At 44.3% G+C, this 71,299-nt stretch overlaps 5 protein-coding genes across 6 annotated transcripts in view; 1 reads left to right on the top strand and 4 right to left on the bottom strand.

Annotated features, from left to right (window-relative positions):
- Positions 1–27,743: 27,743 nt before the first annotated feature.
- efcab2 (EF-hand calcium binding domain 2) lies at positions 27,744–29,302 on the top strand. Its single transcript, XM_057025771.1, has 7 exons — positions 27,744–27,881; positions 28,061–28,130; positions 28,219–28,291; positions 28,521–28,597; positions 28,696–28,738; positions 28,860–28,926; positions 29,000–29,302. Exons 1-7 carry the CDS (start codon positions 27,860–27,862, stop codon positions 29,110–29,112), a joined length of 465 nt encoding a protein of 154 aa, XP_056881751.1. The 5' UTR covers positions 27,744–27,859; the 3' UTR covers positions 29,113–29,302.
- A 277-nt stretch (positions 29,303–29,579) lies between these two features.
- Positions 29,580–35,423, bottom strand: adpgk2 (ADP-dependent glucokinase 2). Its single transcript, XM_057025767.1, has 7 exons — positions 34,933–35,423; positions 33,567–33,726; positions 32,605–32,795; positions 32,406–32,502; positions 32,078–32,214; positions 31,854–31,990; positions 29,580–31,588 (listed from the first exon to the last, which is right to left on the bottom strand). The coding sequence occupies exons 1-7, from the start codon at positions 35,126–35,128 to the stop codon at positions 31,031–31,033; spliced, it is 1,476 nt and encodes a 491-aa protein (XP_056881747.1). The 5' UTR covers positions 35,129–35,423; the 3' UTR covers positions 29,580–31,030.
- A 375-nt stretch (positions 35,424–35,798) lies between these two features.
- ctsba (cathepsin Ba) lies at positions 35,799–44,294 on the bottom strand. Its single transcript, XM_057025768.1, has 11 exons — positions 44,134–44,294; positions 42,573–42,700; positions 42,405–42,490; positions 39,641–39,755; positions 38,061–38,176; positions 37,558–37,643; positions 37,337–37,483; positions 37,065–37,181; positions 36,832–36,960; positions 36,298–36,378; positions 35,799–36,158 (listed from the first exon to the last, which is right to left on the bottom strand). The coding sequence occupies exons 2-10, from the start codon at positions 42,693–42,695 to the stop codon at positions 36,305–36,307; spliced, it is 993 nt and encodes a 330-aa protein (XP_056881748.1). The 5' UTR covers positions 42,696–42,700; positions 44,134–44,294; the 3' UTR covers positions 35,799–36,158; positions 36,298–36,304.
- Positions 44,295–46,122: 1,828 nt separating this feature from the next.
- Positions 46,123–47,320, bottom strand: LOC130521907 (uncharacterized). The gene has a single exon (XM_057025772.1). It carries the CDS (start codon positions 47,155–47,157, stop codon positions 46,759–46,761), a length of 399 nt encoding a protein of 132 aa, XP_056881752.1. The 5' UTR covers positions 47,158–47,320; the 3' UTR covers positions 46,123–46,758.
- A 15,457-nt stretch (positions 47,321–62,777) lies between these two features.
- Positions 62,778–71,299, bottom strand: part of LOC130521901 (XK-related protein 5-like) — a 26,425-nt gene continuing 17,903 nt past the window's right edge. The window contains exons 8-13 of one of the 2 annotated variants that reach the window (XM_057025765.1): positions 68,339–68,450; positions 68,036–68,203; positions 67,773–67,963; positions 67,570–67,650; positions 67,168–67,351; positions 62,778–64,867 (exon numbers count right to left, since the gene is read on the bottom strand). In XM_057025765.1, coding sequence (XP_056881745.1) covers positions 64,218–64,867; positions 67,168–67,351; positions 67,570–67,650; positions 67,773–67,963; positions 68,036–68,203; positions 68,339–68,450 — 1,386 coding nt within the window. In that variant the 3' untranslated portion in view covers positions 62,778–64,217. The remainder of the gene's footprint in view (positions 64,868–67,167; positions 67,352–67,569; positions 67,651–67,772; positions 67,964–68,035; positions 68,204–68,338; positions 68,451–71,299) is intronic. The other variant, XM_057025766.1, reaches the window with a different exon arrangement.

Below are 71,299 nucleotides of genomic sequence, written 5' to 3' on the forward strand. Positions count from 1 at the left end.
TTACCTCTTAGCCTCTAAGGTCGAGAGGATGGTGTTTTAAGAGGTTATCAGTTTTTGGCAAATCCTCTTTAATTAGCATGTTTACGTCAGATATCTCTCTCTGTCTCTGTCTTAATGCTTCAGACCTCTTAAATTATATTGTATTTGTTAAAGTGATGTTGTTCCTTGTACTATTAGAGTGTTTATTCTGCAGTACAGGGCCAATGTGTTGACTCAGTATAGGTGCTGTAAACTCACTGAGTGGATGAAATGCTGCTTTATTATCACACATTTTCCACTGCAATTGCACACACACACACACACACACACACACACACACACACACACACACACACACACACACACACACACGTGCCTGTTCAGTGCTATTGACCCATTTCACCATGGCCACAATTTTATTTCATGTTTTATGTGTTCTTCTGAAAAGATCAGAGAGATGAGCACCATCAAGTAGGGAAGAAGCAGCCATCTGTTCTTTCTGGACCCTGACCAGAAGCAGAAGTTACATCCTCTTCTTTCCTCTCCTCTATCTCACTGTTGTTGTGCTGTTTACTGTTTCTCACCTGAAACAGGCACACTCTTTCTCCTGCAGCAAATGCAGAAATTGCTGCTTTACATATGTTTGCTGTTGTTGAGTATAACTGTCAAATAAGCTTTCTGTTTACTGGTTTTAGTTTTTTGTCTTTGAAATGAACAAAATCACCCAGGGTTGCAAATTTTTCCAGCAGCTACCTATTGGTCAGACCTCCACACTTCCCTGCAGACAAATGGGTTTCTGACAAATAGGTATTTCCAAATGTCAGAAGTAGGTGATTTTTAAGTCAAGTGTACCAGAAAAGCAGAAGCACGGAGGGATGTCCCAGAGGTCTGGAGAGGTCATCGTTTTTTTGTTGTTTTTTTTTTACATCCATCCATCTTTAATTATTCTCCTCCTTTGCTCCTCACTCCTTCCCAGCCCCTGATGAGATCTTAGTAGCAGTTACTCCACCATACTCACCTGCCTCACGCCTGTTGCTCCATGGAGATGTAAGCACAGCATAAAGGGAGTATGTTAGCTGTATCTATTCTGATCAGTTTTAGTCTTAACAGAAACGAAGCTGAGGGCTTTTTAAATGAATGAAATTATCATAGTAGATCAGCATAAATTACCTCAACTCTCTAACCTCTTTATAATTGATCCACACTGATTTGCAGTTTGCATTACTAGAAATAACAAAGTCATATTATGATCTCAAGAAAATTCCAAAGAAAACTTTTAATGAACGTTCCTTCCTGCTTCTGAGTCTCATATGTATGTGGCCTATGTGAATGAATTTTGTAAATGAACAGAAATTCAGTTTTGTATGCTACACTTTGTGCATGTAACAGTCTCATTCAGCAGGAATTCATTTGGAAATTAATTGATTAATGATGGTCCAAGTCTATTGTTGTGTTGTTGATGATTTACCAAGCAGTGGACAAAATTAGTGATTTCTGCACATTTTTAACATTTGCTTACTTGCCCTGCATTCTAAAAGCAATAAACAAAACATCTTGTGCATCTTGGTGTCACTGAGTAGTTTCTGATTTACAATTTTAAGGTTTATGAATCCACAGGCATGCTATGTGCTCAGCTTGCAATAACTAAAATACTGAAGCCACACTGCAGCCTGAGACTGGAAACAGTTCAAAACAAGAAGGGGATGAATTTGGCAGGCAGAGCAGGAGACAGAGAAACAGAGGATAAGACCAAAAACAGGAATCCCCCCAAAAAATCCACATCCATGGTCGTCTTTTAAAGATTAATTAAGAATAGTTACCTTGTACCAATACAGAATAGGTACCATGATGGGAATGAAGACAAATTTGTAGCGTTAACCCCACAGTCAAATGCAGCATGGATTGATGAACCAATGAGATTCAGGTGTGTAAGCAGGGCATGCATCAATGAGTCAACAGCCATGCCCAGCTGGGAATGCCAGAAAACAAAGCAAAATAAACAAACAAAGCAAAAAAAAAGTCCTCTGTCTGGCGCCGCGCGAGTGGCAGCCAACAACACAGGGAACAGTTCTGGCTCCTTTCCTGTTGACCCTCTACACCGCGGACTTTTCACACAGTACATCTTCATGTCACCTCCAGAAGTTGCTGCTGTCGGCCTCATCACTGATGGGGACGATACGGAGTACAGGGAACTTATTCGGGACTTTGTGGACTGGAGCCTGCGGAACAACCTCCGGATCAACGCTGGCAAAACCAAGGAGCTGGTGGTGGATTTCCGCAGGCGAAACAACCCCCCGCCTGCACCAGTGAACATCCTGGGAACGGATGTTGACGTGGTGGAGTCATACAAGTACCTGGGTGTTCACTTAAACAATAACCTGGACTGGACACACAACACAGATGCCCTTGTCAAGAAGGGCAATAGCAGACTGTTCCTGTTCCTCAGGAGGCTGAGGTCTTTTGGAGTGCAGGGACCACTCCTGAGGACTTTCTATGACTCTGTGGTGGGATCAGCCATCTTCTATGGGATTGTCTGCTGGTCCAGTAGCATCACGGACAGGGACAGGAAGAGGATGGACAGACTGGTAAGGAGGGCCAGCTCTGTCCTGGGATGTCCCCTGGACTCGGTAGAGGTGGTGGGAAATGGGAGGATGATGGCTAAGCTGTCATCCATGTTGAACAACACGTCCCACCCCCTACAGGACACCCTGACAGCACTGGGCAGCTCCTTCAGTGAGCGGCTGCTCCACCCTCGCTGTGCGAAGGAGAGGTATTGCAGATCTTTCCTGCCGGCTGCTGTCAGACTACACAATAAACATAATGCCCGCTAGCACAATCTGAATATTATATATTCTGATATGTATATTGTATTCACCCTCTGTAATATGTACGTACAGGTATACAGGGGCTGAGTATCCATTTACCTGGATTATTGTAAATATACATCCTCTTTGCATATTCCAAATTCTATTCTATTCGATTTTATCTTATTTTTCTCTGCGTGCTCTTGCTGTTGTTGCACTGTAAATTTCCCTGTGTGGGACAATAAAGGACCTGAATCTGAATCTGAATCTGAAAATGACAAAACCAGCACAGTCCAACAGAACCACCTCTCTTCATGGGAGCCTTTTGGTAACCCACCAAGCTTATCCTGGTGTTTTCAACGACATTTGTATGTCAAACAGGGTCCAAAATTAAAGAGCAGGTAACCCAGGAATGTTCCTTGGGCCAATATCCCTCCCAGTCAAGGCACAGCAGCCCATGGCCCTCACACTGGACATCCAAGAGGCAGTGAACAGAGAAGTCTGGGTGTTTATTGATGAGATGGACAAGTGGTGGGAGGCTTGAATTGTGAAACATGGAAGGTAGGATGGATCTTCATGTTACTAGGTAGAATGATTCCAATGGCATTGAGGACTTTCTCAATGGGCTTCAGTCTGAAGAATGTTCCTGGTGGCCAACCAAACCAACTGACCTGGTTGGTCAAGAGTGGCAGGATTCTTATGGATGGCAGCCATTCTCTGGTTGCACTCTGAAACATTAAGGACAGAGTACGTATCCTGCCAAACCTTCAAATGCCTACTGTGATCTTGCATGGAAAGAACCACAAATTTAGTAACAGTGGAGGCTGGTAGCCAGAGAGGCTTCAACTGGGTGTGGGTGTGCCAGTGGCAGAGCTGGGGAGATTGTTGTGTGGGTACTCTATTCAGGACAGATATTGTCTCCAGGAAATGGGGTTGATTTATGCAAAATACTGCAATGCAGGATCCAAGCCTTGGTTGGCCCATACAATCTGACCAGTTGGTTGAGGGTGGTATCCCAAGGAAAAGCTTTCGATGACTCCAAAGGCCTTACAGAAGTTTCCTCATAACTTGGGAGACAAATTGTGGCCCCTGACCAACTATGTCCAAGGAAATGCCATCCGGATCACATGGTCAATCATCAGTTGGGCAAACTCAAATGCAGAAGGTAACTGGAATCAGTCACCAAAGCTGAGAATGACTCTTACCCTGAAAATTTAGGAGCCCTTTGACAAAATCCAGAGCCTCATGGGGAGAAGATTGGCTGGAACTTGATGAGAAGCCTTGCTGGTGGGGCAAGTGGTACAAACTACTACCGGTACATATTACCGAGTATCCTGACACAGAAAGGGCCATCAAATGTGGAATAAACTGTAATTTGGTGTGATACAGGGTGGCAAGCAAAATTGGAGGTATGAGTCCATTGTAGTACCTGTCAATAGATAGAATCAGCAACAAAAAAACACATGGCAGGATCGTTACCTGGGTCAGGTTCATATAGCTGAGCCTCCTGAGCTAAAAAGCAAAGCCCACTTAGCCAGAAGAGAGTTTCGCTTTTTGACGGACTGGATGTCACCTAGATTCTTGTTGTCCATCCAGATAGATAATGATAGTTCCGTCCCCTTGAGCCAGTGTCTCAGTAGAATGATGAAAAAACTAGCACAGGGGTGCAAACGTTTCTTCGGACCAACAAACAACAACAACACGGCTTGACCCCTGATCTGAAGCATGGGCTTCAGCAATGAACTCACGCAGATGTGAACAATCATTTCAGATGCACAAAGGCTTTGTCTGCCTTGGGGAACCAACAAAACATAATTTTGGAGGAAGTGAGTCTGGGGTTTGGATACACCTTGTCATTCAATGCATTTTCTTTATTTTCATGACTTTTTACAGTGTAGACTCTCACTGAAGGCATAATAACGATGAATGAACACATGTGGAATTATGTACTTAACAAAAAAGTGCGAAATAACTGAAGAAATATATATTAGTTTCTTCAAAAAAGCAAAGGCTGGCTTTTGCTTTTTGATTGCGCTGCAAACCCTTGTTCTTTCAATGAGCCTTGTCAGGGTTACTTGGTGGAATTTCTTACCATATTAATGAGGTTGGGACCATCAGTTAGGTTATACAGAAGTCATGTTATTACACAGCTGACAGCCCTATTGGACAAATATTAGGATTCATATTATGGCAAACCAATCAGCTAAGTAAAGAAAAACACGGGGCCATCATTACTTTAAGAAATGAAGGTCAATCAGTCCGGAAAACACATTGATTTAGAAGGTGTGTTCAAACTTTTGGCTTGCACTGTATGCTGGCAAATCCCCTGAAGCACTGCAACCCCTTCTGAGCACTAGGTATTGGCCACAGATCTGCCATGACTCTCTCACCCTGAATTACAAAGGATCTAAACTGTCTCAAAATGGAACTCACATTTCTTAGCAAATGTGAGAAAACAGCTTGTTCTCAAGAGGGCAGGAGAATACTTGGCTGCTGTGAGAGATATGCTTCTTTTGTGACCTGGAAAGCAGGTCGGTGGCACAATCATAATGATGATTAGGAGGCAACAAAAGGGCTATTCTTTTGCTGATTTGTTATGGTTACCAGAAAAACAGGACACAGAGGTAGCGTCCAATGGGTTACTTCATCCAAGGCCTTGCGTCCAAAGACAGTGCAGGTATGGGCTTGTCCTCAGCTTTCAGGGTGCACTCCAGTTGTCTTCCAAGGGCTTTGTTGGTCAGATTCCCCTCTGCAACTGAAGTAACCAGAGGTTACAAAGGCCAGCACGACATTACAAACAGTCAGGCAGGAACAGGATGGGGACACTTCCAATGGAGCTTTATGGCCTGTCAGAACCCCCATGTTTAATGATGAACTGCCCCCTTTTGGGGGTACCGGACAGGCAGAGATGAAGTGACCTGATTGATCACAGTACATGACCATGAAGGGTAGGGAACAACAGGAAAACAAATGGAAAGAGACAGCATTTTTATCTTTATGGCAACAATTTCAATCATATAAATTTGTCAGCTGTTTACATGCACAAGTGCTTATTCCCCCAGGCAACTGGAAAATTTGACTGCCAGATTCCAGGAATCAGAAATGTTACAGACCAGGAAACTTTTGGGTTGGGTTGAAAAAATATACTAAAATCTCTACATAGGCTAAAGGTGAACTATTCAACCTTTTCCAGACCCCCCATGACAACCTAATCAATATAATTACTTTAATTTCTGTGGATTGTTACACAACCGTATCCTCTGCTTGTCCACTGTGTCCATTTAAATGTATTCAAGCAGCAGTTTTGCTGATATGGGTAATTGTTTCTGACATCCTAGTATTACAGTTGCCCATCATTTCCTGCGAGGTGAAGTGACCCTGCTTTGTGGGTCCCCAGGACATCATGTTCTGCGCGCGCGTGAGTGTGTGTGCGGGGGGGTCGGACTAGTGCTTCCTCTGGTTTTCCACTTGTAATGACCAGAGAGAAGTTAGATTGTGGAATGTGACAGCAACTATTTTAAACATAATGTGTGTGGACATGGAGCAGGGCAGAGAATGAGATAGATAGATAGATAGATAGATAGATAGATAGATAGATAGATAGATAGATAGATAGATAGATAGATAGATAGATAGATAGATAGATAGATAGAGAAAGAGCCATATGTAAAACTTATATGTGCTAATGCGTATAATGCAGCTTTTTAGCAAAAATTATTTTTATTTTTATTTTTAGCAAAAATTAATTATTCATTGGGCTCAACTTTCTGACTCTTCATAGGCCCATAATGATTGACTAAGGTTTAACGGTAAGCTCCAAGAATTGAAAAAACAACATTGTGAGTGGTCTAAAAAATTTCTACAATTCTTCTTAAAGCTTGGATTCACCTAAGACATGAGACATAAGATAGTGCCTGTTAGAGCAATGAGAAGCCCCAGTGGTTATTAATGTTAAAATGGGCAAAGCAAATAGGCCCCTTTGACTCTTAATATTGTTATTATTACAGTAAGCATCTGTTGACTTTATATCGGGGTCTAGGGTTAAAAATAGCTCATTTAGTTTTGATTAATGGGGCCACAAAATAGTGGAACCTAATCCTTGTTACATAACCGAACAGCCAAAAAAGGCCTCTTGGTGTGTGCGTGTGTGTGTGTGTGTGTGTGTGTGTGTGTGTGTGTGTGTGTGTGTGTGTGTGTGCAAGTAAGCATGTGAATGCACTTGGGCTATGCTAAAGACAAACACAGCCATGTGGTTGCGTGACACGGTGCTAGGAAGAACGAACAACAACTGGAAAATCTAATTTGCTGTAAACAGCGTTTTTTGCTGTCTAGGTGCTGTAGAGCTGTCAGAAAGGGTTATTTTCTGGCCCTTCACTCAGATTGTGGAACAGCACCATTATTATTATAAATTCCAGTTCCCAAGTTAGTAATAACAACTTGTCTGACACAGTTCTCTCAGGATAGGACGTGAAAACATGTGACTGGGCCTGAATAACTAGAGATGAATTTTATTTTTTAAAGTAGATGACCCTGTAACATCTGTCATGATTTACAAAATAATTCTGTTGTTTAATTTAACATTATGACCCCATGATGATTACTTAAAGATCAAGTTTGAGTGAGGTGTCCAGAATTTTCTGTACAGTCCATTCAGGAAAATTTGTTGGAAGATCTGTCCCAGATGTCTGATTAAAAAAGATGTTGGAAACACTCAAAGATGGGCATTTCAGAGAAATCACTTTAAATTTAAATTTAAAAAAAGGGAGAGTGACATGTCCTTAAACACAGCGTGAAGTCAAGGGTACAATTTATCCTGAAATCTTAAAACCTAAACTGTAAACCCATCAAGTTCAGGCTCTATTATTTTTGCATGTTATTTTTGCAATCACCACGACCTCGATTTCTTCTTCTCATAACATATGCTTTTATGGATTCCCACAGCAGTAAACATGAGACTGGTTAAATAAAATCATCAGTTTTAGCTGCAATAAATTAATTGAACTTATCATCTTAACTAATGTTTGAATCTCCAATATGTTGAGTAATAGGTTTATAAGGAAAACTGGATATCTAAAGAAAGACTGGGCATGGTCAGAAATAACAGCACAGTGGTATTTAACAGTCGGTACTTTGATAATTAGTTTAGAATAAATAAAATAATAATCAGGCCAAGTAAAATGCTGGCTCTGACAAGAAGGAATATTCCTTGGTATGAGAGTTGTAAAATCTACAAGGATGAGTCCAAACATTCTTGGACATGAAATCTAAAAATGATATCAACATTAATTATAGGGTAAAATTTCATGGGTTACTGCAGTCTTTTCACAATCATGAAAAATACTTATTATTTTACTATAGCTTATCTATAAAGTGTGGATCACTGAAAGTAGAAGTTTTATGTTCAATCACTCACTCACTCACTCACTCACTCACTCACTCACTCACTCACTCACTCACTCACTCACTCACTCACTCACTCACTCACTCACTCACTCACTCACTCACTCACTCACTCACTCACTCACTCACTCACTCTATCTATCTATCTATCTATATTTATATTGCGTCTTTTACAATCAAAATTGTTTCTAGGCACTTTATAGAATCCCAGGGCCTAACCCCAAACAAGCAACAGTGGCAAGGAGAAACTCCCCTTACACAGGAAGAAACCTTGAGCAGGACTAGGCTCATGTAGGGGGACCCTCCTGCTGATGGCCGGCTGGGTAGAGAGAGGAGAGGACAGGAGAGGAGAGGGGGAGGACAGGTGGAGGAGAGAATAGGTATAGACTATTGTTGACTAATATGTTGACTAATAATATAGCAACATGGAACAGTGCAGTGTTTTTCATCCTTTTTTGAGCCATGGTAAAATTTTTGAGTGGAAATAACCACAAGGCACAGCACTAACCACAAATTTTAAAATATGACACTCTGTAGCCTAGTACAGTACATAGTGACAATAAAGTCTATTAATTTATTTACTCAGTGAGAAATCTGGGTCTGTTTGGATGAACACAGAGCTGATATCCTGTCATGCATTGCAGAAAGACATACACGCAGCGCTTCATCAACAGCTCTCAGTCTCTCTTTTTTTTTATAGCAGTCAGGATTGAAAAGCTCACCTCATACAGAAACGTCGTGGAAAATGGAAGCAATGTCACAATAGCTTTGTTTGACAGGGTGCAGGGTGGGGGGTGGGGAACTCCTTGGCAGCAGTTAGCCAACAACTGTCCAAAGTTCGATCACCAAAACTTAGCTTTAAACCACACTTTTGTCTCAGTTCAGTTTGATCCTCCTGCTCCTGCAAAGTCATGTCCTTGAAGGCTAAAGAGAAATAAAAGGAGATCTTCTCCTCAAGAATGTTCACTTATTATCTTGCACATCTTGCAATTTCTTGGTGAGTGGGAGCCTGTCAAGGTTTCCACACGTTGCCAGTGGTACATCCATTTAATTTATCTGTACTTATAAGCAGGTTTTCATTTTGACTTTGCATTCGTGTGCTAAGTTCATTCAGATGATTAAAAATATCTGCCAGATCTGCCAGATCTTGCACACCACTCATCGCTTGCAAGCAGCTATGTGTAATCAGACCCTTCGTTGGTCAGAAACATTTGAAGTTCCTCCCGCATCTCATACACACAGGCCAGCACGTTGCCGTGCAACAACCACTGGACTTCCACATGCTTTACACCCTGCTCCCTTTTCCTCACACAAAGATGTGAAAATGTGACTTTTCACAGGTCTTCACAAAGTTTGCGCACAAAATCATCCAACACAGGAACAAGGTCCACTAATAAAGTTTTGTCAAGAAGGCCCTCACGGTGTAAGAAACAGTGCTCAACAATCACATTTAAGTTTCTTTCCTGCACTCCTCACTCCTTCAAAGCCTTTGATGCCTCTGACCATGGCTGCATGGAAAATTATCCAATTTTCCCTAATTGGTTGAAAAAAAAAGCAAAGTTCATTTTCTTCAAATACCGGTAATAGTTCGTTTTTGAGCGTCTTTATCACTGGCAGAATAATTATCTATTACTCTTCAATATCAGCAGGTGGCAACAGGTAAGCTAATTGATACTGTAGTGTGTTGATTGATTGTACTTCAAGAAAAGAGAATTAGTGATGCAGGCATGCGACAGGTAGCACGACATTTTTGAAGTTTTTGAAAAGGAAAAACGTTAACTCCGAACTGGGCCCTTTGAATCAGTGCGGCCACTCCTGCAGTTTTCCCACTTAAGTCGTCCCTCTTCGTCCCTCTGATGTGACCCAAAAAACTTCCTCTCCTGTTGTTTTTTCTAGTAATGCCTTGGAAAATAGGAAGTTTTCATTGATGGCATCTCCCGCCACAGAATGTCTACTACCGGTAATATCTGTAGACTCATGAAGTTGCAATGAAAAGTTCTTAGTGAAGTGTATGACTCTGCTACAGCATGGGATTTTTAATAAAAATTACCTACAAGTTCAGCAACGTGGTAGCTAGCTTTAAGGGTTTTCTCATTTACCTTTGTGGTTGTTTTTATAAAAACAGCCTGTTTCAATATGAAAGGACAAACGTTCATGCAGGCCAACAAAATAATCTGCATTCTTGTTCTTAAGGGACAGGTGTTTCGTTTGGAGGTGGTGTTTACCCTTGCTTGGGACCATGACACTGTCGGACAGCTTTTCACCACATGTTCATATTGACTTGAGCTGTCAATGGAAAACAAAGACCACTGTCTTTGTTTGTTTCTTTTGAACTCCTCTCCCACTATAGCATTCATCTTTGTTCGAATTTTTTCCAGTCCGGAGTTAACATTTTTCCTTTTCAAAAACTTCTCTATCACTCTCACTGTAGGTCAGGTTTCAGTATTTAGTTGTTAGTTATTTGGTTAGGAAAAGGTGCTTGTCTGAGAAGGTCCTAAAGAATATAAAAGTTTCACAGGTATCTACACAATCAATACCTTTGCCACAATTTTGCATTGCGTACTGTTATATCGGTGCTAGAACACTTTTCTAACATGTTACTGTAGCCCCAAACAAACATTTACACCATTTATTATTTATGTGGACAATAATTGTATTTTTCAAGTTTCAGTTTCAAGGAACATTATTGTTTGTACCATGAAATTCACTCCTGTCACCTGATGTACCCCTTCTCCATGACTGCTCTTCTGTGCCCACTGGTGCAGACACACACCTTCATGCTTGACTTCATGCCTATCTCTGCAGATTCACAAGTTTTTATCATTTAATCATTTGTCTTTTCATATTGAAAAGGTATAATATTGATGTACTGTGGAGACTGAAGCTGTTTAAATTAAAGATTTGAATGCTATAATTTGTCTGCAGCTCTGACAATGGCAGATTTTGCCAGCATACCATATGTTCTTTGACATTGGATGGTTGCAATTGTTTAAATGCTGAGGTAATTCTAAATGGATGTCTTATGTCCTGCACTTTAGTTGCTTTCAGTAGTTATTGTCCACAGTGCATTGCTCATTGTGTAGACTACTGAACTGAATTAAAAATACCATTAAGGTTAAAGATTAATGATATGGTTTAGTCTGAAATTCCAAGAATTTCGACCCAATTCTCTTTGATGTTTGCTAAGAAGACCATTTGAAAATGAAGTGGACTCAACCCAAAGTGATGTGCTACCATGACACCTTGTGTTTAAACACTAGGACTACACGCAAGATACCAGAACATTTCTACCGTATTACATTATTGTTTTTACCCGCGTACATACACTCACGCTTATCACGACCTTTAATGTAGTTTTATAAAATAGGAGAGGAGAGGAGAGGAGAAGGAGAGGGAAGAGGAGAGGAGAGGAGGGGAGAAGGAGAAGGAGAGGAGAGGAGAGGCATAGAGCACAGAAACACACACAAAAATACACTATACAACGGGTCAGCGGGGCCGGAGGTCATCATGCAGCTCCGAAAGGCGGCGATACCTGTAAATAAACAGAGAGGGGAGGGGGGGGAGAAGCAGAAAAACTACACAGGAATCATCATAACTAGTCTGCTTGATGAGGAGGAGGAAAGGAGAGGAAAGGAGAGGAGAGGAAACCATGACCCAGTGGGGTGACAGAGGCCTGTCAGGTGATCATGTTTCCGGACCCCGGCAGCCTTGGCCTATAACAGCATAACTAAGATGTGACCTAATGATTAGACGACCCCCTAAGTATGATAATTTTTCTATCTATGATAGTAACTGGAACTACAAAATTAACAACAATACGCTTTTTCAAAGAGGTAGGTTTTAAGTCTGATCTTAAAACTAGCAATGGAGTCAGCCTCCCGTACCTGGACAGGGAGCTGGTTCCATAGCAGGGGGGCCTGGTAGCTAAATGCTCGGCCCCCCATTCTACTCCTAGAAACTCTGGGAACCACAAGTAGACCAGCATTCTGAGAGCGGAGCGGTTCGTTCTAAATTTAACGGGCAGCCAATGAAGAGACGCCATTACAGGAGTTATGTGATCTCTTTTGTCAATACCTGTCAGAACTCTGGCTGCAGCATTTTGGATCAGCTGGAGGCTTCTTAAAGAGTTGTTTGGACACCCTGATAATAAAGAATTACAATAGTCCAGCCTGGAAGTAACAAATGCATGGACTAACTTTTCAGCATCATGCCGCGTCAGTAGTTTCCTAATCCTTGCGATGTTCCTCAAATGAAAAAAGGCACTTCTAGAGACTAATTTAATGTATGAGTTAAAAGGACAGATTTTGGTCAAAAGTTACTCCAAGATTCCTCCCTCTCTCATTAATAAATGAGATACCATCTAGAATGCTCATGTGATCTAATCTATCCCTGAGAGGTTCAGGACGAAACATCATGACCTCAGTTTTTCCTGGGTTAAGGAGGAGGAAATTTGAAGACATCTAGGACTTAATGTCTTTAAGACAGGTCTGAAGCTTCACTAACTGCTCTGTCTCCTCTGGTTTCATGGATAAATAAAGCTGAGTGTCATCAGCATAACAATGAAAATTTATCCCATGCTGCCAAATAATGTTCCCTAAGGGAAGCATGTACAAGGTGAAGAGGCTTGGTCCAAGTACAGAACCTTGAGGAACTCCATAGCTAACCCTACTGTATGAAGAGGGAACACCATGGACATGAGCGAACTGGTATCTATCAGATAAATATGATCTAAACCAGTCTAGTGCTGTCCCTTTAATCCCAATCACATGTTCCAGTCTATGTAACAGGATGCTGTGATCAACTGTATCAAAAGCAGCACTGAGGTCCAGCAGAACCAGCATAGAGACCAGTCCATGATCTGAAGCTATAAGAAGATCATTAGTAACTTTAAGAAGTGCGGGGTACATAACCTGTCACTAAAGAACCATTGATCTGGTCCAGGATAGAACTGCCTATCAATGGTAAAACATCCTTCAACAGGTGTGTTGGGATGGGATCTAAAAGACACGTGGTGGACTTGGATTTCTGAATTAGCGATGACGCCCTAGAAAAATATATAGGGGTGAAGGAGTTTAAGGGCTCGTTGGAGAACCTGTTTGTTCCCACAGTCAGCACATCTGGTGATGGTCCAGTTGTTGGGACGGCCTGGTTAGCTTTTTCTCTGATAGCTAGAACTTTATCAGTGAAGAAGCTCATGAAGTCTTCACCACTAAGGGAAGAAGGGATACGTGGATCTAAAACACTGTGACTCTTGGTTAATTTGGCCACAGTGCTGAAAAGAAACCTGGGGTTGTTATTATCCTCAATTAAAGAAGAAAAATAAGATGTTCTAGCCTTGTGGAGGGCCTTTTTGTAAACTGATAGGCTACATGATAGCTGTCTATTTTACAAGAATGCCACTTCCTTTCTAATCTTCGCACTTTCTGCTTGAGGGTCCTGATATGTGAATTATACCAGGGGGCACACCTCCTCTGATTTACTATTTTCTTTTTCAGGGGGGCAACAGAATCAAGCATGAGGTTGCTGCACCTTCAGCAATAGAGTCAACCTCAGCAGGACTAAGATTATAATGATTGATCCCTGGGGAAACACACAGTGGTCCTGGGATCAACGCAGGGATTGCTTCCTTAAACTTAGCTACAGCATTATCTGAAAGAAATCTGCTATAGTAAGACTGTGCTCTGACCATAGAAGAATCCTTAATCATAAACGTAAAAGTGATCAAAGAATGATCTGACAGGAGTGGCTTAGAACACTGACACATGTGCTACCTCAACACCATAAGTCAGAACTAGATCAAGGGTGTGGTTGAAGTTATGAGTTGGTTGGTTTATCTGCTGGAGGAAACCAACTGACTCAAGTAATGAAATGGTACTACTAAATACTTTTGTTTGTAGTTGTATATCGGCCCCCTGCTGGACCACATTCAGAGTTCCTATCTGAGTTCTCTGACTTCTTATCTGACTTGGTCCTTAGAACAGATAAAGTCATTATTATTGGAGACTTTAATATCCATGTAGACGTTATAAATGACAGCTTCAGAAACGGCTTCATCTCATTACTTGAGTCAGTCAGTTTCCTCCAACCAACTCATAACTTCAACCACACCCTTGATCTAGTTCTGACTTATGGTGTTGAGGTAGAACATGTGTCAGTGTTCTAAGCCACTCCTGTCAGATCATTCTTTGATCATTTTTACGTTTATGATTAAGGATTCTTCTATGGTCAGAGCACAGTCTTACTATAGCAGATTTCTTTCAGATAATGCTGTAGCTAAGTTTAAGGAAACGATCCCTGTCCTAATCCCAGGACCGTGTGTTTCCCCAGGGATCAATCATTATAATCTTAGCTCTGCAGAGGTTGACTCTATTGCTGAAGGTGCTGCAGCCTCACTGAGAATCATGCTTGATTCTGTTGCCCCCCTGGAAAAGAAAATAGTAAATTAGAGGAGGTGTGCCCCCTGGTATAATTCACCCATTAGGACCCTCAAGCAGAAAGTGCAAAGACTAGAAAGGAAGTGGTATTCTTGCAAAATAGATAGCTACCATTTAGCCTGGAAAGACTGTCTGGTAGTTTACAAAATGGCCCTCCGTAAGGCTAGAACAGCTTATTTTTCTTCTTTAATTGAAGAAAACAAGAACAACCCCAGGTTTCTTTTCAGCACTGTGGCCAAATTAACCAAGAATCACAGTGTTTTAGATCCATGTATCCCTTCTTCCCTTAGTGTTGAAGACTTCATGAGCTTCTGCTGAAATGGAATTTGATTGTGAAATGTAAATTGTGTTACGAGCGGTTGTATCAGGACCCGAAAGCAGGCAGGACACAGTGGCGTATCGTTCCAAGAAGCTTTATTAAAGTTTATAGAACTCAAAAAGAGGCGTGGAGACCACGACTCTGTTCTTAATCAAAACAGGGAATGTAAACTTACGACAAAAATCCCGAGCGGGGCCGAAAGCAGTCCATGAAGGATTAAGAAAAAACAATCATCCGATAAACGGGTTCAAAAGTTATCCACGAAGGAAGGAGTCTCACAAAAGTCCAGGAGGGTATAGCCGGGGTTTTCCGAAACAGACAAAACACACCAACGCTGGCCAACCGTGAGAACAGTCCATAAATAGGTGGCTTGATTACGATAGTCTGCAGGTGCACCAGTCCCCGGCACCACCTGCGGCTGAGGCATGGCTCCACCACGCCCCCTGCAGGAGAAACCCTGCAAAAGAGTTCCCAGAAACTGGGAACCTGACATTACCCCCCCCCCCCCCTCAACGGGCGCCTCCGGGCGTCCTTCCAGGCTTCTCCGGGTGGGCATGGTAGAAATCGCGGAGGAGGCTGGTATCTAAGATGAACTGGTGGGGAACCCACGATCGCTCCTCCGGACCATACCCCTCCCAGTCGACTAGGAACTGGAAGCCACGGCCTCGTCGGCGGACGTCCAGGATACTCCGGACCGTATAGGCAGTGCCTCCGTCCACAATGCGGGGAGGAGGTGGAGGGTCAGACGGGGGAACCAGATCCGACTCTGCAACGGGCTTTATCTTGGAAACATGGAAGGTGGGGTGTATCCTCAACGCTGGGGGAAGCTTCAGGCGGATGGCTGCGGGGTTCACCATCCGATCCACCTCAAAGGGACCCACGAAGCGAGGAGCCAGCTTCCGAGACTCGACCTGGAGTGGAAGGTCCTTGGTGGACAACCAGACCTTCTGACCTGGTTGATAGGAGGGGGCTGGCGTCCGGTGTCGATTGGCCTGCAGTTGGGATCGACAGGAAGTCCGAGTAGGGTCGAACGGACCTGCCTCCACACCCTCCTGCAATGGCGAATGTTGGCCTGCACTGATGGTACAGCAACCTCCTCCTCCTGCCCCTCAAACAATGGAGGCTGGTAGCCCAGGGAAGCCATGAAGGGAGACAGACCAGTGGAGGCAGAAACCAAGGAGTTGTGGGCGTACTCCACCCATGGCAGGTAGGTGCTCCAGGAGGATGGGTCTTGGGCTGCCACACACCTTAGGGCGTCCTCCAGGCTCTGGTTGGCTCTCTCGGCCTGCCTGTTGGCCTGTGGGTGGTACCCCGACGTAAGACTGACCGAGGCTCCCAGCGCCGAGCAAAAGGACCTGTGAGCAGAACTGTGGACCCCGATCCGAAACTATGTCAGTAGGTAATCCGTGGAGGCGGAACACATGCTGGACCAGGAGCTCTCCAGTCTCAGCTGCCGATGGGAGCTTGGGTAGGGGAATAAAGTGGGCCGACTTAGAGAAACGATCGACCACGGTGAGAACAACTTCATGACCCTGGGAAGGAGGGAGGCCGGTGATGAAGTCCACTGCTATATGTGACCACGGTCGTCGAGGAATCTCCAGGGGCTGAAGGAGTCCTGCCGGTGGCTGATGGGAGGCCTTCCCCCTAAAACACACCGGGCAGGCAGCTATGTAGTCCTTGGTGTCCCGGGCCATAGAGGGCCACCAGAAACGCTGCCCGAGGAAGTGTAACGAGCGGTTGACTCCTGGATGACAGGTTAATCTCGACGAATGGGCCCAGTGCAGCACCTCTGAGCGCACCGCCACCGGGACGAACAACTGGTTTGGAGGACATCCCCCAGGATGCAGGGCAGATTGCTGGGCCTCTCCTCCACCTGCCAGAATGCAGCCCCCAGGATGCAGGAGAGGGGGAATATGGGGTCCGGATCTATCTCCCCAGGCTCGGAGGCAAACTGACGGGACAGGGCGTCGGGTTTCAGGTTACGCGATCCAGGACGGTAAGTAAGAGTGAACCGAAACCTCCCTAAGAATAGAGCCCACCGAGCCTGCCGGGAACTAACCCTCTTGGCGTTCCGGGGGTATGTGAGGTTCTTGTGGTCTGTCCATATGATAAATGGCTGGGTGGCGCCCTCCAGCCAATGCCTCCACTCCTGGAGTGCCAGGACCACGGCCAGGAGCTCCTAATTTCCCACGTCATAATTCCGTTCTGCGGGTGAGAGCCGGTGACTAAAAAAGGCACACGGATGGAGCTTCTGGTCCACCCCGCTCCTTTGGGACAGGACGGCCCCAACTCCCACATCTGAAGCGTCCACCTCAACCACGAACTGCCGACTGGGGTCGGGGTGAGTGAGAATAGGCGACGACGAGAACAGACCCTTCAGTCTGTTGAAAGCAGTTTCGGCCTCGGGAGTCCAGCGGAAGCTTAGTAGGGTGGAAGTGAGCCTGGTGAGCGGGGCGGCCACCTTGCTGTAGTCGCGGATGAAGCGACGGTAGAAATTAGCGAAGCCCAGGAACTGCTGCAACTGCCTACGGGAGGAAGGAGTTGGCCATTCCATTACCGCCCTCACCTTGGCTGGGTCTGGTGAAAGCTGTCCCCGCACCACCACGAAGCCCAGGAAAGAGATGGAGGTGGTGTGGAAATCGCATTTCTCAGCTTTAACAAAAAGTCGGTTCTGAACTTATTCAACATGTCCCGGAGCACGTCGTTGATAAGGGCCTGAAACACGGCGGGGGTGTTGGTGAGTCCAAACGGCATCACAAGATACTCAAAATGGCCCAAAGGGGTGTTGAAGGCAGTTATCCACTCGTCCCCCTCTCAAATCCGCACAAGATGGTATGCGCTCCGAAGGTCTAATTTAGAAAAAACCTGGGCCCGGTGTAGAGGAGCGAAGGCCGCGTCGAGGAGGGGCAGTGGATACTTATTTTTGATTGTGATCTCATTCAGGGACCGATAATCAATGCAAGGGCGCAGGGTTCCATCCTTCTTCTGCACGAAGAAAAAACCAGCACCAACTGGAGAAGAGGAGGGCTGGATCAGGCCAGAAGCTAGTGACTCTCTATAATTCTCCATCGCCTCCCGTTCCGCCCTGGAGAGGTTGTAGAGTCGGCTCGACGGAAAGTGGCCCCGGGGAGGAGATCGATGGCACAGTCATACGGCCGATGGGGTGGAAGGGAGAGCGCCCGCTGCTTGCAGAAGACCTCGCCTAGGTCATGGTACTCCCTCGGAACCTGGGACAGATCGGGAATCTCCTTGGGAATCTCGAGGAGGTGACCGCCGAACGCAAACAGTTGGTGTGGCAGTTAACGCTCCAGCTCACCAGCCTCCAGGTTGGCGTGTAATGTTATGAGCGGTTGTATCAGGACCCGAAAGCAGGCAGGACACAGTGGCGTATCGTTCCAAGAAGCTTTATTAAAGTTTATAGAACTCAAAAAGAGGCGTGGAGACCACGACTCGGTTCTTAATCAAAACAGGGAATGTAAACTTACGACAAAAATCCCGAGTGGGGCTGAAAGCAGTCCATGAAGGATTAAGAAAAAACAATCATCCGATAAACGAGTTCAAAAGTTATCCACAAAGGAAGGAGTCTCACAAAAGTCCAGGAGGGTATAGCCGGGGTTTTCCGAAACAGACAAAACACGCCAACGCTGGCCAACCGTGAGAACAGTCCATAAATAGGTGGCTTGATTACGATAGTCTGCAGGTGCACCAGTCCCCGGCACCACCTGCGGCTGAGGCATGGCTCCACCATGCCCCCCGCAGGAGAAACCCTGCAAAAGAGTTCCCAGAAACTGGGAACCTGACAAATTCTATACAAAAGGAGGAAATTGAAATGGCATTTTATTGTGAAATGTAAATTGAGTGCAAAAGGAAGGGTTGAAATGGAAATTTAGGAAGGGTGTAGTGGAGACTGGGAGAGCAGATGAGCCAGTTCGGTTCCTCATTCATTTACAAGGAAACAAAGGTTCAAAGAAGACGAGCGTCAAACGACTAAGGGGGGGAAAGATTCTCAGTCATTCAACTTCTTGCGCCAGGGCCGCACAAGTGTTTCTAATGAGGATAAGAGACTGGTCCAATGTGCAAAATTAATACCTTTATTTCCAGATATCCGCTAACAACAATTGCTAAAATACTCTCACACACCCATTCACACACACTCAACGTGCAGATATTAAATTCATATTCAAGATTTTACAATTATCTTTAAAACACCTGCACCCCACAGGGTAGGATCGGCACCACTTAGAAAATAACAGAAAACGTACACAATAATAGAACCCAAATAAACATACAAAAATAACCCACACAGCACACAAATAACACAATTAATCAAATCCAAATAACATGCAAAAATAATCCACACGAGCAAAAAGCACATTTAGTCAAACCCAAATAAACATGCAAAATAACCCACACAAACAATAATCACAAATCAACCCCAAATAAACATGCAAAATAACCCACACGACAAAACATTAAACCCAAAATAAAGGCAATCCTAGTCCTCCTAGAGGCGCAGTTCACTCACACACTCGCACTTTAGATTGGACCCCACACGATGATACCTCGCAGAGGTAGACAGGAGTGACAGTCGGGAGCATACGCGATAAACGCGATGCGGAGGGCAAAACAGCAGCCGGCCAACGGCAACGGGAGGAAAGCGCACGAGAGCCGGCACCTGTAACAATTTCTGTTAAAAGAGAAAGCAATTTTAGGTTGCTGACAATTCCCCGTATGGTGAGGCTAAAAGTAGCCGCTACGTACCGTCAGGTAAGGGAAAGAAATCTCTAAAATGGAGACGCACACCGAGCCACCACAGCGTTCCCCCTAGCAGGGCCAAACAGCCGACGAACCAAAGACACCCACGGCTCCCCAGCTCTGATGACAGCAGACCCAGGCGCGCATGGGATAGCACAGCAATCAAATGAGGACCAAGTAAACTGTGGCGTGGCACCCAAAAGCTCGACAACAAGAGCAGCCAGTGCAGCAGAGTCTCCTTTTAAGGGGAACGCCACAGCTGCAACTGCCCGAACAATTAAGGTGATCGGCAGCGCATGAACTCCATGCTGCCACAATCTACCCCCAGGAATTGCATCGTCGGCCTGACGATGGAAGAACTGAATCATTATGATACCACAACCATGGCTGAAGAAGTGCAACCACTGTTCTCACAATGGAGGCTGGGGGCCCTTCTGCCCCGACCGCAGGATCTGCGACTGGCCTTGGGAGATGATGAATGTTAGGGTGCCGACCAGCTGTTGACCTATTTGATCTTCGCAGCCCGTGTTCCGTGGGGCCACTGGTAGATGAAACTGCCAGGGGTACAAGTAGCGAATTGTCTGCTTGGGTCAAAGGGACACTTCGTGGATCTGAACCGGCAGAAGCCGTGTCTGGCAATGGTATCCCGGGAGTTACTGCAGTTGTACCAGTGAGGTCTACACCCAATGATGGCACCGATGTTGCCCCAAAGGCTGCACCAGGATCCTGGTCAGAGGAAGCACTAGGCACTACAACAGGTGCTACACTGGGGGCCTCGGTGAGGCCCACCCCAGGCTCCATAACAAACAAGTCTTCCTCATCTGCCTGCTCGTCCAATAGGGACTGATCACTAGAAGGGGAACTAGGGACCAATTGCCCACCCAAGGGGGCCTCTCCAACCACGGCTTTCAACAAGGTGCGATGGACCCTCTGCACTTTGGTCTGATCATCTGTGGGTGCGATAGTATAAACTGACCCCCCGTCTTGTGGTGCCCTCAAGATCCTATACACAGTAGGACCCCATAAGTCCTGGATCTTCCGACGCCCCCTTAACCCATGGTTGCGTAACCACACGAGCTGCCCCACCACTAGGGGTAGGTCCCGAACATGCTGGTCATGATTCCTCTTCCGGCGCTCTGCTACCACCCTCAACCTTTCCCTGGCTCCTTCAAATGCCAGCTGGAGGCGGGTTTGATGTTCCTCAACCCACTCATGGATCTCACCCTCAACTGGGTTTTTGACCCTACCCAGCAGGAAATCGACCGGCAATCTGGGTTCTCGTCCAAACATAAGATAGAACGGAGATTCGCCAGTCGACTGATGGGGGGTTGTGTTATAAGAGTAAAGTACCTGCGGCAGGCATGAGTGCCAATCTCGCTTCCGGGAGGCAGGAAAAGCTCGCAACAAGTTGTGAAGAGTGCGATTGAACCTTTCGCACTGCCCATTCCCAGCGGGATGATGAGAGATTTTTCAACCCCATAAAGGGTGCAGAGTTGCTGAAGGAGGAGGCTTTCAAAATTACGGCCCTGATCGGAGTGTATGCGAGCAGGGACACCGAATTTAAAGAACCACTTGGAGACCAATGCCTGGGCCACCGTGGTGGCTCGTTGGTCCCGGGCAGGGACAGCCAATGTATATTTGCTGAAAACGTCAGTCATAACAAGTACATTTTCAAGACCGTTACGACTAGGCTCCAGCAATGTAAAATCAATGGCCACAATCTCATTGGGCTGAGAGGCCAACAAATGCCCCATAAAACTACGGGTGGTCAGGTGTGTGTCCTTGGCAACCTGGCACCTTTGACACTCCCTGCACCACTGGGTCACATCGGGAGACATATCAGGCCAATAACACCTCTCCCGTAAGATCTCTAATGTTCTCTCCACTCCTTGGTGTCCATGCCCTTGGTGAACCTGGGCCATCACCTCATGTTTTAACACAGAGGGCACCAGCAGCTGCAATACAGCCTCCTTACCATCGGGACGGAATATCTTCCGGAAAAGAATACCGTCCCGCTCCACTAGCCGGCCCCATTGGATATGAGCCTCCTCTCCTGGGTGTTGGGACGCTGCTTCCGCCCCCAGAAGGTCAAAACCTCCTGAAGGATGGGGTCGGCCTATTGAAGGGCCTGAAGGTCAGCAGGTGCATGATGGGGCAAGGCAGCGATGGCAGCTTGGCTGGCAGATTGACTTTGACCCTGCAATGCCTGCTGTAAGGGTTCAGGGATCGAGGTGCCCGACACCATCACCTCCAGGTCCTGGGGCCCAACTGGATGCTTCCGGGACAATGCATCAGCATTTTTGTTGTTCCTCCCGGAGCGATATTTGATATCGAAATCAAAAGCGGCCAGTTGGGCCGCCCATCGTTGCTCAGTAGCACCAAGCTTGGCAGTGAACAAGTGACTGAGCGGATTGTTATCAGTGAAAACGATACATTTATGACCCAGCAGGTATTCCCTGAACTTTTCAGTCATCGCCCACTTGAGTGCAACAAACTCCAATTTCATGGAGCTATAGTTTGCCATATTGCGCTCTGTGGGCCGTAGTCCTCTGCTGGCATACGTTATGGGTCTGACCTTCCCGTTTTGCTCCTGCGAGAGAACAGCTCCAAGACCACTATGACTGGCATCAACCTCCAGAATAAAAGGTAAAGTGAAGTCAGCATAGGCGAGCACTGGTGTGGTCATGAGTTTAGTTTTAAGAGCCTCAAAATTTTGATTACACTCTTCGGACCAGTTCCCTGCCACTGCTTCTTCGGAGCCCTTAGGCTTCCTACCATTCAGGTTGGCTACCAGCTGATGCAGGGGGGCTGCCAACTTGGCAAAACCCTCCACAAAACGGCGATAATAGCTTGCCAAACCCAAAAATGAGCGCAACTCCGTGACAGTGGCGGGGGTCGGCCAATTGGCGACCACCTCTATTTTACTAGGGTCGGTGGAGACCCCTTGATCGGAAACTAAGTGACCCAAGTACCGCACCTCTCGCCGGAAAAATGCACATTTCTCAAGCCTGGCCTTCAGACCTTGCTCCTGCAGCCTCCCCAACACCACCTTTAGCCTCTCCAGGTGTTCTACCGTGGATGAAAACACCACGATGTCATCCAAATAGAGAAGCAGTGACTGACATTGTTGGTCACCAAACAGTCGCTGCATAAGCCTCTGGAAGGTGCTGGGGGCATTACAAAGGCCAAATGGCATCCGGTTCCATTCAAAAAGGCCAAATGGTGTACAAAAAGCGGTCTTGGGCCTATCGGCCTCTGTAACGGGAACCTGATTGTAACCACTGGCCAAATCAAGGGTCGAAAACCACCGAGCCCCGGTCAAGGCGTCCAAGGATTCCTCGATACGAGGAAGAGGAAACGCATCCTTCCTTGTCTTATTATTAAGCTGCCGATAGTCCACACACATGCGGAGGCTCCCATCTTTTTTCTTAACTAGTACAATCGGAGAACCATAAGGACTGCTGCTCTCCCTGATAATCTGAGCTTCAAGCAGCTGATTGATATGCTCCTTGACAACCTCATACTCAGACGGTGGGATCCTCCTATGACGCTGTCTAACAGGCACATCGTCCAAGAGGGGAATGTCATGGCTGATCAGGCTCGTACATCCCAGATCCCCCTCATGAGAAGAAAAGACAGAGGCGTATTGTCGAAGGAGAGATTGCACCCTCCCCTGATCTTCGACCGGCAGGGCTGATAAATCAATGGCCTCAACCAGATCAGGAGTGACATCCGAAACAGCCTGAGAAGCACTGGTAGCGACACTAGTTGGCACCTCAATGACGCCCGCAGGCATGCTGACAATACACCCTTCATCTAAAGTGCCTGCAATGGTGCGAGGATACAACAAAACACTAGTGGTGCCAACATTTACAATCGGGATGTAAGCAGTGCCTCGTACGACCCGAACCAAAGCAGGCGATGCTAGCAGCCCGGCCGGCAGGCCATTCTCGGAAGGCTCAAACAGCACACTCCTACCCGAGAACTGCTCAGAACACGTTGCAACCACAATCTTCATTGTGCCACCAGGAATACGACATGCCTTCCTACCTCTAACTTTCACCTTCCCGGTGAGGCGTGAGGATGGTTGCTGGCTGCACATCTGGAGTGCCAGTGTAACTGACCTTGGTGCCTCAGTTACCGAAGGTAAATTAAACAAAGCCTGCCCATGTTGTCCAAAAAGAACATGATAACATCGGCGGATGATATTCATCCCCAGAATACCAGGGACCTCGGAAGACACCTCTCCAAGGTGGTCTCGAACAACCAAGACTCCACACCGTGGCACAAAAGTACCACAGATTTTCACATCCAATTCAAGGTAGCCAACATAAGGGATGGCTAGCCCATTAGCTGCCTTAAGCTTCAGCCAATTACAAGATCTCAACCGATCATGGCCCCAGGGCTGTAAATTCTGAAGGAACCAACTCTCCGTCACAGTCGACACCATTGAACCTGTGTCCACTAGACAAGGGACCTGAACTCCCCCCATACTCACGTTAACATGGGGGCAAGCGGACATTAGTTCCAACACCCCCACCGAGCCAGGATTTACCCCCGCCGGACTGTGGCTCTGCAGTCCGGTGGGCACTAGTTTTCCGACTCCTGGGCAGGGCGAGACTGCCTATTGGAGGATTGACCAGCAGACGATGACCGAGCACGAGAGGGGATACGTACCCCATCGCATTCACTTGCATAATGCCCTGGCTGTTGACAACGCCGGCATATGACAGGGCCACGACGGGATAGAGGTTGGCGCGGTTGAACATTGTGCAAGGAGGAAAGGCATTGGGTAAGTTGATCTAGCTGCTCCTGTTGTAGTCTCAACATTTCCCTTATGTCTACCAATTCGGACCCCATAAGGGGGGGTGGTTGACCCCCGAGAGCCTTGGGCCCCATACTGGAGACCGAATGCCGACGGTACAGACTGACTTTGACCCCTACTACCCCCAGGGAGACCCTCCCGTTCCCACCGGATTGCCTCGCTCCGGACATCGAGCAGGGTAGCCGTGGGCTGCCTCCGAACATACTGCATCAGCTCGCGCCGCAATGCACCATCCTGGACGTGTTCAACAAATTGATCACGTAGCAAGTCTTCCGCATTAGCCATCCCATAGGGAGCACACTCCCTCACCGGAGCCATGAGGCTCATAAGCGCGAGGGAGAACTCATGCAATGTCTCCCAGTCTTGTTGTCGCCTGGAAAAAAAACGCTTCCTGTAGGGCCACATAAGTTTTTGAACACCCGTAGAGTTCTTTTAACACCGAAACAATTTTATCAGGGTCCTCTCTCTCCGAACTAGGTCGATACTTGATTTCGTCACGGGCCTCACCTTCGAGGTGATCAAACAAAAAAAATGCTCGGTCGGATGTAGACAAATGACGTGCTCTCATACAAGCTTGAACCTCCTCTAGCCACTCAAGCAACCCGATCCCTGATTTTCCCTTAAACGTAGGACATTTCCTATCCCTGGGTACTAAAACCAACCTTTCAACGACAGGATTACTGCCAGTAGCACGGGGGGCTGTTGATGGTACCGAGGAGTCAGAGGGCTGGTCACTAGGACCTAGCACAGCTGCGGCCTGTCCCTGACGCAACCTCTCATTGTCTACTCTCAGCTGTGCCACCAACTCCCTTAACTCCTGAAGCTCCACCTCCATATCTGAACCTAATGCACAAAAATGATACAGATTAAAGAACAGATAGGAAACTGAAACCGGATTATGGGTTCTACTACAACTACAGAAGGCCCAGCTGCTGTTTTGCCGCCGCACAAAATAGTCAAACGATATTAATTCTGAGGTCAAATCAACCAATTAAAACATTTATCAAAAGGTGAAACAAAAAGAAAAAAAAGACACTGGACCACAAGTCTCCACCCTCCAAAAGAGTGATCCTGCCGACAACGCCAGAATGTGGCGGGGCCCAGACAGGGCTCGGTATATCTCTTTTCTAAGTCGACAACGCCACCCCAGGAATTCCACCTGGAGAATTATCAAGACCGCACAAGTGTTTCTAATGAGGATAAGAGACTGGTCCAATGTGCAAAATTAATACCTTTATTTCCGGATATCCGCTAACAACAATTGCTAAAATACTCTCACACACCCATTCACACACACTCAATGTGCAGATATTAAATTCATATTCAAGATTTTACAATTATCTTTAAAACACCTGCACCCCACAGGGTAGGATCGGCACCACTTAGAAAATAACAGAAAACGTACACAATAATAGAACCCAAATAAACATACAAAAATAACCCACACAGCACACCAATAACACAATTAATCAAATCCAAATAACATGCAAAAATAATCCACACGAGCAAAAAGCACATTTAGTCAAACCCAAATAAACATGCAAAATAACCCACACAAACAATAATCACAAATCAACCCCAAATAAACATGCAAAATAACCCACACGACAAAACATTAAACCCAAAATAAAGGCAATCCTAGTCCTCCTAGAGGCGCAGTTCACTCACACACTCGCACTTTAGATTGGACCCCACACGATGATACCTCGCAGAGGTAGACAGGAGTGACAGTCGGGAGCATACGCGATAAACGCGATGCGGAGGGCAAAACAGCAGCCGGCCAACGGCAACGGGAGGAAAGCGCACGAGAGCCGGCACCTGTAACAATTTCTGTTAAAAGAGAAAGCAATTTTAGGTTGCTGACAATTCCCCGTATGGTGAGGCTAAAAGTAGCCGCTACGTACCGTCAGGTAAGGGAAAGAAATCTCTAAAATGGAGACGCACACCGAGCCACCACAGCGTTCCCCCTAGCAGGGCCAAACAGCTGACGAACCAAAGACACCCACGGCTCCCCAGCTCTGATGACAGCAGACCCAGGCGCGCATGGGATAGCACAGCAATCAAATGAGGAGGACCAAGTAAACTGTGGCGTGGCACCCAAAAGCTCGACAACAAGAGCAGCCAGTGCAGCAGAGTCTCCTTTTAAGGGGAACGCCACAGCTGCAACTGCCCGAACAATTAAGGTGATCGGCAGCGCATGAACTCCATGCTGCCACATTAGCAACAATGATGCATCTCAAAAAGAGGAGGCTGTGAAAGACACCAGTCCTGATGAAATAAACAAAGGAGCACAAGAGCAGAAGGAAGAGAATGCCAATGACATACACTCTCAAGGCAACAAGCAAATTCAGCAGGAAATAACGATCGGTGAAGAGATGGATGCACCAGGATGCATATGAACAGCAGGCGTAACAAGTGCCACTAACAAAACGAGCTGGACTGGGAGGTTACTGTTCATCAGTGACGATCACAGCTATAAACACGTGCTGGTTTATTCTACACTCGGTCTTCAAGTGTGGTTTAATATGGTGACAAAGATGCACTTATTTAACTAGTAAACGTCTGTTTAGTACTTGACCTGAAAAGTTCTGAGTTTTAAACGCAGCATGATCCATACACCTGAAGAGGTTCAGAGGTGTTAAACTATTGGATTTCCATTGTGTTTAAATTTTTTTTTTTTAGGAATATTTCAAATTGGGATCCAGAGATATAAGTACATTATTTGCTCACCTGTTCTCTATTAGACAGACTACTTTCTAAGTGTTTAAGAAAGAAACAATTATAAATCACAATTGTTCTAGAAAAAGCACATTTGGGGTGCTGATTAAAGACAGAATTAGGTGTTGTTTTAAATAAAGTCCCACATTATTTGCTCACCTGTACTCATATGTGATTGGTGTAACTGGTTTAATTTGAGGATTTTCTCAGCCTAAATAATGTCCACAATAGTTGATACTTGAAATTCTTTTCAAGATGTCCATTATAATGAGAATTTCAGTGCTACATACCATGAAACCAGTCCAATGGCTGGTTCATTGCCGCACCCAAATGTTATTAATTCAAGTTAATATGGCTATGTAATTTTCAATTGTCAAATGTTATTGGTTACTGTGTGTGGTAAAGGCTGGAATAAAGACACTTTCTACTTTCTATAACTCATAATTCTAGAAAAAGAACATTTGGGGTGCTGAATAAAGAATTTGGGTTTTTTCTCCATCATAAAAACCCAAATAATTCTGGTTTTCAATTGCTCTTGTAGTTCAAGATAGCAGCTATTTTAGCCAAGCGGAAGAACGCAACGGTTGATTTCTATGGCAACCGAGTATTGGCGACTGGCTCCGCCATGGCGATCAGAAACACTGCAGGTTCGTGTCCTCGCCCCAACACTTTTAAGATTATTTAATTTAAATTTTCCGGGTCATGTAGCGTATTCCAATTCTATATCAGAATAGTGTTTTGCCTTTGAAACTGTAACGTATTTGTAAAGGAGTAGTTGTTTTTTTTTTTAAGCTTTGTTCTGTTTTTTTTTTTTTTTAAATCTCAGACGTCCACAAGAAGATTAAGGCAGCCTTTGAAGCGTTTGATTATCAGTCCAACCACACTGTGGATGTCCGGTCTGTCAGTGTTTCATTAATCATCTTCATTGGTGAAGAAAAAGTGATATCAAAATGATAAATGATATCATTTCTGGTTTGTTTCCAGAGAGATTGGTACAGTTGTCTACTCCTTGGGCTGCTTCCCCTCCCGGCCAAATCTCCATGATTTTGTAGCTGAGGTGTGGTTTTGCTGTTATTTAAGAAAAGAGTGTTAACAAGATGTGCATTTATTCATATTCTCCTCTCACAGAACCTTTAATACAAATCGATTTGACGTTGGTCATAATTATATTCATTATCCATTTTGTGAAGTACAAATTAAAATATTTAATTGTAAGTCAACTTCTTTGACACAATAGCCTTTGAAAAAGCGTAAAACTGTTTCGACAACCTGTCCTGTTCATTCAGGTGGGAGAAGACCACACAGGTTACATTCATTTAGACAAGTTCCTCCCTGCCATGACCAAGGTTCTTCTGGAGCACAGGTAAAACCAGTCCAGTCAGGACATAGCTTCAGACTTTGTAGATTTAAATTAAAAATTAAAAAAAAAATGCAGGTGTAATAATTGTGTATGTATGATAGGTTTCCTCCCATCTCAGCGGTCATTCTGCTTCAAGCATTCAAGGTGAGATCTGCTGCTTTTAAGTCTTATTTTCCCTTTTTGTAAGAATGTTTTTGACCATCCACCGAAACTTACATACTGTATTTGGAAAACTATTAATAAGAAACCACTGATGCTGTTTAAGGTGCTGGATAAAGAAAAGAAAGGATACCTGGAGTCAGAGGAGCTGACAAAGTACCTGACACAGGAAGGTGAAGCCTCTTCCAGCCTCTAAACCTTGTTCAGTTATATCTACCTGACCTTGACTTTCATCTTCTTTAACAGGTGAGCCATTCAGTCAGGGGGAGATGGAGGAGATGTTAACCGCTCTGTCTGACAATGACCACATCTATTATGCAGATTATATCAGCCAGCTGATCTTTGATCCTGACACATAGATGATGACAGTGTGCTCAGAAATCTTAGAATGGATTTGTACTTTTGATAGAATTACTAGTCAAACTGTGATAATTTTTTGTCCATTTAGAAAGGTTGAGATGAAATATTTTGTAAGTGAGCCTCTTCCATCTTCTAATTTGACCTTAGAAACTTTCAGTGGTATTAAACACAATCCTGTCCAAATCAAAACTGATTGTTCAATCATTTATGGAGCTGAAAAATTAATTTACTGTGGTCCCTGTCAGCATGACTTGGCAGTTTTTCTACAAATGTGCTCATTTGTCATTTAATAATATATAATAAAATATTGCTGAATGGCTTTGGTAAAATTAGCAGAATTCCTTTCAATTAAAATGTGATGTTCTCAAGATTTAAAGTAAGCCTAAAGGGCAGATAACATGATGCACCATTGAATAACAGATCAATTTGGCAAACCTCATCATCTGTGTAAATGAACAAAACAATGCAAGGGTTAACCAGCATTTATAATTTATGCATGAAACATTGAGACGTGGGAACACAGAGGACGTCACCTAAATGCAACTTAGATCAATTCCTGTGTATGGAAAAAGCAACTTCCTCTGTGTCAATTAGAGTTAGATTTGGAGCAAATATTTCTGCTCTTAACAGCATCATTTTACAGTTAAAATCACCTGTTAGGTACTGTTGGTTTACAGTAACTATGCAAGAAACTTCAGAAAATGTAGAATAAGCTCATGGTTACAGAAACCCTAACATAGCAATTTGTCCTCACTAAACATCAAATTAAAAAACAAAAATAAAAGTCACATTCTGCCTTCTCAGCAGAGAAATCACATTTATGGTCACCTCTTCTATGTACATCAATAAAGACATCACAGATGAGCATAGTGATGGTAATAGCTACTAGTAAGTACATGAAGCAGCATGGCTGGAGTTTGTGTTTTACATCATCCTTCACAGAAACAAAATTTCTTACCTGGAGCAATTGAAATCAGAGCTGGTCTTTATTTGCTATTAAAAGTTGTTTTTACTCAAAAGAGACCCGACATAGAAAATATTACATCTTCCACATAGTCCAGATTCATGTCACCTACATCACTAAATTGGTACCGGTACTAAAGCACTACATAGAGCTAGAGAAGTTAAAGAGGGGTGAAATGGTAAACTACAGATAGAAATTAGAGGTAGAGGAGATGCCAGTCAGCTACAAATCCTTGCAGTGGTCCCATAGCAAGATTTCTGTGCTCTTGTCCCAAAGTATGTATTCCCATATACGGTATTCTTCACACAGCCCTAAAAGATCAGTTACACAAAAGGAAGATGTGCAGGTGGTCACCACAGGAGCTTTCTGGGTTTTTATCTAAAGGGAGAACTGACAGAAGCAGGTCAAATAGCGGAACAGATTCTTGAATGAACAGGGTTTTTATTACTGTAGTTGACCTTGCCTTGAAAATAAGCTCATTTTTGTTTTTCAGTGAACTGAATGATTTCACACACAAATGCTATTTTTGCATAGAGGTAAGATTAACACAATTCAACGAAGACAGGTCAAATAGAGAAAAAAAATACCACAGAAATACCTCACACAGACACACACACATCTGGAAATGAAAGTTAAAGTATTTTATAAGGACCGAGCTCAGAAGTCAGATGATGCTATAATGATTTTAGATTTTTTTTTAAAAACCCATGTATAACCCATAACATTTAGTTAATGCATGGCAATTAGAAATAAAAGATTACAACATCCCATCATCTGACTCCTATGAGTGATCCCTGATGGTCCAGCTATGCCATGGGCTACAGATGTGGCAGCATTAGCCCGATATCTTCGACTATTCCTAGATGATTTGCCACTGTGGCTACGTTTGCATCCCCAATATTTTTATTAGCCAACATCTAGTTAGCACAACAAATTGCTGTGAGAACCATTCTCTAGATTTGCAGCACCAGGCCAGCAGCAGATACATTATCCCCTCCTCCTGCAGTTTGGTAAACCTCAGTGCACACCAGCACCGGAGCGACGCAGATTTCGTAGTCATCCTCAGCCCAGCAGCTGACTGGCTTAGTCTCCTCTAGAGGAATACGCTGGCTGCCCTCCTGTCGGCTAACAGAGAAAGAGTCATCCATGATGAGTCTCGCCTTGGTAGTATCAATGTCATTGGAGCCACAAACATGGCGGTTGGCTGTAAGTGATGCCTTGGCAGTGGCAGACATTGTGTTCTTCCACTGGGATCCATGCTTAACTATGATGGCCTGAAAGGCCAGTGTGTGTACATGAAGCCGAGTAAGCAATTTGACTTTAGTGCCACCTGTGTTCCCTTCCCTGACAGCGTCTTTGTAGCACTTGTTCAAAATTCGGTAGACCTCCCTCATCTGGTCTAAGACGGTTGCTACGCGAGGATTTGGGTCCGACAACACTGTAATGTTGGTGCCTTTCAGTAAACTCAGCAGATTCGGAAGCTCCTGCTCATTCATCCCTAAAGAGTCTGCCTGTAAGGGGAAATGAAGTACGACAGAGGGTGTTTAAGACATTTCAGAATCCTTTTATGCAGCTACAATTTTCTCCAAGAAAAAGTATCGTCTGTTCCAAAAGATGCGTAAACACTAACTTCAATCTCAACAAATCATCAAATATGATTTAGCCAAATTCAGTGTGACCCTGTCCATCTTTGTCTTCCCTTAGCTACCTTGAGTCCATTTTTATCTTTATATCTCATGCGTGCATGGATTCATGAGAGAGTCATAAAAAACATACGTGAGGGACGACATATTGGAGAAGGTCTTCCATTATACTCTCTTCGACAAAACTGGCCATTTCAAAGTGGACCCCAATCTTCGGACTGGAGGAAGACAGGAGTTCGGCCAGATGGGAGAGGAGAGCTTTCCTCTCACCTGAAATGATCAACTTTTTATCCACTGAATGAAAAGTATAAAAGTCTCCCTGTAGGAAATTATTCCAGAGGTACATTGGTGCCAAACCTGCTTGAAAGGGGAAGTTGTCCATCATCTGCAGTCCTCCCACCACCAGCAGGTCTGGTTCAAACTCTTCAAGTTTGGTGGCAAAATCCTCCATGGAGGACAGGTAAGGGTTATGGTCATCACTGTGGACGATATATCTGAAGAACATGAAGAAATTGCACAATAATCTCCCAATGAGCAGAACTGAACAAATCTGAACATCGGTATACATACAGACGCACAGTGTCGGTTAGAAAAATAAATCCATTTCAAAATAATAGTCACATAACCAGTCCAACTGTCTATGGAATTAACCACAGATACACAGCAAAGCACAATGAACACACACCTGTTGGCTCTGCGTGAGGTGTACTGACCCCAGGAAGCACCGGATGGATACTCCAGGATAAGATGAATGTCTGGCTCTTCTACTTCATTACCTGCCACTATTAAAAGCAGAGGAAGATGATGACCAAACAAAGGCATCCTGGTAATGCAGGAAATGGCCGGCAAAAGGGAAAACTGGATAAGAGGAGAAACGTGCAGACCTGTAATGTGCTGGGACAGGACATCTGTAAAATCAGGACTGAAACTGCCCCCCAGCAACACGTCACATCCCTCGGTAGCCATGCGTCCAGCCATAACTGGGGCATTACCGCCTACTGTCCATCTGTTCCCAGGAATGTCGCGGGATGCCTCAACCAACTCGTTGAACAGGGTTTCATTGAGCATAAAACGTCTGCAGGGCACAGAAATGTGAAAAAGAAGTGTTAATACAGAAGATGAACCATCTGAAAACCACCTCCATTTCAGCCCACTTCTTGTTCCGCTTATCTACTTAAAAATCCAAATTAATTTGGTACACCTTACTGAAAGCTGCTATCAGAAAGCTGCCAGTAAAGATGTGACTGTCTGGATGGAGTAGAATGTCCTGGAGATGGTATGCATACTCTACAGCTTAATTATATGGTTTATTTTACAGGATGCACAAGCAAGGACAGCAGATGTTTTCTGGAAAACCCCACAAGGCCAATATCCTTAGACTGTTAAAGATTGTTTTAATATGTGCTTTAGAATGAGACAAATTAACTCTTTTAAAGTCCTTGTCACAAATTCTCCACATTATTCTATTGCATTTGATTGAGACCTTGTAGGCACTGAGCACAGATTCAGATGCAGCACTCAAAATACATATAGAAACAATTTAAAGTAGCAAACTGTTAAAGAAAGAAAAAGAAGTGTGAACCTGTGTATTTGTACAACATCTAAATGACAACAGAAGCTCAAAGGTTGTAACCAACAACTAAATTTGCTGTCGGTGTGTCATCCAAAATAAACACAATCCATTTACCCTGTCCCTACATAAATAATGACAGATCCAATGCAGAACAAAAATGAATTGCTCAAGTATTTTTGAAAAATATTTAATTAAATTACACAAATATCATTTACACATAATTCCCTTGAATTAGGGGGGAGCCATTTGATGCTGATCATATGCAGAACTTACTCTGCTGCAGCTCCTGGAGCAAAGAAGTAGGCAAAACTCTGAGCCAGTTGAACTTCATTTTCTATGTAGTCATGATGATGTGGCTGGTTTGCTGGAGTTAGGCCCATCTTGTTAAGCAACATCACCCCATCCACGATCAGATCAACACAACCACCAAAACCTGCCAATGAGCAAGCAAAGGAAAAACAAAGTGATCAATACGTAATCAGCTGTGACTTAACAGCTACAACCGGAGGCAAATATAGCATGTAAGCAAGACAATAACAATAATAATGCATCACCCACCCTCAGATGATGCTTTTCTCATTGCACAGTTTACATAAACCCAAGAGAAAGTCTTTAAAACTCAGTAAGGTTAAATCAAGAAATTTCAACATTAATCTGCCATCTTGGCAGTCAAAGCACACATTTTTATGTACAGTACAGTCAAACACACACATTAGCAGAAAAAGCACCAGACAGTATTCATAGTAAGTAAACTAATTTTTAGTGAATTAGTATTTAATAACAGCACAGCCCCTGGGGATATTTGCGATTATATAGTCATTAATATTCATCGTTTCACTGTGACTAAAAAATAATAATCATTACCATAGAAAAGGCAGAACTTAATATGTATGATTAGACTGTTATTTGCAATTCTTGAGGCGACTTAAACAACAAGAAATGCAATGCAACATGTGAAGAAGTTGAACATGTAATGAAGCTCTCCTTGTCCGTCTGTGCCGGACAAACTCACCCATCATCACATCGGTTGATTTAACTACAGTAATATTGTTATAGTGCTTAAAACTGACAGTTTAATTCACCATTTTGCACCTAATTTGTGATGTTGACTGAAATATATTACGGTTTGTCAATCTATAGTGATCCTGAAAATATTAGAACCAAGCTGCTTAGAAGGCAAAATACAGCAGTTCTACAGAAAGGTGCTCCGTTATGGTTTATTTGCTATGAATAAAAAAAGAAACTTTATCATACATGAACTTAACACTCGTGTTCATCAAACTAATGCTAAAATAGTATTTCTTAAAATGGGTTTCTGGCTTTGACTGGTGTGCAAAGTGCATGCAGTGAAATAACTGACAATTAAAGCAATTGTTCTTGAGTGTGTACTTAATAAAATTAAAGGTAGATCGACATTTTGATTTAGGTTTATTTCAGTTTTATGTGTATCTTTCTTGTGAGCGTGGTATGCTAGCTTTTTTTAAGTAAAGATGGCTGTTCCTTCAGCTAAAAGCCCATCTTCGACCAGCAGCAATTACGAACATCATTCATTTCGAACGTAATGTATCATTAAAGAAGAAAAATAATTTTTAAGCGTTGGGCTAGTTGTTAGAAGATCGCTCGCACCACTTGGACTCACCAATAGCTACTCTTGGTCTGTCCGCAGTGTTTATTCCGACTTTGCGTTCAGCACGAAGCAGAGAGGACAAGACCGCGTCTAGTCGGTCGTCCAAGACGGCATCTTGGGGCGGGCGAAACCACAAGGCCAAGACAAGCACGAGCAGCGGCAAGAGTGATCCGTATTTCATCCACAAAACTCTTCCTTCCCCTTCCATTGTTGACTCGTGGAAGTCACTACGAAAGCTCCTACTGTGCTGACAACTATAAGAGAGAAAGACCTCCCCCACGGTCCTAAAGAGCGTGTTTGTTTCTTCAGTCTGTATAAGTCCGTGCGTCCTAATGTTGAGTAACCGAACAACTACATACTGATCAAAAAAATGCAGTCAAACATTACTCGCGATTGTAATGTATTCTAACAAAAGCTTGAATATTTTCTCCCAAACGTCACAGTTTATGACAGTTTGATCCCTTAACACCGATGACATGAGCGGGTCTGTGGACGCCTGTGACAAAAACGAACAATCCTATTATAAAAGGGGAACGTGTTATAAACGCGGAAGTTATCAAACAGTGCGCTGCTTTCCTTGATAAATGTTTGCAACTTTAAAAAATATTTAATATCGATAGTAACAACCCCCAGCTTCTCCGTCACGAATCTTAGATTCCAACATCAAATACACCAAAACAGTCACACCTTCATGTTTGTATGCTTAAACAGCTGATGTGACTGGCCAAAGGACATTTGCCCAGAAGCCTTGTTTGTTAACGTGCATGAGAATTCCAGTCAAACTGGGATGGCGAGCAGCTGGCACCAACTAATTCTAATATTTTCTCAGTGACATAAAAATACAGGCAAGGAACTAGTGGAAAAATAAAAACATCATCTTAATGTCAACCTTTTTTATTACACCAAAACATGAATGATATCATTTATTAAAGAAAATTAAAAATATCCAATTTCATTTGCATTTTAAAAAGTTAAGATGATCATTTAAAATACCAATAGTAGCATTACCAACTGCATTAGACAACAGCGTGCAGTTTATAACAACTATATTCAGCACACCACATGATTTCAAGTGTGCAGTAAAAAAAACCAAAAACATCATTGTTTCAAGCGATGGAAAAAACTCTTAATGCAACTCAGTTTTCACAGAACACAAAACTGTATACATGGTGTTGGGAGAAAATCAGCAGAGTGAACCGACCTCCGGTGAGTGTATGATGGCCAGTGCAACTCAAAGCCTGCATGAGAGAACAAACCAGTAAGGGACACCGTTTCAACCCACCTTTTATCAATTTTAAACATGCAGGTTTCATGAGGGTGCTTTAAAATTTACTGTGGTGGAAAACCAGTGAGTTCTTCACCAATATGTTGCCTTACCTTGATTCTAATTTGGAATTCCTGCGACAATCTCGGACTCGATACCACAGTGATTTGATCCACGTAAGATTTTAAAGAACCCTGAAGAACAAAAACAAATAAATTCACAACTTATTTCTAAATGAAGTACACTTAAACTGGTTTTAGCTTGTAGTTGTCCTGGGATCCCTCAGGAGAGGTTCACAATCGTTCACACCCAACATCACATGTTGACTGGGAGGATCCACAGAAGTTTAATAATGCAAATTACCACTCATCAATCAGTCAACCAGTACAGTACATACAACTCTGGAACTCCTACCAGTTAATGTAGAACTGAAGAAGCCTCTTGGATAAAAGGCTAGCTGAATATTTTAAGAGTTCTCTTCAACCTGGATGACTGATACGATTCTTCAACAGATTTGGCTTCCATTCATAGTTAAAATATGAATGTTCTTTCAGACAACAGCGTTACACAGGAGTCTGAAAGCCAATACGAGGATGATATCCAGTGGTTTCAAGGTTGAATCAAAATCATTTAAAAATACTTCTCACCATTATTGCCCCAATCAGTGTTCCAGGAGTTGGCACAAAGCCAGTAGGGAATACCATTCTCCTCCCCCCAACCCAAGATCTTGATAGCATGACCACCCAGAGCAGAACCAGTCACATGCTGATAAACACCTGTGTGAGATAGGACAGTACGACACAGTTTTAGTTCACATTCATGGTTATGCTTATGTCAGAAGGTCATACTGAAGATTTTGTGGATGCTTGTGTGTTCTCACCAGTCTTGTACAACACAAAGTCTTCATAGACAGTGAAGGCACCCTCCACTGGACCATTCTTGTATATTTCATGTTTAATATCATCCTCATCTGATGAAACACTGTATGATGTTTTACCTGCAAAAGTAGGTATAAGCATTGCATTATCATCTCCAAGATTTGCTTTGGTTTACTATACTTCATTACATACATTTATTATATATTATTAATATTCTGTGGAAAAAATGGCTTTTTCTTAAGCATTTCCTTTCTTTTCTTTTTTTTTTTTTTACCATAGTGCTTATCCTGCTTGTAGCTGGGGGTGTATCCAGCTTCACACCTGTAGACACACTGAGGTGTTTCTCCACCTTCTCCACTGCAGGAAGGTCTGCTACCATTCACATGGTGCTCACAGGGGGGGATGGTATAGGGACGGCAACCTGAAAAGAGTTCCAGTCAGGAACTAGCAACAATACACACAAGACCACTTATCAGTGTATTACAAGGAACTGACCAATGTGGGAGTCATAAAGGCCTCCAGACACCAGTCCATTCTTGGTCCAGAAGTCCCAAGCAGCAGAAGGGTAGCCACCATTGCATCTATTATTTAACAAATGAAAATAAAGCAGTCACACATCCCAACTTTCCAGATGCTCACATTTGTTTGGCTATATTACAGCCTACTGTCAACATTAATATATAAATTTGCAACCTACAAAAGTCAGATATGAGAGACCAAATCCATTTACTTACCAACTGAGTCTTATAAAGGGACGCTACCAAATCACTTAATGCTTGTAATATGAATTTGTAATCTGAATTTCCAAAAATAGAAACAGACAATCTTACATCTTATTACATGAATGTGAATACATTTTTAGGCCAAAGTGTGAATCTGTTTTCTATTAAATATCATATGTTCTGTTGGTGGCATCAGGATTAGATCAGCACAGTAGTTGACAGTGGGGAATGTTTTGTTTTTTTGTCTTCTTTTTTTTATAAATACAACTCTCTCACCCCATGCCACAGCTTTCACAGCAGGACAGTAGATCCTCAGCAGAGAGTTCCACGCTGATCTTGGCATTGCTGTGGATGCAGATGCGATCCGACATGGCCTCCGAGGCACCAAAAGCCTATGGGTAAAAAGGAAAAGTGGACACATGAATTAAATGCAGATGCTACATGAAGACAGGAAGTGCTATATGTTGGGGGAAAAAAAATCTACTCAAAATAGCCCCTTTAACGCTTTACAAAAATCAGATTGTGTTCTGGGTCTTTTCAGCACTGTTAAAAGGGTTTTCACAACAATTTTTCTCAGGTCGAATGGCCTTGCAAGCAACCCAGCAACTTACTAGCTCGCCTTGCTCACAATGTAAAAGCATCCCACGGTATCCTGCTAAATCACCCCGTGGCAATGCACCCATTTTGCCACTTGACAACCTGTCAACAAAGACTGAACAAAGACTGATTTTTCTCCCCCATTTTCCATTAACAAACAAATCAAATGTGCAGCTATGCAATCTTTATTGGAAGCGCATACCTCTGGCACAGGAATATTATGCTTTGGAAATCCCACAAATCCCTGAATGTTTATATACCTACAGCTTGTGTAGCAATATGCTCCACCTTTTTTATTGATCAAGGTAGCACACTGGCAAGATTGCGAGATCCACAAGTGACTGTGGAGAAGAAGAGATTCAACGGCCGATTTTGGACAGTTATCAATGGCAATATTGAAAGCCTAGGATTCCTTATTATGAGCTTCGCCAATCAATAGCTTATTGGTCCACTCAGGCGTCCTGAGAATCTCCAGCTTGTTAGCTATGCCACCGGTGCCCTTCCCACCCATCACTTTGTTGTCAAGGCCCGCCGACAATGCCGATGGTACACTTCTTCCAAAATGTTTTTCAAAATAAAAGATCATTCAGACTCAGCTAATGCATAAAACGGAAATATTTAATTTGTTTTGCGGCCCGGTACCAATTGATCCACGGACCGGTACCGGTTATAAGTATAAAGTATATAAACAGTTATAATGACAACAAAGATGATTGATGATATGCATTTAGGAATTGAAGACATACAGACACATTTTCAGCCAACAAAAAGTGTCTTTTCAAAAAAGGTTTTTAGACAAATTCTTCAGGAGTTACTCCTTCGCTTGGTAGCCTAATCACTAGGCCAACATAGTCAGATGTCATCCATGACAATCTTTCCAGATTAGCCACAGTTTCTATCTGCCTTCGTTGCATTAGTCCTCAGACATGGTTCAATCGACACTGAAGCTTGTGGTACTTTCCAAAAGACAAAATTGCCAAGAACGAAACAAGGCAGACCATTGACTCACTGACGTCCATGCTGTCCATTATTTACCTTGCAGTGTTCCAGCGCATGCAAAGGTGTAATGATGCTGTGAATGCAATGACACAACAGGGAGGGGAAAAAAAACAGCCCTGCAACTACTGGAAATATGAAAAAGCCCAAATGCCGAACAATGGCGGGTCGATAGCATAATAGGAAAATCCTGCATCAATTTAAGTGTGAAAACGGTATACCAGTTACATCCATTTACACAGGTATAAAATGCTGAAGCTTACCCAGCAGGACCCACAGGAGCCCTGATCCCTGATCTCTTTCAGTGTTGGGCAGTTGGGCCACTGCTCTCTGGAGTCAAATTGTCTAGGCAGCTTGAAGCCTCCAGCATATTGAATCCTGCACAGTAAAAAGGGTAACCAAAGAAGTATGTTAGTAATAAAAAAGTGTAATGTAAATTAATCAAAACAAAACTGGCATGTCAGGACAGCTTTTTTAAAAAAAAAAAAACTTTTTAAACTGTGCAACCACATTGTGGCATTGCACCGTCCTGCTGCAATAAACCTCCTGAAAGGTTGTTGTCTAGTTGGCCACATATGCTGTTTTTTTTTTAAAACCAGCATCTACCCAGCGTGACTCGACTCAATATGGTTAGAGTTATATAGCTAGCTACCATGGTGAGAAAACCCCTTATATTTTCCCAAATTATTGATGTCTTGACACACATCCGCCGGGAAAGATTTTTAGCGAAACGGCTGTAAATAGTTTTCCATTAATTCTCTATGGTAGTTCTACAATTGTAATGTAACTTTGAGGTATTTATTTGATTTATTTCATATAAGTGGCTTTTGCTTATGTGATAAGGGAGGGGGGGGTGTCTTGATAACGCTTCTTGTTTATGTTAATAACATTTGTATTTTACTGTCCCGTGAAAACTTGATGCAAATCATGTATCACAAAAGGTGCCGATGTTCAATAAATACATGCATGTGTCATTAATTAAAACTGGCATCAAATCAAAACATTTTATTTAATGTGACATTAATTAAAACACCAGTTTATTTTACACACACACACACACACACACACACACACACACACACACACACACACACACACACACACACACACACACAATTCGCCGTATTCCTGGTTGCATTCTTCCTGCTATCTACGGGGGCCGAGCTAGAACAATTGTCATTACATAATGAAGTTTTAGCCAGTCGCAATATTCGAATAGTAGCCATTTTCAGCTATTTCCCACATAATATTAACTCACTTTTATTTGTGATTCAGCTAATTACATCTCTTTCACTACAAGTCAAGTCCCAGCATCACAAGAATATTGAAATAATGATAATTATGATGATAATAACGAGTGCTCACTGACCTTTTTGTGTTATTTAAAATAGCTACTATCTACGAGTCAAAACAAATATGATTAATGGAAAATGGTTTACTTTTTTTGGGTGGGGGGGGTTCATACTGACAAAAAATTTAAGTTTTCACGTTAATTGAACATTTTATCTACACTATCTACACATTTTGATTTTTCCCACTTAGTTATGAATTATTTTGAGAAATACATACAAACATGGTCATATTGCATTATTTGAAATCACAGTGTAAAGTAGATATAATGTCTGAAGGGTCTCAGTCAGCCAGGTCATGGTAATTCAGTTCAGAACTGATGAAGCCTCTTTGATGAGAGGTGAGACATCTTCAACAAACAGTCCAGTTGCTATGATTCAACTACCAGAATAACCATTGTATGGTGTTCAGGTCTCTCTTGAGCCTTTTCCACATTTTATTTATAAATCGATTGTCTTTTTATTATTCAACTTGATTAGAAACTAAACAAAAAACATGTTGGACAATAATTCCGTGATCCAACACTGGCCAAGGATAAATATTACCCATATTATTGTGCTTCTTGCAAACACATAGTCGGTTGTCCCTTTCTGGGTGTGGTACTCAGAAGCACTGCCCTCTATTAGTCCTATGACATATCTACCAATTGCATAAATTGATGCTTTGAGCCAATATAGAACAGTGTATTGTCTAATCATAAGATCTTTAAAGATAATCATAAATGCATTACTTTTTTTTTGTAAACCATTTTACAACCATTTCAGCTTACTCTTGGAGAGCAACTTTGGGTGGTCCCCAATTAAATTGGTTGTGATCTGATGTGATTTTTTTTTTTTTTTTTTATAAATCTGGCCACAATGTCCAGATGATACGAGAATCAACATTCAATAATTTATTCTGTGAGTACAAATAACTACATTCATGTAGCTTTAATCTACACACGGTGGTAAACCTTGATTTTAAATAAAATATTTTAAATCAAGCTTCATAGAGTTTTCCATCATGTGCAGAGTTTGAAAACAGGTTTGCCTGTGCAATGAAATTATTTTTCTGCCATTCACACCAAAGACTAAGCAGATAAAGATAAAACATTTTTTAAAATTGAATGAAATAACTAGGTAATTATGAATGTAATAAATTGAGAAAAGAGAAAGAATTGTCATCATTGTCGAGGATAACTCCCACCCATCACACCCTGACTTCAGCCTCCTGCCTTCAGGGATAAGGATCAGAAGCCTTCAGGCCTGCTCCACCGGACTGTCAAACAGTTTTATCCACCAGGCTGTCAGGATGCTGAACTCCATCCACTACCTCCGCAGCTCCTGCCCCTTACCCCAGGACCTTAACTCTGCTGAAATACAATTGCACTCATTGTATTGCACTATATGCACATTCATGTCTTTGGCACCTTATTTGACCCCCCTTTTTTGCCTCACTTATATTGTTATTTTATGTTATTCTATTCATTTTTCATTTTCATTTCAGTTTTTACAGCACGATAAGCTAGAGAGAACAGTATTTCGGTTCATCTGTATGTTCAAAACATGGAGTGAATTGACAATAAAGTATCTAAAGTCTAGTCTAAGGGTTGCACAAAACCTATTACATTAGAAAAAAAAATGGAACTGGAACTGTATCACAAAGCAAGATGCAACAACAGGAATGAGTCAGACTCACATGATGGGCAGTTTTGGTCCTTTCAGCAGTGTCCCACAGAGCTTCTGGACGTATCTGTATTCAATGTTATGGAAGTTTCGGCCGGCCTGGAGCAAAAGCAGAATGCATGTTTATTAATAAATGCCAATGCAAGAGAGAATTCAATGGAAATGCAAAAGAGAAACTCACCATCCATGTAGTGTTAAGTTTATTGATGTAGTTGACCATCTCAATGGACAATGGTTTCAGATTGGGTCTGGCCAGAGTGGATGAGAAACTGGTCACCACGATCAGAAAAGCTGCCTGCCACATTTTGACTGGAAATTGAAAGAGAAGTTTATAATAGATTCACCTTAACATTAAATAATTATTTTAACATTTTTTAATAAAAAGTTCTTAAAGCTTGATTTTATTTCCAAACGCTTCCTGTTATTTCTCTAATGAGAGTGAAACCTAACAACAAATGTGTAAGATTAGCTGTGAGGAATGTACAAACAGCTGATTCTAAAAATCCTGCAAAGAAGACCCTTATGAACAGAGGCTGCATCTGCAAGTGGACTGAGAACAGGCAAAGTAAACAGTGTGAAGAGAAGACACTTTTCTTTAGTCATGCTGGACTTTGAAGTACACTGCAGCATCAACGGGACCATTCTTTCAATGGCTTACTACACCTGCAAAAGGAAAGTATTCGAAGCATCACATGTTGAGCCTTCACCCACCATTACAAAAGATCAATCCCTCAGCAACACAGAATTATTTACATCATAACGTCAACCTAATGGTAGAGTTAATCAAATATAAATTTGGAGTGTGCTCACTGCCAATCTGACAGGTGAGTCGACTTAAAAGAAGTAATTTATTAATCTGGGTTATCAAAATTGGCTCTAAAGATCACTCCATTTGAATTTGCATTAAAAAAAATTGTACACATGCTTAGTAGGCCTTGTAAAAGTGGTGCATGTGTTTCAGCAAGTCTAAGAAGGCAGAACACAATCTACAAAACTGCCATGGTTATGGAAACTTAATGTCATGCGAAAAGAGGAAAAGAACATTTAAAAAAAATGAGTCATGACTGAGGTTGACTATCACAGAAACGCCACATAACTAAAAGAATAAGAGAAGTGGTTCACCCACACCGTGAGATCTGATTGTGCTTTGAGGAAGTGAACCTTCTGTCTGCTGACTGACCTCCATCAGTCTAATTTCACTTGATTCCAACACATCTATAAGAAATCCTTCTGATTCTGCTGATTCATAACGGAACTTTGTTCAGAACTCTGCAGCCTTACCTAGAGCAACAACAAGCCAACAGCAGCTCAATAAACATAAGTAATGCAACAAAGGTCGGCTCTTCTCTTTGTTGTTTTCAGGATCTTAGATGTGGGACACTGCTGATAAGACGAGGAGATGAGGGCATGTTTACAGTTTCGGTTCCAACTTCTAACGGAATCAATAAGCGTTCCAGTCAGCATTATGTTCCATTCTTATTTTTTACTTGGGGCTTTTAGGTTCTCGGCTATAGTTGACACCACATTACATCACAATCAGTGTGCCCAAAATGTGCCCAAATTAATCACGGAAAACTATACGCACATTAAGTTATCACATTTGACGAGGGCTTCGTGATCAAACTGCTTTTTTGGGAGGTCGAAGTTTTTCGTTGCACGAAGAGCTATACTAGCTACCAAGTCAACCTGTAAATGAGGAAAACCTGGAGTGAAAACTTCCAGTGATTACACTGAAACTGTACCTGGAGTGTTTGGCGCTTCGGCTTCGGCTTCGGCTTCGGTTTTGGCTTCGGCTCGGTACCGGGTACCTTGGTCTGCTCCCTCCTGACGGGTGGAAACTTTCTTCACTCTTATTTATTCCGGGTACCGCGTGATTCAGTCACGTGAACGCTGCCCATGTGACTATTGACGTCATCAACAGTGAACTACTTTTATTGCAGTTTTAAACGTTCACTGTTTGGGAGAGACTCCCACTTAACAAAAGAGTGCACAGACCCCTTTTCCTTTTAAACAGATTGTATGTGCCTATACATTACTGTAGGTGGGCAGGAGTCACAGTTTGAACTTTAACTCTTCTGGGATTGATTCTTCATTATTCTGTCTTCTGACATCCACCAATACAGCGAGATGTATCCTGAAATGTATTTACCCTGTATTTCTGTCTAGCCGTCCATTATGTGGCATGATGTTTTTTAGTATGTGCTGTGCTTACAGTGATATTTGTATCCTAACATATCTATAATTTTGCACATGTGTAAACATTATTCACATGTAATCTAACATGTATGTCTTGCAAATTTTATGTGCTTAAACTATTTCAGCCAGAAGACTATATGAGTGTCTTTTCTCTCTTAAACCCAAGATACTTTATCCTTCCTTAGAATCTCCCAGCCAAGGTTCTAACTGGCCATTTCTTGACCTATTTTGGCCATAAGCTGCCCCCAGCGATTCCATGACTGCTGTTGTTTGTCTTAACAGTGATTTTATAGTGCAATCTTGATTTGACTTTGTGGAAAAGAAAAATCCCCACAACTCAGTTGCTTTGGCTATCACCCCATATTGCACAACATGGTGATTCAGAATCCTGCAAAATATAAGGCACAACCTTATAATTATTTTCAATATTGGCACTAAAGTATGCTAAGTGTGTGATATGGATCTCCTGGATCAGCGCCATCATCATCCTTACATCATAGTTTGGTTTTTTGGAAATCCTGAGGTTGATACAAAATCCACAGGTTGGGTGGGGTAATGTGCACAAAACAGTTTGGTACTCAATACATCAAAAGAACTGATCATGAATTACAGGAGGGGAAAATTCCTCAATCCAATTACATCAATTGAGAGATTGTGGAGAGGGTGCCCAGCTATAAGTGCTTTGGAGTGCACATGGATGCAGAATTGCAATGGATCACCAACACCTTGGAGGTTCTGAAGAGAGCCCAATAATGCCTCAGCTTTCTGAGAATCTTTAGCAATGTCAATATAAAAAAGGAGCTGATGGCAGTGTCCTACCGCTGTTTCATTTAAAGTGTGTTCACCGACCACATCTCTTTGTGGTTTGCCAGCTGCACCATGGCATACAAGAATGCACTTCAACGGCGTGATCAAAATTGCCCAAAAATCAACCGGCCACCATCTCCCCTCCTTGGAGAACATATTGTCTTAAGAGGACACGCAGCATCCTGAAAAGTCAGCACACATCCAGACTACCATATATTTGAGTTGATGTCCTTTTGCACCCTAGGCTGGAGGTCGATGATCAATTCTGTTGTTGTTTCATCTTATCTCAGTGAGGCTGAGCTGTCAAACAATCAGCACCTTGTGGTGAGTTCAATCCGCTGGTGGTGGAGGAACTTGGACAGACTTGGCAAACCCAAAGCTGTTGTAAGGGTCTGTTGGGAATCGTTCGTTGAGCCCACAGTCAGGGAGGTCTTCAACTCCCACCTCCAGGAGAACTCCTCTCAGGTTCTGAGAGGCTGGGGACATTGAGTTGGAGTGGCCCAACTTACTTTGGCCAGTATGAAAAGACAGATTAAAAAAGTAATTTTAAAGATTTTGACTATCACACTTCTTACTAGTTCAATTGTTTTATCATCAATATCATTATGATCAGTGGATGATTTGTCTTTGATTTCTTAATGATGTTGAAAATTTCTTTCTCATCAACCAGTTTGATATACTGTGACGGGTGCAGTTTGGACCCAAATGCAGCACTCTGGAAAGCTGGACCGTAGTAATGCCTTTTATAAACACACGGGCAAACAGGAACTCAGGCAGACAAGGAAACACAGGAAATAGTCCGTTCTTCAGGCTCCGGGCCCACACAAAGTCTATGGGTTGCAGGCTCGGGGAGTGGGACGAGCAGCAGCGAAGTCGGGGCCGGGCAGAGAAGTCAAAACCAGGTGAGCAGACAGGAACCAGAGACGCTGAGGCAGAAGTCGTAGTCAGGGGCAGAAAGCAGGTAGGTTGTCCGGGGAACAGGCAAGGCAGGCAGAACGAAGACAGGCAGGGTCGGTAACGGGTAATCCGGCAGGGAAACAACGCTGGAAAGTCTCGCATGAAAGCAGAAGAACAATCTGGCACTGAGTGAGTGTGAGGCTGGAGAATATATACTGGTAGGTGAGCTGATTGATGAGTGAGGGCAGGTGTGTGATCAGTGACTGAGAGCAGGTGTGTGATCAGTGACAGAGCAGGTGTGGTGATCAGAGGGTGTGGTGTGAGCAGGGCAGTGGAAAAGTACTGGGACAGGAGGGAACTGGGGAAAAGGGGCTGTGACAGAACCCCCCTCTTAAGGGACGGCCCCTGACGTCCCAAAAACAAAGTCCAAGCTGAGCCGGGTGGGTGGAGGGGGGCCTGGAGGAGGGCTAAAATTCTTCCGAGGCCTCCGTCTCAGCTTCCTCTTCGTCCTCGTCGCTGGAAGCCTCGGATGACAGGGAGGACAGAGTCTCTAAATTGGCACCCCCACCAGCATTGGGGATCTTGGAGGGCTGGTCAGGGTGACAGTGATGGAACTCGCGGATGAGCTGCACATCCAGGATGTGACGGGCTGGGACCCATGACCTCTCCTCTGGGCCGTATCCCTCCCAGTCTACGAGATACTGAAGACCCCTTCCACGGTGGCGGGAGCGCAGCAGGCGGCGAACTGTGAAGGCAGGACCCCCATCAATAATCCGTGGAGGTGGTGGCAGCTGAGAAGCAGGCATCAACGGACTCTCTCGAACCGGCTTGATCCTGGAGACATGGAAGGTTGGGTGGATCCGCATGGCACGGGGCAGCTTGAGCCTGACAGCCACAGGGTTGATGACCTTCTCGATAATAAACGGCCCGATGAACTTAGGAGCCAGCTTCTTGGACTCCACCCTCAAGGGAAGGTCTCAGGTCGAGAGCCATACCTTCTGCCCCACCAGGTAATTGGGAGCCTGGGAGCGACGGCGGTTGGCTGCCGTCGACTAACGGTCAGCTGCTCGTAGGAGAGCAGCCCTGGCCTGGGTCCAAGTCCGGCGGCAACGGCGGATAAAAGCCTCGACGGACGGACAGGAAGCTTCCTTCTCCAGGGCTGGGAACAGCGGCGGCTGGAAGCCATAGGCGCACTGGAAGGGAGAAAGTCCAGTGGCGGAGCTGGTTAGGGTGTTGTGGGCATATTCCACCCACAGTAGCTGCTTGGACCAAGTGGAGGGGTGTCTGGACGCCATGCAGCGAAGCGCCATCTCCATCTCCTGATTCACCCTCTCCGATTGGCCATTGGATTGGGGATGGAACCCAGAGGACAGGCTTACGGTGGCCCCGATGAGGCTGCAGAACTCCCGCCAGAATACGGACGTGAACTGGGGACCCCGATCAGAGACTACATCTGACAGAAGGCCGTGGAGCTGAAATATGTGCTGTAGAACAAGTTCAGCAGTCTCCTTGGCCGATGGAAGCTTGGGTAGGGGCACAAAGTGGGCCATCTTGCTGGACCGGTCTACCACAGTCAGGATAGTGGTGAATCCGCCCGACAGTGGCAGACCGGTAACAAACTCCAGCGAAATATAGGACCAGGGTCGATGTGGCACAGGCAGAGGTTGGAGGTAACCGGCAGGGGCCTGGCGGGAGGACTTGTGCAGACTGCAGATCGGGCAGGCGTTGACAAACTCTCTGGCGTCCTCCTCTAAAGTGGGCCACCAGAACCGCCGCTGCAGGACCTCTTTAGTGCGCTGAATCCCTGGGTGAAAAGTGAGCCGGGAGCCGTGGGCCCATTGTAGGATGTCAGACGTCAGACCCTCTGGGACAAAAAGGCGGTCAGGAGGGCAGGAGCTGGGACCAGGTTGGTTCTCCAGGGCGGCTTTTACACGCTCCTCCACCTCCCAGGTGAGAGAAGCCACAAGGCAGGGAGCAGGAAGAATGGTTTCTGGGTTGAGGGCAGTGTCCTCTGTTCCCAGGAACTGGCGAGATAGAGCGTTAGGCTTGACGTTGCGGGAGCCCGGCCGATAGGCGAGGGAAAAGTTGAACCTGGTAAAGAACAGGGACCACCTGGCCTGACGGGAGTTCAGTCTCTTAGCCGAACGGATGTACTCCAGGTTCTTGTGGTCCGTCCAAACCAGGAAGGGCAATTTAGTCCCCTCTAACCAGTGACGCCATTCCTCCAACGCCAGTTTCACCGCCAACAGTTCTCGGTTCCCAATGTCATAATTTCGTTTTGCCGGAGACAGACGTCGGGAGAAGAAGGCACAGGGGTGCATTTTCTGGTCATCAGCAGAGCGTTGAGAGAGAACGGTGCCGATCCCCACATTAGAAGCATCGACCTCTACTATGAACTGCCTTTCAGGATCAGGAACCAGGAGAATGGGAGGTGAGGTGAACCGGGCCTTGAGGTTCTGGAATGCCTCCTCAGCAGCCTGGGACCAACAGAAGGGTACCTTGGAGGAGGTGAGAGAAGTGAGCGGAGCGGCCACGGTGCTGTATCCCCGGATGAACCTTCAGTAGAAGTTGGCGAATCCCAGGAACCGTTGCAGCTGTTTCCGGGACTCAGGGATGGGCCAGGAGGTGACGGCAGAGACCTTGGAGGGGTCCATCTCCACACTGCCTTGACCGATAATGTATCCCAGGAAAGAGACGGAGGTAGCATGGAATTCACACTTCTCGGCCTTGACAAACAGCGAGTTCTCCAGCAGGCGTTGGAGGACGGCCTGGACATGATGCACGTGTTCCTCCTTGGAACGGGAGAAGATCAGGATGTTGTCCAGGTAGACAAACACAGTCTTGTTGAGCATGTCTCTCAAAATGTCATTAATGAGTGCCTGGAATATGGCCGGGGCATTAGTAAGGCCGAAAGGCATGACCAGGTACTCATAGTGTCCAGTGGGTGTGTTGAAGGCGGTCTTCCACTCGTCCCCCTCCTGGATCCGGACTAGGTGGTAGGCATTGCGGAGATCCAACTTGGTGAAGACCATGGCCCCCTGAAGCAGCTCAAAGGCTGAAGCGATGAGTGGGAGAGGGTATCGATTCTTGACCGTGATCTCATTGAGGCCCCTGTAGTCGATGCAGGGCCTCAGGGACCTGTCCTTTTTCTCCACAAAGAAGAACCCTGCCCCAGCAGGCGATGAGGAGGGACGGATAATCCCGGTAGCCAGAGCGTCATTAATGTAGACCTCCATGGCCTCTCTCTCTGGTGCAGACAGTGAGTAGAGACGACCCTTGGGAGGCGTGGTGCCAGGCTGAAGGTCTATGGCGCAGTTGTAGGGTCGATGAGGGGGCAGGGAGGTAGCCTTAGCCTTGCTGAACACCTCCCGGAAGTCATGGTACTCGGAGGGTACCGCAGACAGGTCGGGGGCCGGAATGGATTCGACTGATAAAGGCGCGGCAGCTTGATTAAGGCAGACCTGGTGACAGGAGGAACTCCACCCCAGAATGGAACCCGTCGCCCAGTCAATGTGGGGATTGTGACGACGGAGCCAGGGGTAACCAAGGATGAGTGGGAGGTGAGGTGACTTCAGGACGTGGAATTGTATGGTCTCGTGGTGGTTGCCCGACAGAAGCATGTGGATGGGCGTGGTCTGGTGAGTGACAGTCCCTAGGAGATGGCCATCCAGGGCGCTGGCAGGAACTGAATGTGGTAACGGAACCCGGTCGATACCCAGCTGGACGGCGAGCTCCTCATCGATCAGGCTGACATCAGCCCCGGAGTCTGAAGGTGGCGAGGGTGTGAGAGCCCCCCGCCAACAGAAGCCGGACGTGAAACAATGGCCGTGGGCAGGGGGCAGAGTCTTGAGTCCGGCTCAGCAGTACGCCCCCGTCTACTACTGAGCCCTCCCCTTTTACTGAGCAATGAGAGACAAAGTGCCCAGCCTGTCCGCAGTAGAGACAGAGGTTCCCCTGTTGTCGTCGCTCTCGCTCCGCAGGAGTCAGGCTGGTGCGTCCCACCTGCATGGGTTCGGCACCCCCAGATGCAGGCCCTGTGAGAAGGTTGGAGGCGGCTGGAGATCCTCGCAGGCGGGCAGACGACCGGTGCTCCGCCTCCGGCATTGAGTTGACCGTTGAAGTCATTCACATTCAATCTCATGGGAGGAGCATAGTTAAAGATGGAACTAGAATGTGGCAAATCGTGTTGGGATCAGGGAGAATGTTCTCCCTATCCTCGGTCTGTGGAAGAACGGAAGTGGACTCTTGATCAGGTGGTGAGTGGCATGAAAGAACAGGACAGGGAAAGAGAATTGGATGCAATAAAAAAGTTGTGGAAGGAAGCTCAGAAGCAGAAGATACTTCCCCCTCCAGAGGTGAAGGTTAATTTAGCTGAAGCATTGTGTAAGTGGGAGTCAGAAACTTACACCATATTACAGGATCATCTTGATAAACCAAAATTAGGTTTCATAGCAGGAAAATCGTGGCAAAAACAGGGTAAGGAGTTAGAAGATAAGCGTCGAAGGATACATGTTGTGGCTGTGGCATGTGCAGCGGTGCACTATTTCAGATCTAGGGGGGTTACACGAGTGCCCAATGTAGAGAAGCCTTCATTAGAAGATCCAAACCAGACACTGACATTTAACACCACTTTTTATCCAGCATTACCTACTACCACTTCCCCACCCCCATATCAATTGCCAGTTCTGACTACTAATAGTGGTCAGTTAGATGTGGCCAGAAATAAAGAAATGCAGGAGTTACGTGAGACAGTGTGGGAACTTTGGAGACAGGTTAGAATGATCAATCAGGGACAGGAAGAGGTTGAAGATAATTTAGGAAAAATTGAATTTAGAGAGGAAGCTCAGGTGGTTCACCCTAAAATCTCCCAACAAACTATACTTAAAAAACAAGATAGTCAAAAATCTACATTAAACGTCTTCAAAACATCTAGCAATCAAACAAAACAAGTAAAAAGAGTTGATCTCTCAGTAGGATTTGCCATGGCTGAGCGCAGGGAGGAGAAGGCAAGATTGATTTATGGCAGTGATAAAGAGGAGAGTGAGAGTAAGACAGACACCCTCAAACTTCCAGCTACATTTATTGGAGAATCGGATCTTCAGGAGCCCGTTGAAGCTGAGACAAAATTATATGTAAAAGACCCAGCTTCAAGTATGGAAAATTATGAATCAGAATCAGGGGAAGAGAGTGAGTGTGAGTATAGAGGTGTACCGTTGACAGGGGCCATAGACAATGAGGAGGTGAGTTAATCAGGAATACACACAAGGAGTAAGGGGCCCGTTTCAGAAAGACCGCAGCTACAGGCCCCTCTGATACAGAAAAGAGGACAGAAACCAGTATATGTTCCATTTGCTATCACATATATTATTTGTTAGGGGATAAGATGCCCCCACCCGCAGAGGGAGGCGGCAAGTGGATGTCCACCCTTTTTAGTTCAACACAGAGCATGCAGTTGGCGATGGGAGACTTTAGAGGAATGGATGTGTGCCACAGGGTGCCATCCTGGCTCAGATAATTTACACACCACTTTGTTCCGTCAGGCAATAATTTTAGGACTTCCACAATTAGTGAAAGAAGCCATGGAAGGAAATCCTGACCTTCCAGGCAGTACGGCAGATGTCTGGGAGAGACATCTTTCACACCACATCAACACATTTAAAGTTAAACAACAGGGAAAGAAAGAGGAGGTGATGACACCTCAGGAACAGCTCCTAAAAATGCAGTTAGATGAGGCATGGAAAAAGCTTAATGATAAACGAAAGGAAGAGAAACAGATGGTTCAGCAGTTTTCTCGGCAGGTGCAGCCAGATCCGTTAGGTCCGCAGCAAGATTTTGCTCCGATAAACCCGTATTGGGTCAGTCCAAGGGGAGGCATGTGTGGGAGATGCGGCGGGCAGGGATACGGCTTGATAGGCGGGTACTTAGGCCGAGATCAATGTCACGCTTGCAAAGGGTATGGTCATTGGCAAAGGGACTGTCCATATCACAACTACCCGGAGGTACCAGGCAGTGTTCCACCATCTCATGGAATTTATCACTGGAGCCGATCTCATCTGACACCGTCGACCTTGTGGGGTTCTCAGGAAGCCCGGAGAGACTGCCGTTTTCTGGGCCATTAGTGACCTTTTTTGCCAGACAGACTGTGTTACACCCTTTTTTGATTTCACCACATTGTCCTATCAACCTGTTGGGACGAGATCTCCTTGTGAGGACAGGAGCAGCTATTCTGTGTGGAGATAAAGGTCTGGTGGGGCAAGTTCCTAATGGACTGAAATTGAACTGCTGTATTTCACACCAAGGTGTGAAGGGACAAATTCTGATGAGTCCGACACCCTCTCCAGAACAGGGGGTGTGGGCAGATATTTATTGGGGAGAACTTGAGCCTGAGACCTCACCTGGTGTCGGTGTTGTGGCATTGTTTCAGAGCTGGAGGCCCTGGTTGTCGATGCTAAGTCCCTTTGCCCCGCCAGTTGATCCCTATCATGTCACCCTATTTTACGACCATGGGAATAATGAGGTGTATCAGGATGCGTTTAGAGAAAAGTTATAGGGAAGTGTCTGGATGATTACATCACCGTGTTTGTGTGTTGGGCCTGAAGGTGTGGCTGCACAGGTCGACTTTGCTGAACAAAATGAGTGGTATGAGAGACTGTAAAGGAAATGTTGTCATTTCTGGGTCTCGCGAGCTATAGTAGACATTTTATTCCTACATATTTAGAAAAGACTACGCCCCTACGTGCAATGATGAATGAACAGGGAATGCGTGATTTGGCAGCCCGGCTAACATGGACAACTGAGGGAGAGAAAGCATTAATTGCTCTTAAGCAGGTACTCAATACAGCTGCAAATTTGGCAGTTCCGGAATATAAAGATACTTTCTTTTTGGATGTTTCTGAAGGAGAACATACAGTAAATGGTGTTCTCTTTCAGAAAAAAGGGGGTGAAAGGAAAGTATTAATGTATGCAAGTATAATGCTGGACCCCATTGAAAACAGGCAGCCACCGTGTGTAAGGCATGTAGCAGGGGTAGCAAAACTTTTACAAAAAAACAGCACATTTAGTGATGGGTTACGCTCTGACAGTTCTTACAACACATAGTGTGGTATCACTGGTCAGCTCAGCAGCATTCACCATGACCTCACTTAGGCAGACCAGGATGGACAAGATTTTAACTGCACCAAACATAACATACACACATAAAGGGATGAATATGGCAGATGGTATAGGAGAGGGTGAACCACACAGATGTGAGGAGAAAGTGAAGAAAGATGAAAAAACCAGAGTAGATCTTAAGATGGAGCCGTTAAACGATCCAGATTAAATACTAATCACAGATGGCTGTTGTTTCAGACACCCACAAGAGGGTCTGAAAGCTGCCTATGCAATAGTTAGAAAATTAGAAGAAGATTTTGAAGAAGTGGAAACAAGAAACCTAACAGGTAAAGAGTCAGCACAACTTGCAGAATTGAAGGCAGTTATTAGAGCATTAGAAATATCAAAGGGAAAGAGAGTGACCATCTATACAGATTCAGCATATCTAGTGGGAGTGATTCACTTAGAACGTTGTCAATGGTTGCGGGCAGGTTTTAATACAGCATCAGGATCTCCTATAAAACATGAGGCAGAGATGAGGCAATTGGCACAGGCACTCATGGAACCAGGGGAGGTCACAGTCGTAAAATGCAAAGGTCATAGTAAAGAGAACTTTCTGGAGGGAAGAGGTAATGAGGCTGCAGATCAGGCAGCAAAGAAGGCTGCAGGGTATAAACCAAGTTACAATTTGTTGATGGTAGAGAAAACAGTTCATGAAATGCTTCCAAGATACGACAGGGAAAGACTTGGTTGTGATCAAGAAGAAACTTGTCCACATGAAAAAACAGTTTGGAAGGAAAGGGGGGCTGTGAAAGTTGAAGGAATTTGGCGGGGCCCAGACGGCAGACCTGTTCTCCCGCCCGGTCTGGTAGATGCCGTTCTGGAAGAGACCCACGGCCTGACACACTGCGGGAAACCACAAATGATGCGGTATCTAACACATTGGTGGCATCCATTTTTGCCAGCCAGTGTAGAAAATTATATCAGAGAATGTTCAATATTCACTTTAATGTGAAATCAACAATTCGACCACACGAGGGCAAGTTTCCAGTTGCCCCCATGGCAGGGCAAGAAATAATTATAGATTTCACTGATATGATAGACAGGGTCAATGGGTTCCGATACCTCTTGGTGGCAGTGGATGCATACACTGGCTGGCCAGAGGCGGTTCCCGTAAAAGCAGAAGATGCAAAAAGTGTTATTAAATTTTTGATTAATCAATATATTCCAACACATGGTTTCCCCAAACGAATTAGGTCTGATAATGGAACTCATTTTAAAAATAAAGATTTACAAGAAGTAGAAAAAACATTGGGCCTTAATCATGCATTTGGCACCGTCTATCATCCACAATCACAAGGGAAGGTAGAAAGAATGAATCAAACACTGAAGAGCAAAATTGGCAAGATATGTGCTCACAGTGGAATGAAATGGACACAGGCGCTTCCAATTGCCTTGATGTCAGTAAGAAGCTCTGTTAGCTCCCGAACAGGATTCACCCCCTTTGAGCTCGAGCGGGGTGTTCCCTTTCCGGGACCAGGAGCAGAAAATCCATAGGCCAGCCCAGCACTTGTATGAAATATAAATTGTTCAACTAAAAACAACTCTCTCAGTTTTCTCCCAACAGGCAACTTCAGCAACCACATCCAGTTCCAGGAACTCAACACACAGCTGAGTGGGTTCTTCTGAGAGTCATCAAGTGAAAGTGGTCAGAGCACAGGTGGACTGGTCCCTTTGAAGTTGTAGAGTGAACATCACATGTTAACCCTAACATCCTAACATACTAACACCCTAACACATTAACCCTAACTCTGGTATCACTGGAATCAATGTACCCCAGCAGGTAATTCACAGAGACAGATTCGGAAACATCTACAGGCGACGGCACAATGATTACAGTTCTACTTTTGTGTGCGTTGTGGGGAGGATCTCAAGGCAACGTGGGAGAGATCTGCCTGGGTTACACAGGGGTGATTCTTGATTACATCAAAGGGAGTGATACAACATTTCAGTTTGATTTATGTGAGGTTATAGGTGGCTGTAGAGACCCTGGAAATTGGAGGAACATGGATGTTTACTTATGTATGTACAGAAATGTCCATCAGATTTGCCAAAATGGTTATGGGCCATGTTTTGGGGCAATGTGTCCAGGTTGGGATTATGTTAACTGGTGGACAGGGCAGGCTTGGAGTGCCTCTCCTCCACATGGCTGGTCAAAAGAAAACTGGGAAAAAATTACATTCACTAGAGGACTTTTAGCAGGGCGGAATCATAAGGGGTTGAATCCTTTATTATTCTCTATTAAAAGTATGCATTCTTTTCCGGAGATAATAAATAATAAAGGTGATGATAGGTTATTCATAGTGTTAGGTGTACATGTTGGAGGTCAAGATCCTAAAGGTATAATTCAAATTAATTTTAGGAATAATTCAATCCCTGTACCAACTTTGGCAACTCCAGTGGCCGATCCTAAGGTAGTAGCAGTAGATTTTAGTAAATTTACTGCGGAAGATGTGGTGAAGATTGCTACAGGTTATGGGGATGTAAATATTTGGTTGGAATGGATCCAGGCTACAGCAAAGGATCAAGAAATGACAAATTGTGTTGCCTGCTCCGCTGCTAGACCTAAGTTATATACAGCTCCGGCCCCGTTGCTTGTAGAAGCAGACCCTCAGGGATTTCATTGTATGTTAAGTTTACACGTGTATGATAATCCTGTGAATTGTTCCACTTTGTCAGATCTTTTTCCAGTGGTCTCTAATAAGACAGCTCCTCCTACATTTGTTTCAGTCAGATCCAATTTTACCTGCTTGTCACGAACGGGAAGAAGGTTGGTAGGTGACTTGCCTCCAACATGGTGTAAGTACATGGTAAATGTCACTACATGGAGTAACGCTTCACACTTTCCAGTTCATCGAGCTGATTTGTTTTGGCACTGTGATCCACACACTCTGATGCCAGTAATCCCACCCGATTGGTCAGGAACATGTACTCTGGTTCGTCTCCTACTCCCTATCACTTTATTAAGTCCAAAGGGGGAGCAGGTGCTACCTTCAATTAGACATAGGAGGGGAACATCATTTGATCTCACACAGGGATCCCCAACATATATTGATTCAATTGGAATTCCAAGGGGAGTCCCTGATGAATATAAATTAGTGGACCAGGCATCAGCTGGATTTGAAAATGTACCTTTAATCTCTGCACTGTTTCCTATAACCCCAAAAAGAAGATGTGGATAGAATAGAAATTATGTTCATTATAATGTGCAGCGATTGGCGAATCTCACCAGAGATGCAGTGGCTGGGTTGTCAGAACAGGTTGCAGCCACTTCTTTGATGACTGTGCAAAATAGAATGGCACTTGATATGCTTTTAGCAGAAAAAGGAGGGGTTTGCGCTATGTTTGGAGATCAATGTTGTACATTCATTCCTAATAATACAGCTCCAGATGGTTCTGTGACCCGGGCACTGGAAGGTTTGCGGACACTGTCAGACGAAATGAAGGCGCATTCTGGTGTAACTAATCCACTAGAGAAATGGATGGACAGAATGTTTGGTAAATGGAAAGTGATCATTGTATCTGTTTTGATGTCATTAATTTCTGCAACCGCCGGCTTAATTTTGTGTGGTTGTTGTTGTATTCCTTGTATTTGTTCTCTATGTAATCGTATAATCGTAACTGCAATTGAAGGAAAGCAACCTCCTCCTTACCAGATGGCTCAAATCCGAAGGGAAACCATTCCCTTGATGGGAGTAAGTGATGGAGAGATGTAAGGGAATTGACAATAATTTGGTAGTATTGGCCTAGTTTAGGCTAGGCCAAAAGGGGGATTGAAGAGAATTATTTTATCTTGTTAGCATCTTTTATCTTATTAGCATGTGTTATACTATATGTTTTTGTTTTCTGTTACAGTTAGTTTAGAAGTTAGGGATAGTATATAATCTTTAGTAGGAATACACATAAGCAAGTCAGTTGACCCTTCCTTGATCTGAATACTGTTCAGACAGTTGGAGCCAGGCAGACAGGAAATAGTAGACCCCTATCGTAAAACATGACAGCATAGTTTACTGGTGTTGATAAGTTCCTTGGCAGGAATATGACCTCGGACCTGGCCATCTGGGAAAGATAATGGAGAAGAAGGACCGCACCAACACCAAAGGAGGCTGGAAGAAGAAGATGGGGTCATCCAAGAAGAAGGACTGGATTGGACTGAATTAGCATCAATAATTTACATATATCTTTCTATAAAAGACTGGGTCAAGGGATAGTTAGGTCGTCAGACTTCATGCCCTGACAATTGACTTGTTGTTGGTAGGGTTATGAACTGGCCCGGAGCTCTGTAATATTTGTATCTTGAATTGATTCTGTTTGCTAAATACATTTTGAAATTGACATTTGTTTACTTGAAGTCTTCATTTAAAGAACGCGCGGATTGGCAGTGACACACAAGAGGTATTGCAATCCAACACTTCATACTTTGGTTTTCTGTGTTGAAGTGGACAGTCTTTGTTATATAAATTTTAAAATATTTTCAGGAATTCATTTTATGCCTTGTCAAAATCTGCATCAGCATATGATGCCCAATTATATGGGAACAAGTAATCTTTTAGCACACCCATGGACATGGACTCTTTTATCTGTTATACTATATTTTTTGGTCATGTTGGTTCTCTATGTACCGTATTTTCACGACTATAAGGCGCACCTAAAAGCCTAGAATTTTCTAAAAAATCTACGGTGCGCCTTTTAACCCGGAGCGCCTTTTGTATGGATTACGGTAATATTGGTTAATCGCGGCTACCGTAGTCAGTAGGCGTGGCCGAGGTAACAGCAGTAAATTCAGTCCCAACCATTTCTGTCTGTAAAGACCCCAAAATGGCTCCTTGCAAGAGACGCGCTTATGACGCAGAGTTCAAACTGAAGGCTATCAGTCACGCAGTTGAACACGGAAATAGAGCAGCGGCAAGAGAATTTAACGTGAACGAATCAATGGTGCGGAAGTGGAGGAAGCAACAAGACGACCTGCGCCAGGTAAAGAAGACTCAACGGAGCTTCCGAGGAAACAAAGCAAGAAGTGGATTAACAAAGGAACTGCAGCCGCTAGATATTGGTGTCAACGGGGCATTCAAAACTAGACTGCGAACTGCGTGGGACCGGTGGATGACGAACGGCGAACGTTCACCAAGACGGGGAGACAGCACCGAGCGTCATACGTCACTATCTGCCAGTGGATCGTAAACGCCTGGGCATCGACCGTGGTCCGAGCTTTCAGGAAGGCAGGGATTGTCACTGAAATGGCAGACAACACCAGCGACACCGACCCTGATGACGACTTTGACGAGACGGAGCCGGCCATGTTGGACGCCGTATTCGCACAACTGTTCAATTTGGACACCGAAGAAGAAGTATTCGAGGGATTCCTGGATGAGGAATGAACTGATAAAGTGAGCTTTATGTGTTTCTTTTGTGTGTTTACAACTTAACAAGGCTGGTCATACTGTGAATATGGACATTACCGTTTGAACAACGTTGTTATATTGCTATCGCTTTGCACTACTTCGAGAGTTCGAGTTACCGTATATTGTGTTTGCACTAACGTTTGATTTACCGCAACAGTATCAGACTAATTATTTTACGTGTTTCCACTACGTGATAAAAATGTTGCACTAAATCGAAGATTTATTAAACTCCACTATCCACTTGTGATAAAAATGTTGCACTGCCTGTTATAACTCGCTGTTATTAAACGAACTGTGTTACGCGAAAACACTACGTCACTCGGAAAAATAATAAAACAGCTGTTTATTCGTTTTGGGAGTGAATAGAGTTGTGAGAACGACGGTTTGTATTCTATTAATAAAGTTTGACTGACTTATCTGGCTGTTTTATTGACATTCCTTTTAGCGCAGCTCGATCTAGTGAACGCGTCATGAAACCACAGGCACTACGCAGTTTCTATGCTATGCGCCTTATAACACGGTGCGCCCTGTGTATGAAAATATTTCTAAAATAGGCTGTTAATTGAAGGTGCGCCCTATAATACGGCGCGCCTTATGGTTGTGAAAATACGGTAGTTGCTTTTGTAAACTGTTAAGACTGAAAGGTTGTCACTTATGTATTAATGTTATTTATCAGTAGACCACTTAAAATATGATTAGTAATTTCATTTGTGAATATATTATCAATTATTGTAGCACTGTGTGTGGTTATCCTGCTTGGCTTGGTAATTTTGGGATGTTGGCCAAAACTATACAGTGCATTGATTAATTGTTCTGCGTTATGATTATTAAGATTTAGAAGGTAATTGATGAAATCACTACAGACAAAATGACCTTGTGGCACATTATGCAGAAGTGAACCTCCATCCAATCGTTTATACATCAATGTCTGGACCAGGTGATATGCAACTTATGAGATTTTTTTTCTTTTAAATACATATTTCTAGTGTAAAACAATCAATCACATTATCCACCAGTGTTGCTAGGTTTTGATAGATGCTTTGACAAGTAAAAACCTGGCTTGCACACTATCGACAATGTCTCCAAAGTCTTATCTTTTTTGTCTTTTGCGGTTACTGCAATACTCAGTATGTGTTACTGAGCTAGCTGGTCAGTCTCAAATGCATTGTGAATGTCCTGGTACCTTGAGTCAAGTGCGCTGTCTTGTTACCAAATACTATCTCAGGTGGCTTCCTTCTGGAGCATCAGCTGTTTCTCATTGTTGGGGAGAAAGTGATTTTCCCGTGCTGTTGCCATCAGAGGAATGAGACGGAAGCTTCAGTTTACTTGCTGCAAGGGCAACCACATGTCTGCAGTGTGAGCTACAAGTGTGGGTCCTGGTGAGGTTTATTGAGTATGGATGATTACAGGAGCTGAGCTCATTCACCTATGAGTATCATCAGTGAATGATAATATTAATATTAACACTACTACTACTACTACTATATTACTACTACTATAAATCCCTCCACCACCCCTATTGACCTGTAGGAGTCAGGGTAGAAGAGCAAAGAGAATGAGAGGGGAGAGACCTCTACTGGAAACCACACACACATATACTGTATATGTGTGTATGTGTGTGTGTGTGTGCAAGCCAAATTAACCTGATTATTAATTAGCCCAGATATTATTTTAATTCAAATAATTAAGGGCTTGAAATTACAACCACTTTAGTCACATATGTGCCCAAAATGTAATCTGCAACTTTTATTTAGGAACAAACAATTATTGCATTGTCAGCAAGTCATAGCATTAGCCTTTATGTCATTAACTGATTTAGGTGACAAAGACACAGGGCAGAGCAGTTAGCTGTTTGTGTGTGGTAGGTGTCAGCAGGGACACTGAAAGAATGTTTTCTAGCACTTGGACATATAAAATTATTTGATGCCCAATTGATTGCAAATGAGCTGCAGCAGCAGATTTAAAACCATGGTCTTGCAGAGCTTAAGTGAGTAGCACAAACATATGACATATGATAGCTGTCATGCGTGGGTCCAATGGAGGTTTTCAAGCACATTTTAGAAGGCTCCAACCTGAAGCTATCTATGTGTATTGTTATGCTCATGAACGTAATCTGGTGTTGTGCCATACTTGCAAGTCCATCCCAGAGCCTATGGAGCTTTTCTGCTTGTTGGAATGTGTGTAATCTTTCTTCCTCCCTATAGCGAATCGTCATACGTTCAGGGAGACTCAGACAAGGCTTGGATTAACAACAATTGAGCTTGTGCAACTTTCAAACACTCGCTGGGCATGTCATATGCGATCAATCAGTGCAGTTCTTGAGACATTGTCTGCTGTTAGGACTTGGGTTGTTACGGGACCCGAAAGCAGGCAAAACGCAGTGATAAAAAGTCCAAAAACTAGTCTTTATTTGACTAACAAATCAAACTGGCAGTCCTCCTGGACTGCAGGGAAGCACTAAACCAATCTTTCAGGGCGCACAGAGAGCTCCAGTGCAGAACCAACACGGGAGTCCGGTTCTGCACGTTCTCTAGTCCAGCAGGACGGTGTGGAGCCCTCAAACGAGCAGGGAAGACACCAAAACTCTCCGACGCTGGTAGGCACGCACTCCGTCCCTAAATAGGTGGCCAGATGTAGATTGCCGACAGTTGCGTCCGCCTGCAGCGCCAGCCGTAGCAAATTATCAGCTCCTCCACGCCCCCTGCAGGAAAAACCAAACACAACCCAGAACCCTGGACCCCAACAGTCTGCCATTTTGGAGTGCCTTTCTGTCATTAGAATACCTATAGCTGTTGATCTCAGAGCAAAGGTCTATAAGTTCTCAGCAGTCTATGCACCACTGATGTTTTAGTTCCATCTGGCTGTAACTGAAGGACTCCACAAGCTCCTTCACAAAGAGACTTTAGACCTGGCAGAAGCTTTGAACTGCAAACAAGCAGAGTGTGACACACTTAAGGGCAAACGCACAGATGCATTTGCCCTGTAACTGTATGAGAGAACAAAAGCCCTGTGCCACAACCACAGTATCCCTGAACCAGGTGCCAACACAAGGCATAAGCAGAGGAAAATGGAGGATTTTGTGCTGGCACACATTGAAAAGAGAGTTACTTTTCTCTTTTGTGGATAGGATGGTTGGCAAGCTTGAGCAAAGATTTTGCAGTGTAGATTCAGGGCTACAAAAAAGCATTCAGACATACAGTCCTAAATGTGAGAACTTCTTGAGTCAATCAAAATTTAATGAACTTGCAAAACACTACAGCATTGACCAGAAAAAAGAGGAGGTTCTGATGACCAGAAATTTTCTTGCCCAGAAAACAGAGGCTGGATGTTCACCTAAATATATATTGTCTGTGCACCACCTCCTTGATTCAGACATGTTTCCCTCTCTGAATGCAACCATCCAAGTTACCCTAATAGTGCCTGTAAGTAGGTGCTTATGTGAAAGGTCCTTTAGTTAAGGTTGTTTAAGGGTATGTTGATGAATGTTCTCAGTCATCCAGCTTGAAGAGAAATCTTGGTTTAAAAAACTCCACCTGGGCTCATATTGGTTCTGGACTTCTGTTAGATGGCTTCATGTACTCTTCATTTTAAAAAGTTAAAGAAGCCATCTCTGAGATCCTTCTCCAGAACATTTCACATTTGTTCACACCATGATGATCCACCACTTTAATAAAGCATTTTTACCACCAATGACAGCATTCAGTGAATCAGCACAGTATATAAGTCTGTATATAAGTCCCATCAGTTAATTTAGACTGAAGGAGAGGTGAAATGTCTTTGAAAAAATTAACAGAAGTCCAGTTGAATTCTCTTAAGCCAAGATTTCTGTTTAACGAATGCAAAGAAGAGTATCATACCTCGATGTTATGGAAATGTACACCTGCTCTGCTGAAGTTAAGGAATTTTAAACAGTAAAGGAAGATTAGAGAGAATTCCAGCCTAGCTTCTTTATTACACATCTAACACTTTTAATAATACATCAGCTTGTTATTGACTAATTAATTAATTTCTAATACCTCACATCAATATCTCACATCAATAGCACAATTGAGTCACAATTTACCGACACCAGCAGGTGCTCTTTCAACATGCGGTGATGAAGTGGCACATAGGTGGAATATGTTTAGTGAAGCAGGTGCTCTTTCAACATGTGGAGATGAAGTGGCATGTAGGTGGAATATGTTTAGTGACATAGTAATGTTACATATTTTATTACCTGATATTCAGTTAGTCAGAAACATTTAAGATTGCACAGTGATCAATTTTTCTAAACATAACAGCAAAAAAAATAAAAATACAGAATATAAAAACACAAAGATCAGTTACACAACATATTAATATACATATTAAGTACAACACATAAACATTAGAAAACTTACTTTAAAGCTGTATTTCTACAAGGTAAAGCACTGATTTATTCTAGTCAAGACAATCTTAAGCTTTGTGCATGAATAATATATAATATGTGCATTTTATTAGCTGCTTTATTGCTTATGCATACACATACAGTCAGCATATGCGGCAACTACTGTTAACACGAGTGTGTTTTTTTCTCATAATGTACAGATACAATTATTGATGTCCATATGACATGCATTGAGTTTTAATCTAGCAGGAGCAACGTAAAAATATATTCTGTTTGACATGATGGGATTGTTTTTATGCCCTAAGTCTTATTTAGTTAGCAGAGACCTCTGTCAGAATACAGAAGCATAATAAATTGATTTAACTGGCCGCCATATATATAGACACTAATTAATAATTATAAAAGTAGTGACAGAGTGAGATTATTTTCTTTTTTACCAGTAGAGGAAAAATTAAAAGGCATATCAAACTTGAACGACTTATTAAAATAAAAATTCTGTCATTGCAATCCAATCTCACATAAAGCTAACATAACCATCCATTACAATTCATGATGTTCATCAAACCTAAACTTCAGAGAAACATATTCTTTTCATACATTTTTTGTTCATTAGCATTTAATTACATTATGTTACACTGCTGAAAATGTCCTACTTTAATCTCACATAATGCTTAAATCAATTTTACTGAGGTCAGAGATTCAACTAATTTATCTGGGCACAGCATATTTAGACTGTGGGAAACTCCAATAACATCTAGACAAACTGCCAATCATTGAGTCCATTTGATAAATATATGAGACTTTGATTTCAGTAAAATGAACCCCAATATATAATTTAATTTGTTCTGCAAACGTAAGTCACTAATATCAGGAGGGAAGCTTCACAATATATTATACTATTTACCTTCTCCAAAGCTTCTGACTTCAGGTAAATCAATATGTTCGGTATATCCTTAATGCTAAATAAAAAAAACCCACCATTGCCCTGTCCCCATTGAGGCTGTTTTTACACTGCTCTCTCTCGATGATTCACAAACTGGACCACCTGTTTGTGAGCGTGGGAAATAACTGGAGAGAGAGGAATTAGCATGGTAGCGGACGCTGAAGTACCAGGAGTCAAAGCACTGGGTGTGGATGTGGCAGGTGTTGAAGCTCCAGATGTTGAAGCAGCTGGTGTTGAAATGACATGGGTTGACTCACCAGGGGTCCCACAAGGTGTCATACCAGGAGTAGCAGGGGTGACAATAACAGGGGCCAAGACTGGACTTTCAGTTGCAGCTCGAGACTCTAGTTGTGGAGTGGATGGGACAAATCGAGCTTCTCTGATCCGGTAAGGGCTTCTGTAGATGGAAATGGGTGACAGCTCAGAACCCCAACCAAGATAACTCCCACTGGAGGGGGACTGTGCATCCATGCTGAAGTACAGGGATGTGCTGGACTCTCCAGATATTCCTATTTTTTTTTCTGCGGAGCTGATCAGGAGAGGGGAACGTCTCTCGGGTGACCAGCCAGGAGTCTTGATGTCCAGAGAGCCTACAGATGATGATGCTTCAGTTAGGGTTCCGGCATTGCTGTCGATATGGCAAATGCTGTCTGGTTGTTGTGGAGATGAAGGTGATGGTGAGCCATAAGCAGCGCTCTGAAAGTCTTCATCACCTTTGAATAAAGTTTAGATTGAATGCTAATCATAAACATATATTTTATTTCCTTAAGTGTAATTTGACATGCACTGTATGTATGTATGTATGTATGTATGTATGTATGTATGTATGTATGTATGTATGTATGTATGTATGTATGTATGTATGTATGTATGTGGCACAGTTGCGGGCGAACCCGCCCCTGTGTCCTCGCTCACTCCATGCACCTGTGGCAAATCTGTTCTAGTTCCCTGCGCTACGCTGCCTCCCTGCCAGATTGTCCTCTGTGTTCCACATGACTCTCCATTGTTTTCCTGCCTGCCTGTTTTCCTGGTTCCGACCCTGCCGGTTCCGACCCTGCCTGTTCCCCGTTATATCCTGTCTGCCTTCAGTTCCTGTTAATAATATAATAATATGTTCAACTGAACTCTGGTGTCGCTCTTGGTTTCTCGTCTGCTGCCTGACAGTACAATCTGGCCAGCAATGAACCCAGCGCACAACCTGTCCCCGCTTGACCATTTAGAACGAATTGAGGGGATCCTGCAGCAGCATGAGGAAGCGGTGGCGGCTGCCGCTGCGGAGACAAGACACACCGTGGATGTGAACGAGCGGGCTTTCGCGGCGCTCTTCGAACAGCTCAACCGACTGTCTGCGCGCCTGGAACCGGCGGCGCCTCCCGCTTCTTCCGTACCTACGTCAACTCCCGTGTTTCCGCATCAGGGTCCCGAACCTCAGGTTGGCGCGAGACCTGCAACGCTTTCGTGGTGAACTGTTCCCTGCTGTTTTCCCTGCAACCTCGCACATTCGCGACGGAGGCTGCCAAGGTGGCGTACACCATCTCGCACCTCACCGGACGGGCGTGGCTCTGGGGAACGGCCGAGTGGGAGCACCAGTCAGAGGCCTGCTCCTCCTTCTCTGCTTTCGCGGCCAAGCTTCGCAAGGTGTTCGGGCAGGGAAACTCCCGGTCCTCCGCAGCACGTCGGCTGCTGACGCTTCGTCAGGGGGAGAGATCAGTATCGGACTACGCTATTGACTTCCGCACACTGGCCAGCCGGAGCCAGTGGAGCCCAGCCACTTTAGTAGATTCCTTTCTGCACGGACTAGAAGCACACATCAAGGACGCACTGGTAGCTTATGACATTCCCAGCTCCCTGGATGGGGCCATTGACCTGGCGATCCGGGTGGATCTGAGGGCTCAAGCTCGTCAGCGGGAGAAACTCCAGAGGAGGCAGCTCGTGGTGGAAGACGAGTTCCCGATGGAGGCCGCTCCTCGGCCAGCAGCACCTTCTGGAACCCAAGAGGAACCCATGCAGCTGGACCGCACCTCGCTCACAGGGGAGGAGCGCAGGCGGCGCCGTCAGTCCAACCTGTGCCTCTACTGCGGCGGACAGGGCCACTTCGTGGTGACCTGTCCCGTAAAAAGCCCTGCCTCACCTGTAACTGGGGGGATACTGGTGAATCCCATTGCTTCTTCCCCTCAACAACCCCGCCTCTCGCTCCAGGTTCGCTTCCTGCTTCCTGGGGGCCCCCATGACCTAGCTGCCTTCGTTGACTCTGGTGCGGACGCCTGTCTAATCAGCGGAGAGATGGTCCGGCAGCTAGGCCTCGGATGCGAGCCACTGGCGTCTTCCGTCCCAGCCCAGGCGACGGACAGGCATCACCTGGGGAACATCCGCTACCGGACGGGCCCGGTAACAATGTTGCTGCCTGGGAACCACCGGGAGGAGATCCGCTTCCACATCTTGGAGGGGATGCACCTTCCCTTGGTCCTGGGCTACCCATGGCTCCGCCGCCACAACCCGCACCTCAACTGGGAGAGAGGGGGGATCCTGGAGTGGGGAGTGGGCTGTTACCGGTCCTGCCTGGGACCAGCGCCGGCCCCGCAGGCGACCGCGGCCCCGGCCGTCATGCTGCCGGGTCTGGCAGGGGTTCCAGATTAGTATCACGACCTAACCGAGGTATTCCGCAAGGCCCGGGCAACCACCCTCCCACCGCACCGCAAATTTGTAATCATGAGCCCTTATAGTTCCCTGCGCTACGCTGCCTCCCTGCCAGATTGTCCTCTGTGTTCCACATGAATCTCCAGCGTTTTCCTGCCTGCCTGTTTTCCTGGTTCCAACCCTGCCTGTTCCTGATGACTCTGTTTTGCCTGTTCCCCGGTATATACTGTCTGCTTTTGGTTCCTGTTAATAAAGTTGTGTTCAACCGAACTCTGGTGTCGCTCTTGGGTTCTCGTGCTTGCTGCCTGACGCGTGTGTGTGTGTGTGTGTGTGTGTATGTATGTATGTATGTACTGTATCCCACTATGGGACAAACCTTTTTCCTCTGAGGGTGGAGCGCTGGACACTTCCTCTACACTTTCTTCAGGAATGGCCTCCTGGACTGGGATGATCTCTGGAATCCTTCTTATATCCAGGATGGTCGTGGGTGGAGCTTTTCTCACTGGTCTGGCTATCACAGTTGATTGAGCTGGTTTAATGGGTTGGACAACATCTCTAACCTGGAGAGAAAGATTAGAAGGTCAGACTACAGACAGATGAAGAAGCAATCTCACTAGCTTTGATCAAACTGCCAGACTGAATCTTTTTTTTTCCAACTACCATGTCATTAATCCAGAATCTTTGCATCATTTACATGATTTACAAATATCATTTGCTGTCTGTCCATAACTCTGATAATTTTAGATGGATGGTTGAGACATAGAGAAAAGGATCCTGCCTCTGGAGCTTGGCTCACTCTTGGTGCTGTTTGAGGAACTGGTTGTGAGTTCTTTGGAACTTGTGGTCGAGGAGGTGGATTCTGATAAATGAAAAAATCTTATAGATATTTGAATAAATTTAATTGATCTGAGATGATTGTTGGATTTAGATAATCCACAGAAGATCAAGATTCATGATCAGATTGTCAAAGGGCTCACGAACCTGGGGAACATGGAAGTCATCAGGGGAGTGAATTTCTTCAGACAAACCCATTAGTCCTGCCAGTCCACCCTCCCCATACAATGACCAGATCCTTGTTACAGCTCCTGTTTTTAGGGCCAAGCGGATCAGCAGCCAGTGATGATGTTTCCAACCCTCCCATTGGATAGGGAGATCCATGAGAGTCCCCCCACCTGATAAAATTACTGGTCAAACATTAACTGAAAAAGAGACAGATGGAAAGAACAGAAAGGCTGAGAGCAGACCAGAGAGTGTTGCATGTCGATGGAAAGTGGGTGTTACTTTCTCCTCTAAAGACAGTGTAGATCCACGTTCCATGCAGGCTCCTCCAATCCCTTTGTGGCGAATGCTCTGGAATATCTCAAAAGACCTTGGGTGGAGGAATCGATAGTAAAGTGCCAATGATATCACTCCTGGTTAGAAAGAGTAAGAGAAGGTCATCATTTTACCCCAAATGTACAAAATCAGAAAGCAGAAGTTTATGACATTAAACCCTTTTCCTCCACCAAAAATTGTTCTTATTTGAAGTGTAGGATTGCACATCTCACCTATCAGGAAACTACAGAGGACTGCAGCTGGAATCCCCACAGTATCCCAGGACACCATGGTAAACATCCAAGAGGAGGCCAGAAGAAGAAAAGCATTTTCAATGAACATGACCTAAAGACAAACAAACAGAAATGAAGTGCAGGGGATGAACTTGTCTGTTTCTCACACATGAAATCATTTAGTTAAACCGTTGGTTGGTCCATTTACAGAATCATTCCATTTTCAACACATCACTTTTCACATCATGTCTTTTGACAGATAATGAGAAGGAGTACTGGTATGGGGGTTCATGTCCAAATGGAAGTGTATTTTTTACTTTCTGTTAAGGTTTCAGGGAAGAAGGATCCACAAGCAGGCAATGCAGTAAAACAAATGTCATCCACTAACCAGCAGGAAAACAAGGTGGGGCAAACATTCGATAATGTGGACAGATCTTCTCTTCTCATATTAACACCAGCAGAACACAAAATATCTGACTGCACACTTACAAAGGCTCCGGCAAGAAGTATGGAACTTACAGTCACAATCTGGCAAAGGCTGAAAGGCAGACTGGTTTAAATATTCACAAAATGGAGGGAATATAGAACAAAAACAAGAAGTAGATGGATGGAGTCTCTGCACAAGGCAAAAATTTAAAACAGACCCACATGCTTAACACCAATTTACAAATCAGTAACACTTTCTGCCCATGAAATTTGGCCTCGCTGTTATGAACTCAGCAGAAACGTGTACATATCAGGTAGAAGCCCACAGTACCTCCCTCTTAAACGGAGGAACTGTATGGGTCCTCAAAAAGTAATCAGGTCCAAAATGTCCTGAGAGGGGACCCAGCACCTCTCCTGAGGGCCATAACCCTTCAGTCCAGCAAATACTGAAGAACAACTAGAAGCTGATGAAATGTGAAAATCTCTGAACCGTCAATGATTCATGGGGCAGGGGGGCTTAGGGGCAGCGCAGAGGTGATTACTAATAAATGGTTTAATCCAGGAGATATAGAAAGTGGGGTGGACACAATGGAGGGTGGAGGGAAGCTTAAGTCAAATTGCAGCAGGACCAATAATCTTAATGGGTAAGAGTCGACCATGAGTGGAATGTCCCGGGTGGAAAGCCAGACCAGCTGTCCCTCACAACAGAGAAGAGTCTTAATCCTGGCTGAGGCCGTTAGTACTACAATCCTCCAAGTCTGGTGACACCAACGGACAAAGGCTTGGGCCAAAGACACATCGACGTCCACCATCTGGACAGGGAAGGGGGCAGGGGGGCTGATAGCCAAGGGAGCATTCGAAAGGGGAGAGACCTGAGGAAGCGGATGTGAGAGAGTTAATGGAGTATTCCACCCACGGTATTGGCGGCTCCAGGAGGATGATTTCTTCGATGCCATGTACTGCAAGGTGGTTTCCAGTTGCTGGTTAGCCCTCTCCCTCTGATGATTGCTTTGAGGGTGAAAGCCTCAATAGACTGGCAGAAGCACCAATCGGTTTACAGAAGGCTTTCCAAAAGTGAGAAGTGAACTGTGGGCCTCTGTCAGAAACAACATGAAAAGGAAGTCTGTGATATTTAAAGACGAGTGATCGTCAACTCAGCAGTCTCTTTAGCTGAAGGGAGTTTAACCAAAGGAATCAGGTGCACAGATTTGGAGGAACAATCAATGACTGTGAGAATGGTGGTGTTACCACCATACGACAGGTGGCCGGTAACAGAATCCATGGCAATATGGGACCAGGGCCTCTTAGGTAAAGACAGGGGTTGAAATAGACCAGATGGAGGCTGTGTGGAGGTCTTACTTTGAGCACACACAGAGCAGGTGGAAACAAAGGCACAGACATCCTTTCCCATTTTTGGCTACCAAAACCTTCTACCAGTAAAGGGTAGGGTGCATCTCCTTCCAGGATGGCAAGAAAGCTGAGAAGAATGAAGGACCTGGAGGACCTGGGAACGATGAGACTTAGGGACAAGCAGGTGGTTAACTGGACACTGACTGGGGTTGCATTATAAGGTTGGGCGGAGCACAACGAGATCTCAATACTCCACTGAATTTCCCTGAGAAAACAGTGGTCTGGCAGAATGTTCCTGGGTTCAGAATACTCCAAATTCCCAAGGACAGGGTAGAGACAGGAGAGGGCATCAGGTTTGCCGTTCTTCAACCCCAGACAATTAACCAGTTCAACTGCCTCCTAAATGTTCTAAAAAGGAAACTGAACTGCGATTAAACTCACACTTCTCTGCCATGGCATAAAGCTGATTCTCCAGGAGGCGTTGGAGGACCTGGTGTACATGACAAGTATGGTCAGACAGGGAATGAGAAAAAAATCAAGATATCATCAAGATAAACAAAAAAGGCTGTGTATCATATCTCTTAGGACATCATTGACCAATGCCTGGAACACCTTAGGGGCATTAGTTAGGCCAAAAGACATAACAAGATAGTGACTTGTAGCGGTATTAAATGCTGTTCCATTCATCTCTTTTCCTTACACGGACAAGGTGGTAGTCATTGTGGAGGTCCAGCTTGGAATAGATGGAAGACCCATGGCGTAGCTCAAATACTTAGAACATGATTGGCAGGGGGTATCGTTTCTTAGAAGTGATCTCAGTGAGACGCCGGTAATCGATACATGGACGAACAGAGCCATTCTTCTTCTCAACCAAAAAGAAACCGGCTCCCATGGGTGAAGAAGAAGGATGGATAATACCCTCAGCCAAAGACTCATGAATGTACATCTCCATAGCTACCGTCTCAGGCTGAGAAAGGAAGTAGAGCTGACCCCTAGGTGGCATTCTGCCCAGCAAAAGGTCAATACCATAGTCGTATGGGCAAGACCACAGGTTGGAATTGGCTAAATACAGCCCTAAGGTCCAAGTATTCAAGTGGGACAGCAGACAGGTCATTTCATCTGTGGAATCTTTAACTAGAGGGACTGGAACATGGGCTTGGTGAAGACAACGGGACAGGCAGTAGG

Source organism: Takifugu flavidus, chromosome 2, assembly GCF_003711565.1.
Source record: "Takifugu flavidus isolate HTHZ2018 chromosome 2, ASM371156v2, whole genome shotgun sequence".
NCBI classification, from domain to species: Eukaryota; Metazoa; Chordata; class Actinopteri; order Tetraodontiformes; family Tetraodontidae; genus Takifugu; species Takifugu flavidus.

Excerpts from the sequence above, each read along its gene's own strand:
- efcab2 (XM_057025771.1), top strand. The coding sequence starts at position 27,860 with ATGGCGATCAGAAACACTGCAG. Across the intron at positions 28,598-28,695 it reads AAGGTTCTTCTGGAGCACAG|GTTTCCTCCCATCTCAGCGG; the intron begins GTAAAACCAGTC and ends TATGTATGATAG. Across the intron at positions 28,927-28,999 it reads AAAGTACCTGACACAGGAAG|GTGAGCCATTCAGTCAGGGG; the intron begins GTGAAGCCTCTT and ends CTTCTTTAACAG.
- adpgk2 (XM_057025767.1), bottom strand. The coding sequence starts at position 35,128 with ATGGAAGGGGAAGGAAGAGTTTTGTGGATGAAATACGGATCACTCTTG. Across the intron at positions 32,796-33,566 it reads GCTCCAGGAGCTGCAGCAGA|ACGTTTTATGCTCAATGAAA; the intron begins GTAAGTTCTGCA and ends TGTGCCCTGCAG. Across the intron at positions 32,503-32,604 it reads CCTGTCCCAGCACATTACAG|TGGCAGGTAATGAAGTAGAA; the intron begins GTCTGCACGTTT and ends TGCTTTTAATAG.
- ctsba (XM_057025768.1), bottom strand. The coding sequence starts at position 42,695 with ATGTGGCAGGCAGCTTTTCTGATCGTGGTGACCAGTTTCTCATCCACT. Across the intron at positions 38,177-39,640 it reads GCTCCTGTGGGTCCTGCTGG|GCTTTTGGTGCCTCGGAGGC; the intron begins GTAAGCTTCAGC and ends TTTTACCCATAG. Across the intron at positions 37,182-37,336 it reads CAAGCAGGATAAGCACTATG|GTAAAACATCATACAGTGTT; the intron begins GTAAAAAAAAAA and ends CTACTTTTGCAG.
- LOC130521907 (XM_057025772.1), bottom strand. The coding sequence starts at position 47,157 with ATGCGGATCCACCCAACCTTCCATGTCTCCAGGATCAAGCCGGTTCGA.